This window comes from Balaenoptera acutorostrata, chromosome 13, assembly GCF_949987535.1.
Source record: "Balaenoptera acutorostrata chromosome 13, mBalAcu1.1, whole genome shotgun sequence".
In the NCBI taxonomy this organism is placed as follows: Eukaryota; Metazoa; Chordata; class Mammalia; order Artiodactyla; family Balaenopteridae; genus Balaenoptera; species Balaenoptera acutorostrata.
Genome location: NC_080076.1, coordinates 62,709,903 through 62,769,947, shown reverse-complemented (window position 1 = coordinate 62,769,947; position 60,045 = coordinate 62,709,903). Strand labels below are relative to the sequence as shown.

At 41.6% G+C, this 60,045-nt stretch overlaps 1 protein-coding gene across 3 annotated transcripts; it reads right to left on the bottom strand.

Annotated features, from left to right (window-relative positions):
- Nucleotides 1-9,099: 9,099 nt before the first annotated feature.
- Nucleotides 9,100-52,049, bottom strand: RALBP1 (ralA binding protein 1). Of its 3 annotated transcripts, none has more exons than XM_057526458.1 (10): nucleotides 51,892-52,049; nucleotides 30,190-30,484; nucleotides 27,771-28,229; nucleotides 23,827-24,176; nucleotides 22,245-22,406; nucleotides 21,118-21,249; nucleotides 16,261-16,368; nucleotides 10,656-10,777; nucleotides 10,292-10,415; nucleotides 9,100-9,529 (listed from the first exon to the last, which is right to left on the bottom strand). In XM_057526458.1, exons 2-10 carry the CDS (start codon nucleotides 30,431-30,433, stop codon nucleotides 9,323-9,325), a joined length of 1,908 nt encoding a protein of 635 aa, XP_057382441.1. In that variant the 5' UTR covers nucleotides 30,434-30,484; nucleotides 51,892-52,049; the 3' UTR covers nucleotides 9,100-9,322. The 3 variants fall into 3 exon arrangements, with proteins under 3 accessions (XP_057382441.1, XP_057382442.1, XP_057382444.1); XM_057526459.1 differs by lacking the exon at nucleotides 51,892-52,049 and adding an exon at nucleotides 51,538-51,665; XM_057526461.1 differs by lacking the exon at nucleotides 9,100-9,529 and having other exon boundaries at nucleotides 10,414-10,535.
- Between the last annotated feature and the right edge of the window lie 7,996 nt (nucleotides 52,050-60,045).

Here is a 60,045-nt window from a genome sequence, read left to right as displayed (position 1 = left end):
GTTGCGGGGCACAGGCTCCAGACGCGCAGGCTCAGTAGTTGTGGCTCACGGGCCCAGCTGCTCCGTGGCATGCGGGATCTTCCCAGACCAGGGCTCGAACCCGTGTCCCCTGCATTAGCAGGCAGACTCCCAACCACTGCGCCACCAGGGAAGCCCCTACATGTGTCTTTTTGAATTATGGTTTTCTCTGGGTATATGCCCAGTAGTGAGATTGCTGGATCATATGGTAATTCTATTTTTAGTTTTTTAAGGAACCTCCATACTGTTCTCCATACTGGCTGTATCAATTTACATACCCACCAACAGTGCAAGAGGGTTCCCTTTTTTCCACACCCTCTCCAGCATTTGTTGTTTGTAGATTTTCTGATGATGCCCATTCTAACTGGTGTGAGGTGATACTTCATTGTAGTTTTGATTTGCATTTCTCTAATAATTAGTGATGTGGAGCAGCTTTTCATGTGCTTCTTGGCCATCTGTATGTCTTCTTTGGAGAAATGTCTATATAGGTCTTCTGCCCATTTTTGGATTGGGTTGTCTGTTTCTTTAATATTGAGCTGCATGAGCTGTTTATATATTTTGGAGATTAATCCTTTGTCCATTGATTCATTTGCAAATATTTTCTCCCATTCTGAGGGTTGTCTTTTCGTCTTGTTTATGGTTTCCTTTGCTGTGCAAAAGCTTTGAAGTTTCATTAGGTCCCATTTGTTTATTTTTGTTTTTATTTCCATTACTCTAGGAGGTGGATCAAAAAAGATCTTGCTGTGATTTATGTCAAAGAGTGTTCTTCCAATGTTTTCCTCTAAGAGTTTTATAGTGTCCAGTCTTACATTTAGGTCTCTAATCCATTTTGAGTTTATTTTTGTGTATGGTTTTAGGGAGTGTTCTAATTTCATTCTTTTACCTGTAGCTGTCCAGTTTTCCCAGCACCACTTATTGAAGAGACTGTCTTCTCTCCATTGTATATCTTTGCCTCCTTTGTCATAGATTAGTTGACCATAGGTGCATGGGTTTATCTCTGGGCTTTCTATCTTGTTCCATTGATCAATATTTCTGTTTATGTGCCAGTACCATATTGTCTTGATTACTGTAGCTTTGTAGTATAGTCTGAAGTCAGGGCATCTGATTCCTCCAGCTCCGTTTTTTCCCTTCAAGACTGCTTTGGCTATATAGGGTCTCTTGTGTCTCCATACAAATTCTAAGATTTTTTTGTTCTAGTTCTGTAAAGAATGCCATTGGTAATTTGATAGGAATTGCATTGAATCTGTAGATTGCTTTGGGTAGTATAGTCATTTTCACAATATTGGTTCTTCCAATCCAAGAACATGTTATATCTCTTCATCTGTTGGTATCATCTTTAATTTCCTTCATCAGTGTCTTATAGTTTTCTGCATACAGGTCTTTTGTCTCCCTAGGTAGGTTTATTCCTAGGTATTTTATTCTTTTCGTTGCAGTGGTAAATGGGAGTGTTTCCATAATTTCTCTTTCAGATTTTTCATCATTAGTGTATAGGAATGCAAGAGATTTCTGTGCATTAATTTTGTATCCTGCAACTTGACCAAATTCATTGATTAGCTCTAGTAATTTTCTGGTGGCATTTTTAGGATTTTCTATGTATAGTATTATGTCATCTGCAAACAGTGACAGCTTTACTTCTTCTTTTCCAATTTGTATTCCTTTTATTTCTTTTTCTTCTCTGATTGCCGTGGCTAGGACTTCCAAAACTATGTTGAATAATGGTGGTGAGAATGGACATCCTTGTCTCGTTCTTGATCTTAAGAGAAAATGCTTTGTTTTTCACCATTGAGAATGATGTTTGCTGTGGGTTTGTCATATATGGCCTTTATTATGTTGAGGTATGTTCCCTCTATGCCCACTTTCTGGAGAGTTTTCATCATAAATGGGTGTTGAATTTTGTCAAAAGCTTTTTCTGCATCTATTGAGATGATCATATGGTTTTTATTCTTCAATTTGTTAATACGGTGTATCACATTGATTGATCTGCGTATATTGAAGAATCCTTGCATCCCTGGGATAAATCCCACTTGATCATGGTGTATGATCCTTTTAATGTGTTGTTGGATTCTGTTTGCTAGTATTTTGTTGAGGATTTTTGCATGTCTATTCATCAGTGATATTGGTCTGTAATTTTTTTTGTAGTATCTTTGTCTGGTTTTGGTATCAGGGTGATGGTGGCCTCATAGAATGAGTTTGGGAGTGTTCCTTCCTCTGCAATTTTTTGAAAGAGTTTGAGAAGGATGGGTGTTAGCTCTTCTCTAAATGTTTGAGAGAATTCACCTGTGAAGCTATCTGGTCCTGCGCTTCTGTTTGTTGGAAGATTTTTAATCACAGTTTCAATTTCATTACTTGTGATTGGTTTGTTCATATTTTCTGTTTCTTCCTGGTTCAGTCTTGGAAGGTTATACCTTTCTAAGAATTTGTCCATTTCTTCCAGGTTGTCCATTTTATTGGCATAGAGTTGCTTGTAGTAGTCTCTTAGGATGCTTTGTATTTCTGCAGTGTCTGTTGTAACTTCTCCTTTTTCATTTGTAATTTTATTGATTTGAGTCCTCTCCCTCTTTTTCTTGATGAGTCTGGCTAATGGTTTATCAATTTTGTTTATCTTCTCAAAGAACCAGCTTTTAGTTTTTTTGATCTTTGCTGTTGTTTCCTTCATTTCTTTTTCATTTATTTCTGATCTGATCTTTATGATTTCTTTCCTCTGCTGACTTTGGGGTTTTTTTTTTTTTTCTTTCTTTCTCTAATTGCTTTAGGTTTAAGGTTAGATTATTTGAGATTTTTCTTGTTTCTTGAGGTAGGCTTGTATAGCTATAAACTTCCCTCTTAGAACTGCTATTGCTGCATCCCATAGGTTTTGGATCGTCGTGTTTTCATTGCCATTTGTCTCTAGGTATTTTTTGATTTCCTCTTTGATTTCTTCAGTGATCTCTTGGTTATTTAGTAACATATTGTTTAGCCTCCATGTGTTTGTGTTTTTTACGTTTTTTTCCCTGTAATTCATTTCTATTCTCATAGTGTTGTGGTCAGAAAAGATGCTTGATATGATTTCAGTTTTCTTAAATTTACTGAGGCTTGATTTGTGACCCAAGATGTGATCTATCCTGGAGAATGTTCCATGTGTATTTGAGAAGAAAGTGTAATCTGCTGTTTTTGGATGGAATGTCCTATAAATATCAATTAAATCTATCTGGTCTATTGTGTCATTTAAAGCTTCTGTTTCCTTATTCATTTTCATTTTGTATGATCTGTCCATTGGTGTAAGTGGGGTGTTAAAGTCCCCCACTATTATTGTGTTACTGTTGATTTCCTCTTTTATAGCTGTTAGCAGTTGCCTTATGTATTGAGGTGCTCCTATGTTGGGTGCATATGTATTTATAATTGTTATATCTTCTTCTTGGTTTGATCCCTTGATCATTATGTAGTGTCCTTCCTTGTCTCTTGTAACATTCTTTATTTTAAAGTCTATTTTATCTGATATGAGTATAGCTACTCCAGCTTTCTTTTGATTTCCATTTGCCTGGAATATCTTTTTCATCCCCTCACTTTCAGTCTGTTTGTGTCCCTAGGTCTGAAGTGGGTCTCTTGTAGACAGCATATATATGGGTCTTGTTTTTGTATCCATTCAGCAAGCCTGTGTCTTTTGGTTGGAGCATTTAATCCATTCACGTTTAAGGTAATTATCGATGCGTATGTTCCTGTGACCATTTTCTTAATTGTTTTGGGTTTGTTTTTGTAGGTCCTTTTCTTCTCTGTGTTTCCCACTTAGAGAAGTTCCTTTAGCATTTGTTGTAGAGCTGGTTTGGTGGTGCTGAATTCTCTTAGCTTTTGCTTGTCTGTAAAGCTTTTGATTTCTCCATCGAATCTGAATGAGATCCTTGCCGGGTAGAGTAATCTTGGTTTGGTTGTAGGTTCTTCCCTTTCATCACTTTAAGTATATCATGCCACTCCCTTCTGGCTTGTAGAGTTTCTGCTGAGAAATCAGCTGTTAACCTTATGGGAGTTCCCTTGTATGTTATTTTTCGTTTTTCCCTTGCTGCTTTCAATAATTTTTGTCAATTTGATTACTATGTGTCTCGGCGTGTTTCTCCTTGGGTGTATCCTGTATGGGACTCACTGCGCTTCCTGGACTTGGGTGGCTATTTCCTTTCCCATGTTAGGGAAGTTTTCAACTATAATCTCTTCAAATATTTTCTCTGGTCCTTTCTCTCTCTCTTCTCCTTCTGGGACCCCTATAAGGCGAATGTTGTTGCTTTTAATGTTGTCCCAGAGGTCTCTTAGGCTGTCATTTCTTTTCATTCTTTTTTCTTTCTTCTGTTCCACAGTGGTGAATTCCACCATTCTGTCTTCCAGGTCACTTATCCGTTCTTCTGCCTCAGTTATTCTGCTATTGATTCCTTCTAGTGTAGTTTTCATTTCAGTTATTGTATTGTTCATCTGTGTTTGTTCTTTAATTCTTCTAGGTCTTTGTTAAACATTTCTTGCATCTTCTTGATCTTTTCCTCCATTCTTTTTCCGAGGTCCTGGATCATCTTCACTATCATTATTCTGAATTCTTTTTCTGGAAGGTTGCCTATCTCCACTTCATTTAGTTGTTTTTCTGGGGTTTTATCTTGTTCCTTCATCTGGTACATAGCCCTCTGCCTTTTCATCTTGTCTGTCTTTCTGTGAATGTGGTTTTTTTTCCCACAGGCTGCAGGATTTGGCTATGTTTTTTAAAAAATAAGTTTTATCATCAAAATACACTGGTGCAAAATTAGAATTTGATTTTTCCCTCTGTTAAAAAGACAAAGTTCTCTTCGATTATTGGTCTGCTCTTTAAGGAACTAGTTTTTGTTTGTTTGTTTTAGCTTTTAATTAATCTGCCTGGACAGCAAAAATTTTGTATGTTACCAAAATAACTGACTCTGCTTCATGTTGTCTTTATCAGGTCTTTTCTTACTTAGCAAAACCCAGTCTTCTCAACATAAGGAGCACTAACTTTTGTTTACCTTCTCTATTTGCATTTAATATCTGGTACTGTCACTTTGGTGCATTATTATATCATAATGATTTGTGATCCTATTTAATCAAATGTTTGATCCTTTTGACATTCTCTTAAAATAAAATTACTAAATAAGAGTCTTTTTGACCTCATAGTAAACTTTGAGGTTTCCCAGAGGGCTCCTGGAAAATCTCAAAGGATTTGCCTCTCACCTTGTGAAACATAGATGTTAGATTACATTTTTAAGTCTTTTGTCATTTACAGAGTTACTGTTTTACTCAGATGCTTTTGCAAAAGTGAGACTCACAGAAAGGACCCTACCAAGGACTCTTGACCACTGACACCGCTGCCAAATTACAAGGTGTTGAACCTCAGGGGTATTTCACAGCTGAAAAAGGCTCCACCGGACATCTGGCCCTGTGCAAACGCTGGAGACCTCCAATCAAACCGTCCAGGAAGAGGAGCAGCTGACATCAAGGTAGGATGCTTCCTCCCAAGACGTCAGATCAAGAGGATTGAGAACCTTTCTTTCCACATTTATTTCCATTCCTCCTTCCCTCCCTGACCATCCTTTTCCTAACTCCTACCCCATGAAGGCCTTTCTGATTCTTCTGTTCACCTTTTGCCTTGCTTTGGCCTGGAAAGAGAATGCCATTGTCTCAGGCCATCGCCAAGCTGGGTAATCAGACCTCCAAGTAACTGCTGGACTTGCCAAGAGGCTGATGATCGGGTAGTTCTAGTTCTGTCCATCACAAACTTCGCCCTGATTCCCAAAGTGACAGTTTCTCTGGAACAAACTCAGCCTTCTGTCTATCATATCAGGACCCTGGGTCCACTTCCCCATCTCTGGTTAGCAACCCCAAACCCATGGAATATTGCATCCAGGCTAAAGAAGGGACACGAGACAAGGGTAACCAGAACAAAACCACCTGTGCAGCCTGCAGATCCTGAAATTTTACTGGCCTCCCTGGCTGTCACCTTTCCACTCCTGAGCCAGACTCAAGCCAAAATTACCAGAAGGCATTCATGATTCAAAATTCACTTCCCTCAGCAAATCTCCACTTTCCTGGCTAGGAGAAAGTGCAAGTGAGGCTATGATCAGGGACCTCTCCTTAACTCTGAAGGATACTGCAGAGTCTGCTGCTAAAGCAAGAGCTGCCCAGCAAAAAAATCCCCAGACTCTCTGGCCAAAGTTGTTCTTGATATTAGGATAGCTCGTGGTTACCTTTTAGCTGAGCAATGAGGTATCTGTGCTGTGGCCAACACCACCTGCTGCACCTGGGTTGACAGTTCTGGGGAAGTGGACATTCAGCTCTGTACGATCACTGAACAAGCCACATGGCTTAAGAAAATGATTCCTTCAATAGGCTGTTTCTTTGACTTACTTGACTTTGATTGCTTTGGGTCTTGGTGACCCCAGACATGGGATGATCCTGCTTGGAATAATCGTAGTAGCCACCCTGGTGCACTGGATTCTCTCAAAAGCGTTCAATGCATGTTTGCAGCTGCTAACCCGCGAGCAAATGATCTCCCTAAGACTGGAACGTCAGAAAAGGAACAAAAAGAACAACCAGCTTAAAGAATGTGAACCCACACAGACTCAGCAAAAGCTGTGAGAGCTCCAGAGCAGCAGCTGGGAGTAGGGCCAATGCCTGAGATCTTGATCACAGTTCTCAGGCTGAGAGTCTGATTAAAAGGGGAGAATTGTTAAAAGACAAAACAGTGGGCCCAAAATGGAGTCCCCTAAACCAACAGCCCCCAACCTTTGTGGCACCAGGGACCAGTTTCATGGAAGACAATTTTTCCATGGGGGGTGGTGGGGAGGCGGTTTGGGGATGTTTCAAAAGCATTACATTTCTATTATTACATTGTAAAATATAATGAAATAATTAATTATACAACTCACCATAATGCAGAATCAGTGGGAGCCCTGCCTGAGCTTGTTTTCACTTGCCACTCACTGATAGGGTTTTGATATGAGTCTGCAAGCAATTGATTTATTATGGTCAAATCTTTCTGCTAATGATAATCTATATTTGCAGCCACTCCCCAGACCTAGCAGCACTGCCTCAGCTCCACCTCAGATCATCAGGCATTAGACTCTCATAAGGAGCCGTACCCTAGATCCCTCGCATGTGCAGTTCACAGAAGGGTTCGTGCTCCTGTGAGAATCTAACACTGCTTCTGACCTGACAGGAGGCGGAGCTCAGGCGGTAATGCGAGCGATGGGGAGTGGCTGTAAATACAGATGAAGCTTCGCTTGCCCGCCGCTCATCTCCTGCTGTGTGTCCCAGTTCCTAGGTCTGTGGCCCAGGGTTGGGGACCCCTGCCCTAAACGAAGCCCCCATGTCACCAAACTGAGACTTAATCATAGTTTTTGCTTCCCCAGAACTGGAATCTGAAACTGTCAACCAGGAGTCACGTGATCAGCATGAGGACAGTGATCTGCCTGACCCCTGCCATCCCCTACAGCAAAGTGACCTGGCCATGACCAACCTTTCTGCCAAATCAGGCCAGCTGACCTGTGCGTCGGCTGGAAGGGCAGAGCTCACCTCCCACTGGAACCAGGGCATTGCTCACAGAAGCAGCTGCAGATCCAGGCCAGCTCAGCACGAGCCAGTGTGGAGGAGGAGGAGGATGGCGGCAGAGCCTGCTGACCAGCAAGTGGGCGTTGACTCTGCCAAGGTGAGGGATGCAATGTGAGTTGACACACAAGGTTCTGTGTGCTCCTGGACCTTGAATGAATATCAAACCAACTCCTTGCCAGCTACAGGGCACTCAGTTATTTCAAAGAAAGAACAGGTACGAAAAACGGAAGTTTTTTTTTCCTCAAATGGCTGTTGAATTTATTTGCTTGATCAATAATGGTCCTGGCAAAAATTAGTTAACCAACACTGAGACAACTGTGATGAAATACTAATTTTAAAAATTCATGACACCGTGATAGAAATTAGAGTTTAAACACAAAAGAATCCCTTCAATATTGCCAGCAAATATAAAATGAATGTAACATGACCGACAGGACGGCAAGAAGGCTTTTATACACTTATATTTGACACCTGACCGTATTTTCAGTCACCGTAATATCTTCTCTCCAGATTTAAAAAAATAGTATGCTGATTTCTATAACAAAGCTTTTTTTGTACAAAAATCAAATAATGGCCAACAAGTCACAACAGTGCAATAGGTAGAGAATAAAAAACCGCATTAAACAGGTGCTGAAAATAAATACTAACCAGGAGGAGAGGACAGAGCCCTCGGCGGGGGTGGGGGGGTGTTCCCATCACCTTGAGTGTGTGGGGTTTGTCTTCACAGCCGTGAGAGCTGACAACCTCGTGGAGCCACTTACTCGGACACAGCGGGACTGGACCGAGTGCCTACGAGCCGGCCTCCCAGACACCTCGGGTCACCAGAGACGTGGTGGGGTCAGGACTACGGCTGACTCCAGAGGAAAGCCATTTCCTATCGCTCAGCCTGGTCAACTGGGCACCCAGCAGCGGTTCACCAAGCCCCTGTGGACACTGACATCTGAAATCTTGTGTAAGAGCATAGCTACCCATCCATATGGCTTATTCAGGCAAAGAGATGCTTACATTCTAGCCCAAGCAAGCAACCCACGACGTTCTGTTCTAATGGCAGGTTGGAGAAACAAATCCTCTGTGTGGATGCCCTGGGTCCGGGCAGCCGCTCCCACGACCCAGCGACAAGCATCTGCTGACCCCAGGCAGCAGAAGCCGGAGGAGCCGGGCGGTTGTGGTGACCCTGGCTGGCAGGCAGGCTCCGGGGCAGCTTTGTCTGCGGCTGCACAGGCCGCTGTGGTGACTTGGGCCCGGGGTGTGGGGCAGGGAAGGTCACCCCCGTGAGAGAGAGCCACTCAGGCCAATCGGGAAACGTGAGGCGGCTCCCAGGACAGAATCTGCACCGCGGAGGCGTGAAGGCACAGGCGAGAACGGCGGGCAGCAGAGACCCTGGAAGGGGACACGGCGCGGGCAGGAGTGGGGCTGCCTTGTTTGGTTCCCCCTTGAACGAGAGAAAAATCCTGATTCTGCCGTAATAAAAAAGCAAACAAAGACGATTTTTGGTTTAAAAAGAAGCCACTCAAGGGTTAAAATAGTTATTTTAAGTTAACAAAGGAAATTAATCTTCAAAGAAGCTGACACTAGCTGGAAACTCATCTGTGCCCGACAAGCCCGCACCGCGTGCCGCTCTGTCCTCGTGTCACCTGCGCTGAGCACCACCTGCGTGGAGGAGGCGTCTTTACAGTGGGGACAGCAGAGGCGGCGCTGACGGGGCTCCAGGCCGCTGCTCGCGGGCGGGTGGCACTCAGATGGGCGTTTCCTTCCTGTCCCTGCTGGGCGACGGCCGGGGCTGCTCCTTGCCGCCCGGGGGCGGCTCCCTGGCGACAGGCTCGGGCTCGGCCTGGGGCTCAGGCCGGGCGCGCTGCAGCTGGAGCAGGCGGAGCTGCACCCGCAGCTCGATGATGGCCTCACGCTCCTCGTGAATCGCCTGGTTCAGGTGGTTGTTCTTGATCTTGAGGGACAGAGACAACAGTGCTCACGTCAGCAAGAAGGCTGCAGGGCGACAACTCCCGCTGACCACAGAAACCTGGTGCCACACCGGAGCTACCCGCCCTCGGTCAGCGAAGTCCAGGTGACGCCCCGCCCCGCAGACCCCCCTCCTCCGGCAGGGGCGGCTGCTCAGCCCCGCTCGCTCGGCGCCCTTCCCGGGGCCCGTCTCTTCCCTTCCTGCCCACTCCGAGCGGCCCTGTGCCGACCTGCGGGGCGGCCAGATGGGGCGGGGGCCCTTGTTCAGACCAGGGGGCTGTTCCCTTCGTTGCAGCAGCCTGACCTACAGCCCAAGCGCTGAAGTTCTGGAGGACCGTTTCCCTACTCAGCATGTTCGTATGCTCTGTAAAATGCTGAGCAGGCGAGGTGCTGCCAGCTGGCCCGTCTCCCACGGCCCCCTGGCCTCGGCCTGCAGCTCTGGGGAGAGGACTCCCGAGCTGGGATCCAGTGTGGAATTGCCTGGTCTGTCCCGGCACCTGCCTGAGGGAGGGGAAGCCGCCCACGGCCCTCGGGCTCCTCTGTGAGGAGGGGAGGGCGAGAAGGGAGACTCTGGTCAGCATGCTGCCGGCTCCCCACGCCGCATACGCCCTGCACGCCCCCGGGGGGACACCCCCCAAAATCCCCCTCCTTGGCCTGCCCGTCGGTCACCGAGGGCAAGCAGAACACGTCTGCCGTGAGCCCTGCGCTTGCCATGACCTCAGTGCAGCCTCGGGTCCCCCGCGCCCACCTCCAGCTCCTCATTCTGCCGCTGCAGGTCCTGCAGGATGAGCTGCAGCTCGTCCTCGTCCTCGCTCTCGCTCTCGCTCTCCGATGAGTACTCCTCGGTCTCGCTGCGGCCGTGCTGCTGGCGGCTGCGCGGGGGCGGGGACAGGGCAGGAAGCGCGTTACCGGCCAGCAGAGACAGGCCCGTCGTCTGCCTCTAGACTGACCAGCTTTCCGTGGCTGCACTCGATACCGCACCATCCTTAAGACTTAATAAAGAAGAAACTGAAGGGTCACTCTGACGCCTCCACAGGGAAGGCTGAGCGCTGGCCACCTGTGCTCGCGCAGCAGTCGGCATCCCTGGAAACCAGCCCGCGGCTCTCCCTCACCTCTGGATCTCGGCGATCTCCGCTCGGAGGCGTTCCATCTCTTCTTTCTCCGAGGCGATCTGTCGGCGCAGGAACTGCTCCATGGCCAGGAGCTCCTCCTGTTCAGTCAGGATCTCATTCTCCTAAATAATGACCACTGGTGAACACCTTGAAGAGTCTGAGTCTAGGAAATGTCACTCTTTTGGGGTCTCCTGTCACCCTGAATTGTTTTGCCCCATACACTAACACACAAGTTATGGGAAAGCTTGTTGTACTGCACACCCCAAAAATACCCCATTTCCCTAATGTCAAGAAAAGGCTTCTTTGAGAAAAGGTAGACTAAGTTGTTTGGGAGGAATGACTAGATTTTTCTCAAGACATAAAATGCCACTTAGGAATCCTTCTTTTGCAAAGGCTCTGCATGCCGCCAGCACACTGGGCACAAAGCAAAGTTCAAGTGACTCCATGTGTTTTTGCTTCCCGGTCCTTTCTGAATGCCTTCCCACCGAGAGAATCTATTTTAGGGCCACAGTGGGCTTTGACAGTGTCACTAGGAAAGAAGGACCCAGGAGATGAGCAGCTGGTATCAACATCACCTGAAAGTAGATCTAGTGATGGAAAGACGTTCACAGAAGAAATCTTTTCTCCTCACCACAAGCCACCATCCTCCACAACCCATGTCTCCAGGGATAATATTTAAACAGTAAATATTCTCCTTTAACAGAATACGCATTTCTAAAACTGATTAGCTCACCTAAGGGGATAAATCCCTATCTGCCCAAGATCTAGCTAGCCCTTTCAACCTAGTGAAAAGAACCAAAGCAGACAAAACTTAGCAGGTAACAGAGATGGAAAGCTACAGAAATGAGCTGGAGGCAGCAAAGGTCTACAGCACTTTTTTCCAAACTAACATGTAGCAAGAGGATAAGAACCTGTGATCAAACATGAAAGATGCTGCGAGTTAAGTTCTAAAGTTAACTACCCAAAGCCTCCCATGTGCATAAAGAATCTCTCTCAGAGATGTGATATACATAATCCCCAGGTGTTTCCAAATGCAGAGATTCTCATCTTTTACCTCAGTGCACTTAGGAAAGCTACTGTTCCAAGAAATACCAGATTGAAAACTCTGAAATAAAGACATATTTGGGACTTGATTCTCTCTTCAGGGGAGAAGAGTTATACGTCCCTGGTAGGCAAAACAGTGTATTTTCAGAAGTGACAAAAAAGGATTGAAACTTGTAGGGCTTTGGGTATCCCACATACATGAGTTTCTGGGAGCACAGACTATGCTGTCAGAGCCTAAAACTTCATTCCTTTGTGGTTAAACTCTGGGAATTTCCAGAACAGAGTAAGGTTGAGTGAGAAATGTGGAAAGAAAAGAGCTCATCTTTAGCTCTCTGCCTGGAATACAGTAGATACTCAAGAGCTGTTTGCCAACTCGATTAATGAATAATCAAACAATTCATCTCCAACAACTGACTTTCACCTGCAAAGAATAAAATAAAATATCTAACAGGTGTTATTAGCAACGACTATCAGCTAAAATCTGTTACATTTCAAGGATCTCAAACTTTGTGACATCAGGAAGAACAAATTTTAAAATACTGAAGTCCAATCTCATTAATATGGAACAACTACACTAATTTGTAAATTAGGGGAAATACCTATAACTCAAGACCTGTGTGTGAGTGAAATGAGATGAAATAAAACATCTAGAACAGTTTCCAGTAAGAAGCAATCACTCAGTACAAAAGGTAGTTTCTTCCTCCAGCTGAACATTTACCCAAACACCACATAAAGGTAGGGCCAAATATGACAAGTAAGCCCCTCTAAAACCTCTAAGTCTTCTTATTAAGTTTGGTTAAAAGATTCACACCTCTGTAGTTGAGCTTCTCAAATTACAATATAAAATGACCATCAGCAGTCTGGCAACACACTCCTGAACAACCAATGGGTCAAAGAAGAAATCAAATATTGAGACAAATGCAAATGGAAGCACAACACACCAAAACTTAAGGGACGCAGAAAGAGCAGTTTGAAGAGGGAAGTTTATAGTGCCAAATGCCTACACTAAGAAAAAAGATTTCAAACAGTGTATCTTTATACCTCAAGGAACTAGAGAAAGAACCAACTAAACCTAAAATTAGCAAAAAGAAGAAAATACTAAAATCAGAGCAAAAATAAATGAAATGGAGACGAGAAAAGCAATATCAAAGGTCAATGAAATGAAGAATTGGTTTTTTAAAAGATAAACAAAATTGACAAACTTTTACCTAAATTAAGAGAGGGGACTTAAATAAAATTATAAATGAAAGAGGAAACATTACAACTGATACCACAGAAATACAAAGAATTATAAGATACTACTATGATGCCAACAAACTAGATAACCTAGAAAAAATGGGTAAGTTTTTTGTTGTTGTTTTGATTCCCTCTATTTGCCATTTCTTCCTGGGTAAGTTCTTAGAGGCATTAAAACCCACTAAGACTGAATCATGAAGAAATAGAAAATCTGAACAGACCAATAACGAGTAAAAAGATTGACCCAGTAGTCAAAAACCTCCCAACCAAGAAAAGAGCAGAACCAGACAGCTTCATAGGTGAATTCTACCAAACACTTAAAGAAGAATTAACACCAATCCTTCTCAAGCTCTTCTGGAAAACTGAAGAGGCAGGAACACTCCCAAACACATTTTACGAGGTCAGCATCACCCTCGTGCCAGAGCCAGATACAGACACCACAAGAAAAGAAAGAGGCCACTATCCCTGATGCAGATACATGCAAAAGTCCTCAAAACACATGCTAACAAACCAAATTCAACAATACATTAAAAAGATCATACACCACAATCAGGTGGGATTTATCTCTGGGATACAAGGATGGTTCAACATAACACAAACCAATAATGTGACACACCACATTAACAAAATGAGGGATAAAAATCATATTATCGCAAAGATTCAAAAAAGCATTTGACAAAATTCAACATCTTTTCATAATAAAAACTCTCAACAAAGTGAGTATAGAAGGAACATACACAGTGACATGATATGCTCATATGACAGGCCCACAGATAACATCATACCCCAGTGAAAGGCTGAAAGCATTTCTTCTAAGATCAGAAAAAAGACAAGATGCCCATTCTGTTCAATATAGTACTGAAGTCCTAGCCGGATTAATTAAACAAGAAATAAAAGGTATCCAAACTGTAAAGAATTAAAATTTACTGTTTGCAGATGACATGCTCTTATACACAGAAAACCATAAAGATTCCACCAAATAAGTGTCAGAACTAATAAACAAATTTAATAAAGTTGCAGAATATAAAATCAACATACAAAGATCAGTTGCATTTCTATATGCTAACAACCATATAAAAAAAAACAATTCCATTTACAATAGCATAAAAAAAGGCAATAAATTTAACCAAAGAGGTGAAATATCTGTACACTGAAAACTATAAAACATAGGTGAAAGAAATTTAAAAAGACACAAAAGATAAATGGAAAGATATCCCATGTTCATGGACTGGAGGAAATAATGTTAAAATTTCCATACTACCAAAGTAATTTACAGATTCATTGGAATCTCTATCAAAATTCCAATGGAGTTTCTCACAGAAATAGAAAAAACAATCCTATAATTCATACAGAACCACAAAAGACTATAAAAAATAGCCAAAGCAATCTCTCTCTCTCTGCCTTTTTTTTTAGCCAAAGCAATATTAAACGAGATGAACAAAGTTGGAGGCATCATCCTACAATCAAAACAGTGTGGTACTGGCATAAAAAAACAGACATATACACCAATGGAGCAGAACCGAGTCCAGAAATAAATCCACACATTTGTGGTCAATTGATCTTTGACAAGGATGCTACTACACAATGGAGAAAGGACAGGCTCTTTAATAAGTGGTGTTGAGAAACTGGTTTTCCGCATGCAAAAGAGTGAAAATGAACTCCTACCTTATCTCACTCCATACACAGTAATCAGCTCAAAATGGAGTAAAGACTTAAATATAAGACCTGAAACCATAAAACTATTAGAAGAAAACATAGGGAGAAAGTTTCTTGGCATTGAGTCTGAGCAATAATTTTTTAGATATGACCCCAAAAGCACAAATATACAGTAGACAAATGGGACTGCATCAAACTAAAAAGCTTCCACATAGCAAAGGAAACAAAGGAGTGAAGAGACAACCTATGGAATGAGAGAAAATATTTGCAAACCTTACATCTGTAACGTACGTATAAAGAACTCAAACTACTCAACAGTAAGAAAACAAACAACCCAATTAAAAAATGGGCAAAGGACCTAAATAAACATTTCTCAAAAGAAGACATACAAATGGCCAGATATATGAAAAGATGCCCAATGTCACTGATCATCAGGGAAAAGCAAATCAAAACCACAATGAGATAACACCTTCCACCTGTCAGAATGGCTTTTATCAAAAAACAAAAGATAACAAGTGCTGGCGAGGATGTGGAGTAAGGAAACCCTTGTGCTCTTTTAGTGGGAAGGTAAATTGATGCAGCCACTATGAAAAGCAGTATGGAGGTTCCTCCAAAAATACAAAATAGAACTATCACATGATCTAGCAATCCCACTTCTGGATATATATCCAAAGTAAATGAAAACAGGATATTGAAGAAATATCTGCACCCCCATGTTCACTGCAGCATTATTCACAATAGTCAAAATATGAAAACAACCCAATGGTCAATGGATCAATGAATAAAGATGTGATAGATAGATATATATTTATAATACATACACATATACACACACACACACATATATATATATAAAAACATATATAAAAAACATACAGGGGCTTCCCTGGTGGTCCAGTGGTTAAGAATCCGTCTCGCAATGCTGGGGACACTGGTTCGACCCCTGGTTGGGGAACTAAGATCCCACATGCCGCAGGGCAACTAAGTCCACATGCCATACCTAGAGAGAAGCCCGCGCACGCACTGCAACGAAGCGAAGAGCCCACGTGCCGCAATGAAAAATCCCACGTGCCACAACTAAGACCCGACACAGCCAAAAAAACAAAAACATTTAAAAAATAAAACATGTAAACACATACATATAAATACACAATGAATATTATTCTGACATAAGGTGGCAATCCTGCCATTTAATACAGCATAGATGAACCTGGAGGACATTAGGCTAAGTGAAATAAGCCAGACAGAAAAAGAAAAATACTGTACGATCTCACTCATTTGTGGAATCTAAGAAAAAGTCGAGTTCATAAAAGCAGAGAGTCGAACAATGGTTACCAGGGGCTGGAGGGTGGGGAAAATAGGGAGGTATTGGTCAAAAAATACAAAGTTGCGCTTAATGTTGAATGACTAAGTCTAGAGATCTAATAATGATGATGATAGTTAATGATACTGTACTGAATACTGGAAATATACTACGAGAGTAGACTTCAGGTGCTCTCATCACAAAAGAAAGGTAACTGTGTGAGAGGATAATGTTAATTAGCTTGATTGCAGTAATCATTTCACTATGTAGAGGTGTATCAAATCATCATGTTGTACACCTTAAATATATACAATTTTTATTTTAAAAAAAGAATCTTGCAAAATAGAGAAAAAGAGTTTAGCTTACCTGGGCAAGAAGAATATTTATGACTTCTTCATTTTCATTCATTTCTTCTTTGGAAACATCCTCTTTTGAAAGACTGGCTATCTCTTGTGCAATCTTGGTTTCACACTCCTGTCAAGTGAGAGAAATGAAAAGCACTGGTCAGCCTACTGTTAACACATTCAACAAATTCACACCATCACCAGTCCAGAAGTTTCCTTCTCACCTCCTAGAACTGAAAAAATAAGAGTGACACAGTCAGCTGAACCATCTGGACATATGGGTATCTGCTAACTGGGCTTTGAAAATAATGTGTGGGTCTCAGTCTGTGGCTGCACTGCAAGAAAAATGTTCAATTTTAATGTGCTCACCATTTCTGGAACCCTCCCACATAAATTACCTTCTGTAATACTTTTTTTTTTGGAGGGGGTTGATTTTAAGCATACAGTTCAACTGGTTTTGACGACTGTATACAGTCAAGTAACCACCGTCACAATCACGACACTGAACATCTCCATCACCACGAAGTGCCCTTGGGCTCTTCCACCATCTGCTGCCCCTGGCAACCACTAACCTGCTTTCCACTGCTCTGGTTTTGCCTTTTCTTATGTTTCATATAAACTGAATTAATCAGTAGTAGTCTTTTTTATCTGGCACATTGCTAATTTTGATTCACCTATTTTGTCGTTTGTATCAGTAGTTTACTGAGTAATATGCCATGATGTGAATGTACCCCAATTTGTTCATCCATTCACCAGCTGATGGACATTTCGGTCCTTTCTAGTTTTGAGCAATTTTAACTAGACCTGTTATGAACACTATGTATTTGCTTTGTGTGGGTATATGCCTTCTTCTGTTAGATAAATACCTAGGAGTGGGATTGCTGGGTCAGATGGTAACCTCATGCTTAACTTTAAAAGAAAATGCCAACTGTTTTCCAAAATGATTGAACCAAGAGCAATACAGGAGAGTTCCAGCTGCTCCACATTCTTGTCAACACTATTTTTAATTTTAGTCATTCTGGTTGGTGTGTAGTAGTATCTCGTGATTTTAAGTTGTATTTCCTTAATGACTAATGATGTTGAGTATCTTCACATGTGCTTATTTACCATCCATATATAATCTTCAGTAAAGTGCCTGTTCAAATCTTTGCCTTTTTAAAATTGAATTGTTATTGTAACAAATGTACCACTCTGGCAGGAGATGCTGATAATGAGGGAGGCTAAGCATGAGGGGGGAAGGGGTATATGGGAATTCTCTGTACCTTTCCCTCAATTCGGCTATGAACCTAAAACTGTTCTAAAAATATAAAGTTTAAAAAAAATTGGTTTGTCTTAAGAGTTTTTTATACATACTAGTTCAAGTCCTTTATCAAGTGTGTGTTTTTTGCAACTATTCTGTCAAAGTCTCTGGCTTGCATATTCATCTTCTTAATATCTTTTGAAGAGCATGTTTTGATGAAATGTAATTTACCAAATTTTTCTTTCATAGTTCAAGGATTTTGTGTCCTATTTAAGAAATCACTCAAACAGCTCATACAACTCAGTAACAAAAAAACAAAAAACCCAATCAAAAATGGGCAGAAGACCTAAACAGACATTTCTCCAAGGAGGAAATACAGATGACCAACAGGCACATGAAAAGATGAAATCATCATCGCTAATTATTAGAGAAATGCAAATTAAAACTACAATAAGGTACCACCTCACACTGGTCAGAATGGCCATCATTAAAAAGTCTACAAATAATAAATGTTGGAGAAAGTGTGGAGAGAAGGGAACCCTCCTACACTGAAGGTGTGGAGAGAAGGGAACCCTCCTACGCCAATGTAAATTGGTGCAGGTTCCTCAAAACACTGAAAAATAGAGTTGCCGTATGATCCAGCAATCCCACTCCTGGGCATATATCCAGACAAAACTATAATTTGAAAAGATACATACACCCCTATGTTCACAGCAGCACTATTCACAATAGCCAAGACATGGAAACTACCTAAATGTCCATTGACAGATGGATAAAGAAGATGTGGTATATATATAAAGGAATATTACTCAGCCATAAAAAAGCCATTTGCAGCTACATGGATAGACCTAGAGATTATCATACTAAGTGAAGTAAGTCAGAAAGAGAAAGACAAATACCATATATATCAGTTATATGTGGAATCTAAAACGTGACTCAAATAAACATCTATGAAACTGAAACAGACTCACAGACATACAGAACAGACTTGTGGTTGCCAAGGGGGAGGGGGGTAGGAGAGGGATGATGGATTAGGAGTTTGGGATTAGCTGATGCAAACTAGTATATATATAGGATGGATAAACAGCAGGGTCCTACTGTATAGCACAGGGAACTATATTCAATATCCTGTGAAAAACCATATGGAAAAGAATATGAAAAAGAATATATATACGTATAACTGAGGCACTTTGCTGTACAGCAGAAATTAACACAACACTGTAAATCAACTATACTGCAATAAAATTTTAAAAATCACTGCCTAAGCCAAAGTCAATAAGATCTTCTCTGTTTACTTCTGGAAGATTTTTTAGGTCTTAGTGTATGATTCATTTGGAGCTAATTTTTGTATATGTTGTGTGGAAAGAGGGAAAAAGTCAGGTTCTTTTTTTTTTTTTTTTTTTTGCATATAGATATCCAATTGTTCCAGCACCATTTGTTGAAAAGAAAATCCTTCCCTAGTCAACTGTCTTAGCATCTTTGTTGAAAATTAACTGCCCACACATGTGTTGGTCTATTTCTGGACTTTCTTTTCTGTATGTCTATCCTTACCCAATATTGACTGTCTTGATTACTATAGCTTTACAGTAAGTCTTAGTATCAGGTAGTGTGAGCCCTTCAATGTTGACCTTTTTCAAAACTGTTTAGGCTATTCTAGGTCATTTGTATTTCCACACAGATTTTAGAAGAGCTTGTTAATTTCTACCAAAATCACCTGTTTAGATTTTGATTGGAATTGAATCCACAGATCAATTTGGAAAAACCTAACATCTTAACAATACTGAGATATAAATATATTTTTAATTTATTTATGTCTTTTTTTTTATGGTTCACTATCCAATAGTTCATTGCAAATATACAGAAATACAACAGACTTGTACATCTGATCCTGTATGCTACAATGTTGCTCAAGTCACTTATTCAATGTTGTACAGATTCCTTAGGATTTTATATAGAGACAATCACATCATCCATGTATAAAGACTGATTTCTCTCCAATCCGTATGCCTTTTTTTCTTGTTTTAGTGCATGGCTAGAACGACCTCCAGTACAATGTTGAATAGAAGTGGTAAAAGCAGAAATCCTTGCTTGTATACCCAACCTTAGAGGAAAGCATTCAGACTTTCACCATTAAGCACAATGTAAATCAGAGATTTTTTTCTGTAAATGCCCTTTATCAGGCTGAAAGGCAGTGACTGCAAGTTTCTGTCAGGAGTTAAGTGTCAAATTCTGCCACATGCTTTCTCTGCATCTACTGACACAATTTTGTGGTTTCTTATTTTCAGTCTGTTAATATAATGAGTTATATTACTTCTATCTTTAAAGGTCATTTATTCCTCAACGTTGAAATCAACTTGATAGAACTTTTGGAGCACTTTGTGAATTAATAAGCAGACATGAAAAGATAGCATCAAGAAACTGGCAAAGTAGAGGTAATCCATCCCTTTCTATATTGGCTCTGGTTTGCTATGTCACAATTCCTTTATCCAAGAGAGATGCAGGAACACGAGAAAGGAAGCCGAGCCCACGTGAGCCTGTCCTGGGTCAGAGACCCTTCATTAAAGGCTGCTGGGCAACGCCACAGGGTGGACAGCGACCACAGGAGGACTGGCTGGTCTGTCACTAAAACCTGATTCCAGGCCGAATCGTGAAGGGAATAATTAATTAATTAAAAACAGGCACTGGAAGCAAAAGATAGATAATCTGGCAAGTGGGGAAAAAAGGAGGAAGAAAAATACACAGAGGGCGTCTGCTAGTCCTAGAGTGCAGGTGTAGAAACTCCATCACAGCTTCCTTCCTGACAAAGCTATCTCCACATAAGTGCGAACTGCTGCCCTCGAAGCAACATGCATTGTCTTGTCTTTTAGCAAAACCACAACTGCGACCCACCATGGACCATGCTGTCCCACTCTGACAAACGCTAACTCATGTTCCTTGGAAGTGCTCTTTGGACCCTGGCATTGAATCTGCACGTGGGTTGTAAGAGGGTCCAGAGACCTGGGACCTCGGCCTTGGCGTGGCCAGGAAACTCAGAGTCCCAGCGCCAAGCAACACACACTAAACTAGAGGGAGACCAACAGTCTGGCTCACGAACCCCAAGCTCATCAGGAGGCACACGCCACCCTGCCTGTTACCAGGTAAAGAAAGCCCCTCCTGATCTTCGGTACCTCCGTGTGTTTTTAAAGAGCTGACTCAAAGCCCTCAAACTCCCCTGCAGTCTTTGAAACATATCACCATCTGACTGCTTCTCACGCCTGGAAACCTGTTTACAGGTACAACCAAGCAGGAAATGACAAAACATCTTTTAGCCAAATAGTCTAATTAAAAAACTCAACTTTCTAAATTAAATGAAGCATTTTCCTGATACCAAGCTGAAGGATCAATAATCCAGAACTGGGAACATGTGAACAAATCTCCCTTCAGGGAACTTTCCCTCAAAAGGTATTTACACTGGGTTGGCCAAAAAGGTCATTGGGCTTTTTTATTTTAAACAAAAACCCGAAGGAACTTTTCAGCCAACCCAATATAAATTGGGTTGTACTTTAAAAAAATCACTTAAAATGGTATATAAAAGATTCCAGCGCACTCTTTTTACATTTCATTATAAACATGATGTGCCAAAATAATAAATTTACTCACTTGTCTTTTAGCTTCTCTCAGTTTTCTTTTGAGGGCTGTCAAAATCCTTTGTACTTCCCATAATCTTTCCTCTTTAGATAAATCCTTTATCCCACCCTGCAGATCTCGATGTAAACAGTTCAAAAGAAACTCCTAGAAAGTAACACACCACACACTGTATATGATTCCATGTCTTGTCATCTTAAAATAAAACCACATGCAATTTCTAAAAATGCAGAATCAACTACTTTTCAATTATCATTAAAAAAATAACATAATGCACGAATTGTTTTTTCAAGGCTATGACTGAAAAATCATCTTTATTTTTTCTGCCTGAGCATTGGGTTCTAATCCATCAATTTACATTGGTTCCCAGTAGTCAATTCACATCCCTTCCCCCAACACATCAACTACTAAGAAATGGGAGCTCAGAGCAGACAAAAGGGAAGAAAGGCAAGCAGGGATTTGATAACTTGTATGCAAACAAAAGATGTAATAATTATCAAATGTAAGTAAACGTCTTAGCCTTGAATTTCTTATTGAGCTTGCCAAACACACACAACCAAATGGCACTGTTTCAGTAGCACAGTGGGAAAACACAGGATTTGGGGTCAAATCCTGGCTCTTCAGCTTAGTAACCAGGTGACACAGCGTAACTTATTTAACTTCCCCAAATTTCATTATTCTTATCTGTAAAATAAGGCCAATAAAGCAGCCTTGTCCAGATAAGCTAACATTTTTGGACTGCTTACAACATACCTGGCACCATGGTGAACATCTTTAACGCATTATTTCATTTAAGGTAATCTTCACATCAAACCTAGGAGAGGACTCATTTTTAAATGCAATCCCCAAGGCTTAAGGAGGTTAAGCAACGTGCCTAATTAGGAGCAGAGCAAGAATTTAAAGCCAGGTCTTTTGATTTCCAAACCTGTGCTCTGTCCACTATGATGTTCTGCCTTAACTGGCATGAAATAGTGCCAGATGGGAAGTTCTGGCTTCAGTGCGCCATGACGAGTATGCCTGACACAGCTCCAGACACACGGGAAGTGTTCAAGGAACAGGAGGCCATCGTCCTCAGCACTGCAGTCTCCCACCGGGTCAGAACGAGGGCTGGCTCTGGGGGCCGGGGGGTGGGCTGCACGCACCTGTCTTCTGATCTCCTCCTTGATGCTCTCTTGGGTCTCGGGCAGTGTGGGCATCGTGGCCATGTTAGACCATCGCAGAGGTTTCGTCACTTGCTTCAGTGTCACATTTCCGAAGAGCTCTTGCACATGTGTGAAAAACACATATAGGACACGATTGCTAATCTAAAAAAAAAAAAAGAAAAAAGAAAATATTTGCAAGAAAAATATTAAAATTATCATTTCATTTCATTTGTGTCTGTTGCCTAAGTGCATCCTCAGTAGTGACTAGACATGTTTTGCTAATTAGTGGACAATTTAAAGAAGAGAATGAGAAAGTATGAGTTAAGTCATGGACTCAGCACTATGAGAAATTGCGGGGAAAAAGCCAAGAAATGGATGCAGAGGCCGATAATCATCAATCTGTTCTGTTTTAGCACCATAACATTAACTGATTTTTTAAATCTTATGTTCTTTATTTTCAAGTTACTGTGATACATTTTAACACATGCAACTGGATCTACTAAGGAACAAAGGAGCCTGCAGCTGCAGAGCTGGGCTGAGTGTGGTACCCCCGCTCCAGAGACGAATGCTTCTGGGCAGACTCCAGAGCCCGTGTTTAAATAGATGCTCCAATGCTAAGAGACCAGGACGTTAGGCTGGCTAAAAAGCTAATAAAAGAAATTATTTCCTACCTAAAACTTATTCTGACAACACACCTGAATCTTCTGTGACACCAACATCCCTACTACAGTTATATTAAGTAACAATGTAATATTTACCAAATTCTGAAAACTTGACTAATATGAAATTTGAGAAACATTTTGCTTCCAAAATATAATCAACAAGCAATGAAGGAATCTTCAGTGAAAGAAAATACACTCTTATATGTAACAGTGTGTTATAACAGTGACCAATAATAACCTGGTATATTGGCCAAAAACAAGGCTTAAAATAAAAACTATAACCCCATCTCATGTTTTGCCCTTTGTTTTTGGCCTGAGTGAAATATCAGTAACTCCAATTAAAGGATAACACATGCTCTATGCCAGCACCAAGTGAGCAGCAGAAAACGAAGGCCAGGAATTTATGCTGTAAAGAGACACCAACTAACACACCACCCACCTCTCTGAAATGCCTCCTCAGATTAAGATTCTGTAAAATACTCTATACACACCTCTTCATGAATGAAGTCCTCAGGTCAAATCCCTGACCAAATGAACAACGTTAGGCCCCCTTGAGCCTGAGTCTGTATGTGTGTGTGATATGATTAAGCAGTAATGCTATTTGATGAAGGAACTGAAATCCTTAAAACACTGCAGATGAACTGTAACTGCAGGTACCTCGGGCTCCTCTTCCACTAAGGACAGATCACTGTCATCAGGAACTGCTTACAAACCACACCAAAGACTGGACAATATTCCAATTTCACAGCCGCAGCCAAAAGGCCAACATGCTCATTACCTTACATGCCAACACTGTCCACACTGTGAAAGAAAAAGGCCAACATTCAGCCTAACCCCTTACCCACCGTCCCTGGTTCACCGCTTGGTATGTGACTCAGCAACAGGAAACCCTCCCTGCATCCCCAGGGCCGGCCGTGTACCTGGACAGTCGGGCTGAGCACTATAGAAATGTTCTGGATGTTCATTTTTGTTTCCAGCTCCTTGGCGATAACGTGATCCATGTGCACGATCAGCCAGGAGATCAGCAGACGGTTACACTCGGGCAGCTCCTCCAGCAGGCGCTGGAACTCCTGCACCTTCTCGCCCTCCGAGCTCCGCCCACAAGCCTCTTCAAAGCGGGGCAGCAGCTCCTTGGTCAGCAGGTTCTCGGGCAGGTCCCGCAGGTATTGCTTCAGCAAACTGGCTACAGTGTTAGGCTCATACTCTTCCAAGTTTGGAGACTCCTCTCTGTCATAGGCTGCTTTCAGCTCATCCACCTTGGATTTAATTCCTTAGAATATTCGAATTCAGAAGAGAAAGAAAGTATCAAGAAAAAAAGAAATCAAACACACAGCTTTCTTCCCCAGTGTGCCCACCCCTGGGGGAGATCAGAGAAGAGCCATCCTGACCATATGAAGTGTTAATCTGCACATGGTTCATACGATTCCTCCATTAAAGCAGATAAAAGACTACACTTAGAGGATGAATTTAACCAAAAGCTAAATGATAATGGACAAACTCAGTACTCAGAACAAAAGTCATAATAACCACAGAAACGTCAAGCAAATATGCCAATCGATTCAGGGGAAAAAACTGTTTTTTATTTAAAGATAGGTAGGTAAAAATTCAGGCAAAAATTAAACTACAATCCAAGCATATGCCTTGCTCTACACGAGTGGCCAACTGCTTTTCCTAACTAGCCACAGGACTGACAACATAAAATACAACTCAGTACATACAAGCACGTTTCAAAAAGTTGTGGGTGACTACTCTTTTATAAGTAAAAATTGTATCATAAATGCAAAAGGTGAGTTCCCTATCTAAACAAACTCTTTGAAAATTATTCATTACATAATACCCATCTAATTTCTAAGTTTAAGTTCTTTACATGTTTTCTTAACCTGAAACAGGGTTAGAACAAAAGAAAAGTGAAATTTGGGTTACTAAAATCAAATTGTTTTGCTTTTCTTACTGGACAGAAACACACACAAATGTTTTTCAGACACAAAGTATTTTAGATTTTTAGTCCAATGTGCATTTAAGTGACATAATTCAGTGACGCTGATTGCTCATAAGAACACAAAGTAGCTTTCTGTTGTTTTCAATACTTAAAACTTTAGGCCAAGATGTGGTACTATACACAACACAATACTATTCAGCTATAAAAAAGAATGAAATCCTGACATTTGCCAACAGCATGGATGGACCTAGAGGGTGTTACACTATGTGAAATAAGTCAGAGAAAGACAAAATACTTCATATGTGGAATCTAAACAAATAAAACAAACTAGTGAATATAACAAAAAAGAAACGGACTCACAGATATAGAGAACAAACTAGTGGTTACCAGAGGGGAAAGGGAAGGGGTGAGGGGCAAGTGAGGGGTAGGGGATTAAGAGATACAAACTACCATGTATAAAATAAATAAGCTACAAGGATATATTGTACAGCACAGGGAATATAGCCAATATTTTACAACTATAAATGGAGTATAACCTTTAAAAATATTGAATCACTATGCTGTATCCCTGAAACTTATATAATTTTGTACATCAACTATACTTCAATTTAAAAAAAACTTCAGGTCAATTATTGGAAACAAGCCACAAACTAAGGCTGACAGATTGTAATGGTAAACACAAACACTCAAGTGTCACCTAGTCTGAGCAGCATTTTACAATCAATAGTGCTTACACCTGGGCTCTGACATTCCTTATGTGAAAACCTTTTAATGCCATCACAGTAAATCAGTAACTTAATCTAGCACTGACAAAATGAAATCAACAACCTCAAATAGGAAAATAATAATATGAATCTTATTTTTGTATAATCTTTATTTTGAGGTGGAAAAGTTAGAAAATAATTTCTATTTTCTTACTTTTATGAGTAAAACATGGTGTGTGATAACTTTAATTGAAATTCTTGACAAAGACCTCCTCTCTCTCTCATATACATTTTATAGATTTGTAATTTTCCCCCAACAGTGCCTGCCCAGAAAATTGCACAAGTGAAAAGTGCACAAATTTCCAGGTACAGAAAGAGCATACGCAAAATCATAGATTAGCTTTAAAACTGGAACGTATATATGGAGAAGTGAGAATCAGAGTTCTCCACCAGAAAACAATACTGTTAGCATTCAAAAAGAAAAGTCACAGCCATAAACTCTGTAGTCCAGAGTGCTGAATGCAGCATTCTGCCAGAGCTTCAAAAATAAATACAAAATTGATCAAAGCAGAAGCTCGGCCTCCAAGGAGCCAACAACAGGGGAGCAGCTCAGTTTGAACACTCTGACACATGAATTCAGAGGAGTCCCACACCTCCGACTCCAAAAGAATGCAAACATCAAAAATAGGTCAAAGACAAAAGAATCCTTTGAACAAAGCTGTAGGAATTCTTCAGAGAAACTTTCACCTAAAACAAAGTTTCTTCACACCTATCGAAATCACGTGAGAGAAGCAGCTATGTTAGTATTGTGTAGATCTTTAAAAATCCATCATAAATTTTTCTTAAAAGGCAAGTTTCAAATTCATTTAAATGTGTTTATTTTTATGTAACTAAAGACTTATAAATTCAAATTCAGTGCCTAATTAATTTATCTTATTTTCTATAAAATAGTAGCATTTTAGCCAAAACACTCTTAAATGATAACATGTTATCTGTGGGATTATGTAAAGGTCTCCCCAATTATCAAACATGCCTGCCCTTTCTTAACAAAGCTTAAATATCAAATCCACCTTCTAGAAATGTGCATGAACCAATTAAATGGAAAAACTAAATCTAGTCTCTTTATTCTAAATGTGTATGATTTAACTCATCATGAAATACACATGAGCAACAGCGAATGTTACAGCCTCAAGGTCCAGGACCAAGACACTGAACCACGGGAACGTGATGACAACAGCACGGATGCCACACAGGTCAGGACTTGCATCCTACACCGACACAAAGCCACGCTGCTCTGTAAGAAATAGAGTCTTCTACTTTAGACAGCATGCATTTTGCTTGATTTTAGACACCCAATATGAATTACTTTCCTGCCAGTATGAAATGTAAGTTTTCATACACACGGAACATAGAGAAATGGAACCTCAACTTCACTAATGCACGTAAGAGCCGCGCCTGAACACAGAGGTATCCACATCTGGGACCTAAACATTTAGCAAGAACATTGTGCATCCCTCAGCTGAACTCAGGAAATACTTAAACGACTGTCAGTAACTGTGTCTTGTGGCCAAGAAGCGTCCTGAACCCAGATGTCCTTTCTCCCCGCTGACCACCCCACAACGCCCAGCCTCACGGAGGCACCCAGGTGAGGGGCACCACCCACACACCACAGACACACACACACACACACACACACACACACACAGAGCGTAGGGGTCTTTGTTCAACTAGAAGGATCAAGGAAATGAATGAGGTTTAGGACCCGTGTCACAATTTTCCTCACAAGTGAGTATTTGTTCCCTTCCTTTGAAAAACGGAAGTGAATCTAATCTTTAAAAACCAGTACATGTGGGGCTTCCCTGGTGGCGCAGTGGTTGAGAATCTGCCTGCTAATGCAGGGGACACGGGTTCAAGCCCTGGTCTGGGAGGATCCCACATGCCGCGGAGCGGCTGGGCCCGTGAGCCACAATTGCTGAGCCTGCGCGTCTGGAGCCTGTGCCCCGCGACGGGAGGGGCCGCGATGGAGAAAGGCCCGCGCACCGCGATGAAGAGCGGTCCCCGCACCGCGATGAAGAGTGGCCCCCGCTTGCCGCAACTGGAGAAAGCCCTCGCACGAACCGAGGACCCAACACAGCCAAAAATAAAATAAATAAATAAATAAAATCAAGTAAAACTTTAAAAAAAAAAAAAAAAACCAGTACATGTGGTGCGAGCCCCATACCTGACACTCTGTAGATGCCTTCACACTTCATGCCATGCTTCTCCACATAATCCACACACTCCCGGAAGACGGCCGGCAGCCGAACGCCGTCGTACATCATGGTCCTCTCCACTGCATCAGCCAGAGGAATCCCAAAGATGGGTTTGAGATTCGGGACATCTATCTGAGGCACCTCTGGCTCCTGAATTGGCTTCTTCTTTTTCTTCTTTTCCTTCCACTGTTTAACCACGTCAGCTGCTGTCAAGTCTTTTGACTTTTTCTCTTTATGTTTTTCCTCTTTGTGTTTTTCTTCTTTATGTTTTTCCTCTTTGGGTTTCTCTTTTATTTTAAAATCCTTCTCTTTCTTTTTAGAAAAGCTGGGCTTCTTGAAAACATGGATCCCCTTGGACCTCTTCATTTTGGAAGGACTTTCGGCTTCATCTCCAGAGCTATCTTCCTGAAAGGCGGCATAGCCTTCAGCTGCCAAAGAAATGCAGGGTGCATGAGTCAGATGTCTGCTGAATGTCAAACTGTCCATTTTCAATGTCTGAAAACAGGACAAAGAAGTGTCACCTGGCCCTGGCTACCTAGCTTTTCACCCCATGGCCAAGCCCTCCTGGTACTCTCAGCAATTCATTCAATGGCTTCCCAGCTAAAATGAGGCGTTGCCATGACGTCTCCTGACCACAAGAGGGCAATGAGCAGAGAGCCAGTTACCCTTGCAACTGGTTTTATTTTATACACGTGTGCAATTGGAATTTTTGCAAACCAAATTATTATAAATAATCATTTATTATCTTAATTTATGTATTATCTACACAGAGGGCTAATGGAGAGAATCCCTATATAATGCACAGCATTCTTTCATCAGCTGAATAAGGCCCTCTAACTTACACTCTACTTAGCTTAGGTTTCTTCATATTTAGTTCCTATAATGTGAAGCAATCTCCAACCATGACACGAAATGCACTACTGTTCAGACACTCCCGTCATCGCCATCACACTTTGCTCTCCTGTCTCCAGCTGTTAAGTTCTTTCTGCAGATGGCAGATGGGACTGAATCCTCATCTGGGGAGAACAGAACCAGGAAACTCCCTAATCTCGGGATGGTAGCCACTTCCCCGCGTCAGGAGCCCTGGTTTCACACTGATAACTGCTTAGTATCAATATTAGAGTTATCCTAGTTTGGTTTCACTGTTCTTTTTTTTTTTAACATCTGAAACTCTCCTTTTCTTTAGCCAACTACCTCACAAGCTATTTTATAAGAAAAATTAAAGGTATTGCAAACATTTCCCTCTAATTAAAGCACCGATACCACAAACCCCACACCAACCAGAATGGCCAAAGTCTTAAGGGCATAATACCATGACAGAAAGCAACTGGAGTTCTCAGACACCACTGGTGGGACTGTCAACTGGTACAAGCACTCTGGAAATTGTTTTGCAGGATCTACAGATACTGAAATGAGCATGGCCTGTGAGCAATTCCACTCCCAGGCCCACACACACAACAGAAATGCATAAACTTGGACAATGACGTTCACAGAAGCACGATTCATAACACACACTGAAGACAACCCAAATGACCAATAACAGTAGAATGGAAAAATAAATTCTAGTATATTAGTGCAAAATCCAGCAATAAAAATGAACAAATCACTGCCATATGCAATAACACGGATGAATCTAACAAACATAACACTGGGCAAAAGACACTACCCACAAAAGGAAATCTACTTCCATGTACAGAAGTCCAAAATCAGGCAGTGTCCAGATGTGCTGGGCATTCCCTCTGAAGGGGCAACAACAGGCAATTTCTAGGATGCTGATAATGCTCTATTTCCAGAGCCTTGTACGATCAGTAATTAGCACAGGTGTATCCGTTTGTGATAATTCATCAAGTTGTACACAATTTGTGCATTCTATCCAAAAGTTATGCTTCAAATACAAATTAACTTAAAAATACCGTGAAACTAAAAGCACACTTACTTAAAATAACTCACCTGATTTGCTTTTAACATGCTAAAAAGCTATGTCTAAACGATTCATCCTCCTTACAGAACAGGAATCATAAATGGAATGCATCATGGCATTTGCTTAAGAAAACGAATACATACTTTTTTCACCATGTACCCCAACTGGCCTACACAACCTCGCCAAGAGTGTAAGACTGTATAAGGACAAAATTTCAGTATTTACTTTTCATACTTTTATTTAAAATTTAAGAAATCTCCACCAGAAAACTTTACCATTTCTGGAAATTCAGTATTTTTATTTGTGAGAATAACACCCTAAAATACAAAAACTGAGATGCAGAAAAATAAAGAAAATATAAAACAAGAGTCTTTGACTGGATATATTTCTACAAGATAGCAGGTACACATAATTAGAGTAGAAACTTATCTAAACTTTAGCTACAGCACAGAGAAAATGGCACTTACTCCTTTTTTCCTTTTTCTTAAATTTTCCTTTTTTCTTCCCATGGTCCTTCTCATCATCAGACACTATATCGGGAGGCTCGTGGAGGCTGTCATGGGGAGGCGAGGGCTCGCCCGTGCGGTATAATCCAGGAAACTTAGTGGGGCTGATCTCTTCAGAGCTGGGGGTGCGGGTGAGCCCACTGCCATGCTCCACCCTGCGGTGCTCACCGGGGCTGCTGGTGGGGGGCAGGAAGCACTCGGTCATGCTGCCTCCCTGACGACAGTGAGGAGGCCGTCTGTTACCTGCCCATCACCCCTGCAGAGGGAGAAAGCACATCACAGTCATCCAACGACCACCAGGACACAAGGGCGCCAGACACACACACAACACGGCAACTAATCTTGCATTTACAAATCAAAAATATTTTTCTTCACAACCCCCCTTTAAACATAGTTGTTCATTTTGTCAGCTCAAGTTACATTCGTGCACCACACATTTCGGTTCTCAAAGAGCTGGTTGAAAGCACTGGATCTTCAAGTGTGAGAAAAATGAACCAAATGAAAGTGGGTTCTCAAAGTAGGACACAGTGTTTCCTCTAAAAAGGAACCCACCATTGTAATGGGCTTCATTTTGGATTGCTATCCGACATAAAATCCTAATTTTTTTTAAGTTATGGCCAAACAACCATGAATAATTAATTAAGAAGAGTGTTAATATAACTACACATGAATAGTTCAGTATCAAAATTTACAAAACAATTAAAGTGATATATACAGATCATTAGCCGTAGTTCTATACTGCATTGGACAATTCATATGTTGATAACAGCTATTTTATCTTGGGCTGGAATTATGTTGAAAGATACAATGGAACCCTCATTTGCTCAGTCCTAAAATACACACACAATAGTTTCGCTAGAATGGACACTACAAAGGACAAATGTGGATAAACAACAAGGTCCTACTGTACAGCACAGGGAACTGTATTCAATATCCTGTGAGAAACCATAATGGAAAAGCACATGAAAAAAAATGTATATATATGTATAACTGAGTCACTTTGCTCTACAGCAGAAATTAACACCACATTGTAAATCAACTATACTTCAATAAAAAATAAATTTAAAAAAAGAATAAAAAAACCCAAAGGACAAATGTAAGAAAAGTTCAAGATTTGTTTGCATTTTTTTCTTCATTAGACAGATGGTACACAGTACTGTGTTTAAAAGTTACTTGGATTAGTTCTTATTCCTCTTTAATGTCTTCATGACATTAATTTGAAAAACTACTAGAATCACTTGTTTCTCTTTGCACTCACTTTTAAGGTGATTTTGCAATTTTAAAAATCCACAAACACAAGTGATAAGACTGCTATTTCTGACCATAAACAAAGTCAAAAGACAAACAAATGTGAAAAAAAAATGTGTAAATTATGAGCTAATTTCTCTAAAAAGCAAAGAGTTCTCACAAATCAATGAAAATCTCAACAAATCAAGACACCTACACAAAGAATGAGAAGCAGTTCATAGAAAAATGACTAATATCCACATGAAAATAATGTTCAAGTACAATTACAATTTTAAAAACAAAACAATAAGTTACCATTTTTCTAACATCAGACTGGCAAAGAACAAAAAAGGTGATTAATACCAAGTGTTGGTAAGGATGTGATCAAACATTCGGGAGAATATCCACTGATGGCTGAGATGTAAACTAGCACAATCTTTTTTGAAAAGCAATTTGGCAACATCTATCAAAATTTTATTTTTTAATATATTTATTTCTTTATTTTTGGCTGTGTTGGGTCTTCGTTGCTGCGCACAGGCTTTCTCTAGTTGCGGCGAGTGGGGGCTACTCTTCGTTGTGGTGCGTGGGCTTCTCATTGCGGTGGCTTCTCTTGTTGCAGAGCACGGGCTCTAGGTGCATGGGCTCAGTCGTTGTGGCTCGTGGGCTCTAGAGCGTTGTGGCGCACGGGCTTAGTTGCTCCGCAGCATGCAGGATCTTCCTGGACCAGGGCTCAAACCCGTGTCCCCTGAATTGGCAGGCAGATTCTTAACCACTACGCCACCAGGGAAGTCCCTATCAAAATTTTAAATGCGCTCTCTTTGATCCAAGAATTCCTCCTTTTAGGAACTTATCCTTCAGATATAGTTTTACAAGAATTCAAAGATGTGTACATGAAAATATGCATTTTAGCACTGTGACAGCAAAAACAACATAATCTAAACAGCTATCAATGGAAGATCAGTTAAATTATGACTGATCCAAATAATGGAATATAAACTCACACACATGCAATTTCTGAAATAGTTAACAACTGTTAACTCTTGGAAGTTGTAAAAGGGGAGGGAAAGAAAGATTTCTTTATTTTTTACTTTATCCTTTCTACATATTTTGAGCCTTACCATGCCCATCTATTACTTGTTCGTTTTTTTTAAACAAACAGGCCACCTTTTTTTAGTCTCATAAAAGTTGTGTTTTTGACAATATTTAATAGTGTGGGGAAGGCAATTTTATTTACAGCACAATATCAATTTTTAAATAAACATATGCAAAAAACTGTAAGAACAAGGGAACTTTAAAAATAATTATCTGTGAATTGTAAGATTATAAGTGATCTTTTTACTTTTCTGCATTTCATAAGTTTTCTACCCAGTATACATTACTGCGTGTCTAATCAGGAAAAACATTAAACAGGAGAAATTCCATCTAAGGAGCTGTAAGCATCACTGTAATTTTTTAGGTTTTCTTCATGGGCCCTGACTTTGGCTATTATTCTTTAAAAGTACATTGTATTCTTCCCTTAATTGAAGGGATGGTTTTGACCACCCCAGGTTTGAGAGTTTAAAGAGAGCCAAGATCCCACCAGCCTATCAGTTACACATCACAGGTGAGGAAACTGAGGTCCAAAGACCCGGGAAGCCAAAGCACAGGGGCGGGGAAGGAGCACAGCTCGACACAGACGGACCGCTGACGGGCATCCTGTCCCCACGGACCCGTGTTGTACGCCTCCCTGCATGCTGTCTTCCTCACACCCTGGAACCCAGCCCTCCTTCCAGGATCTTTGCAGGGCCAATTCATACTTGTCTTTTAACATTAAGCCTGCAGATGGGCACAAGGAATCTTTTTGGAGTGATGAAAACGGTCTAGATTTGACTGTGGTGATGGTTACAAACCGTAAACTGACATTTTAAGTGGGTGAATCTTATGGTATGTAAATTATACCTAAAAAAAAAACTGTTTAAAAAAAAGGATCAAGTACCAGCCACACTTTCTCCAGGAATCCCCCCTCATGCCCACCCCGCCCAGTCTCAGCCGTGCCCCTTTCCTGTGCCCGCAGAATCTGCGGAGCACACCTCCAGCGCTGTACAGGCCTTGCTGGGCTTTAATGACCTGTGCGCACAGGGCTGGCTTGCCCAATAATTCGTGAGTCCTAGCATGTAACACAGCACAGGCTGCACAGGAAGTAGTCAGATGTTTGTTTACTTAACAATCTAATTAGTCTCTTCTATGTTCTCAACAGGCTGTGTCCCGCTAATGACACAAAGATGAGAAGAAATGAACAAGCCCTTAGCCTCAACTTTTAATTATGGAAACAAAGAAAGGAAACCCACATTTTATTTGAGTTCCTGTGGCTTCAGGAACTTTCATATACATTAACTAACCTTATATGTCCTGTGAGAAAAGTGTTTTTCCATGTTTACAAACTGTGGAACTAAGGCTCAGAGAAGTGAAGTAACTTACCCTATGCCACACAGCAAGAGATAAAACTGGGATCTGCTTGACTCGAAACACACATTCTTTCCAGTAACCTGCCCTCTGTGTACACACACACACACAAGAGGGCACACTTATGCCAGGAGGAGCAGGGCGTTACAGACACAAGCAGAAATGTGGGGCTTGTTATGAGAACGGCAAGAAGACGGGTCTGACGGGAGCAATTTCACGAAGAAGCAACAGAAAAGACACTGAAAGACAAGGTGGCTCTGAACTGAGAGCCAACTGGAGCCAAGCTGAGGGGCTCAGGCACCACACGTGGGTCATCACCAAGTCCAAAGCCAGGAAGTGACAACACTGGGGCTAAGAGGAATGAGGGCAGGACCACGAACAACAGAATGCCAGGTGGGTTTGGACCATCCCCCGCTCTGTGCTGCTGCAGCAGCTGGTGACTTACAGTTCAGTCTCCACACTGGACTGACAAAGAATATAGTTTTGTTCATGACGCACTGAACAGATTATCTTGCAAAAACTACTCCAGAGAAATAGCTGTTGACCTGACTCAGCCACAGTTGGGAGGAACGGAAGGGGAGCGGCTATCGGCACACAGGAAGGAGTGAGGCCCGAATAGAGGGCGATTTCAGAGGAAAGAACACGCTGGCGCTGGGACAGTTCTGAGCACTGGAGGGCCACAGCAAGCCTGAACCTCGCTGAATAAGAGGGCAGAAGAGGGAGGCCTCGAACGGTCCACAGTAAATTTCAGCATAAATAGCCAAAAGAAAGAAAATAAAACAAATTAAAAAATTAGAAATTCCTACTCCTGAGGCAAAAGGAGAAATGATGTAAACTTGTAAACATTTAAGAAAGAATACGTATCCCTATTCCTCCTGGTGAACACAGCTAACAGAAAACAGACTGACAGGTAGAGCAAGAAGGCAGACAGGCTAGGGACCTCGGGATCTGAGGACCAACACTGTTCCCTGAGTTTTCTTTTTGCCTCTACATCGCAGACTTACAGCAAAAGAAGCCAGACAGACGGGCGGGCTCAGATAAAAACAACAGAAGCCTGCCCTCTCCAGCCGAACGACCAGAAAGGGACAGCTCTGCCAGACAGAAAACTTTCAGATAATAGTGGTCTACTCCAGCCAAACACCACAGAAAAGTAATCAGGACAGCACAGTACTGGAGCAAGGACAGACAGACAGGTTAGAAGAACAAAACAGAAAATTCACAGGGACTCACATGTACACAGTCAACTGGTTGTCAAAAAAGTTCCAAAGGAATTCGGGGGGAAAGGAAAGTCTTCAGCAAGTGGCATAGATAACCATGGGGGGAAGAGAGGTGGTCAGCTCCTCCATCACATCACCCACAAAGTGTAATTCATGATAAATCACAGACACGAGACTTAACTGCTAAAAACTGTAAAACTTCTAAAATAAAACGTATTTTTGAGACCTTGGGAGAAGAATATCCCAGACAGGACCAGAATGCATTAACTATAAAATTAAAAATTGACAAAGTAGACTTTTTATCAGAAGCAAACACTTCTGCTCATCAAAAGACACTATGAAGAAAATGACTAGTCAAGGCAAAGACATGGAGAACAATTTACTGTGTGCATGTGTGTGTCTGTCTGTGTGTATGCGCCTCACAAAAGACACCCAGAATATATAAAGAACTCCTACAATTCAACAATAAACAGACAATCCAAAACAAAAATGGGCAAAAGAGTTGAGCAAACAATTTACAAAGGAAAATATATGACTGGTCAATAAGCCCACAAAAAAGCTCCACATCACTAAACATCAAAGAAATGGAAATTAAAACCACAATGAGCTATCAACAGACACCATCTAGAAGGGCTAAGATTCAAACAGAACTACAATTCCTAACATTGGTGAGGATGTGGGGCACTGTAAAGTTAAATATATTGCTGGTGGGAATGTACCATTTAACCACTTTGGAAAAGCATCAATATTTGGCAGCATCTTTTACAGGTGAACCCTTACCATATGACCCAGCAATTCCACTCCTAAGTATTTACCCAAGACAAATGGAAACATATGTTCACACACAGACATGATCCGAGTAACTTTATTCATACCAGATAAAAACTAGAAACACCTGCATTTCCAGTAACACTGGATAAACAAACTGTAATATGTTCATAATGGGATATTAGCGTTTTTTAAAACAAACAAACTACTCATACATACAACAGAATATATGAACTTCAAAAGACAGCACACCAGACACGCTAGATTACATAATGTGTGACTATTTATAGGAAGTTCTGGAACGGACAAACTCACCTCTGTCAAAAGAATCGAGGCGTGTGGTTGTGGGAATGTGGGGGAGAGGCAGGGACTGAGTACGAAGGAGCACGAGAGAACTTTCTGGGTTGATGGCTACGTTCTGTCTCTTGACAGGCATGTGGGCTACATGCACGTATACATCTGTTAAAACTTTTTCTATTGAAATACCACTGTTACGTTAGCTTCAGGTGTACCAGTGCTTAGACATTTACATCCGTTTGGAAATGAGGACGCTGGTAAGTCTCGTAACCACCTGTCCCCAAAGTCATTTCAATACTATTGACCATATTCCTTATGCTGCATGTTACATCCCTGGAGCTTTTTTTTTTTTTTTTATAACAGGGGGTTTGTACCTCTTAATCCCTTTCACCTATTTCAACCCTCCACCCCCCTCCCTTCTGGCAACCATTTGTTCTCTGTATCTATGAGTCTATTTTCATTTTGTTTTGTTTGTCTTGTTTTTTCGATTCCACATACAAGTGAGATCATACAGTATCTGTCTTTCTCTGTCTGACTTATTTCACTTAGCATAATGTCCTCTAGATCCACCCAAGCCGTCATAAAAACACATTAAACTGTGCATATCACTGAAAATAAATTAATAAAATCAATAAAATCCCTTGGGGGGGGAAAAAAAAGCCATGAAAGCTATATAGAGATGATCATGAGCCATTAAAAAATATGAACTCTCCTTCTCAAACGCTGCTACTCCCACCTTTACCTTCAGCATCCCACCTCCCCCCACACCCAAAATCACTACAACAGGAATGTCTACTTCCAGTCTTTCCCAACTGAAAGCCTGTGGCTGGTACCTGTGCGAAATCTCTCTCCAGAGAAAACTGAAGATATAAAAAGTTACTTCTGCAATATCTAATAAAAACTATTAAAAGTATACAGCAAAAACCATACATCTAGAATTTTACTTTAGAACCCCCAAAAATTATAACGTTGAAATGAAATTTTTCACATAAAAAGAACAGTTATGACAGTTATAACTGAGGTAAAGCCAAAAAAAAAAAGTTTCATAAAACTAGACTCAAACTTAATAATTGCTTAAAAACATCCACTCCTCCAAAGAACTAGGATATGCACTGTTCTTAAAATAGTCTTTTCTGTTTTTGTACCACTATTAATCAGCACACATAATAATAATCATTCACCCATGCAAAGGGACAAAACAATATAAGTAGGAAAGACAGGTTGCTAAATTAAAGTCTCCTGAAATGAGCTTTTGAGAATAACTCCAATGATTTATTAAACTTGATAATATCAACACAGAAAAAGGCCTCGTCCAGAAAACCCATAGCTTGCTTAACTAGTTCACAAGTTAAGCAAATCCAGTATTTATAAACTTTCTTTATTGAATACCAGGCTGTAAGTCACTGGAAGCAGCTTTTCCTCATTTTTACGGTTTTTAAAAATAATCTGTAAATTAAGTCTCTAACCCAAATCTCTACAAGGGAATCCAAACACTGGTTCATTAGTACCTCACATACTGAACACTAACCAGCATTAACCTACCTATTAAGTTGGGAACGTCCAACTTTGTAAGCAGTATTTGCACATGCAGTACATTCTTACTCTTCAAATTTTCTCAGAATTAAAGGACAAGAGTGTCCAGATCACAAGGGACCACCCCACACCATACATGAAGAGATGCACGCCAAAGCACATCATGAGGTTTCGGGGTACAGAGGACAGAAGGATGATCCTGAAAGACTCCTGCCGGGCAGGGAAGAGGGCAAGCAACTTACATACAAAGGATCACGATCAACTTGTCAACAGGAACACTGGAAACTTAAAGACAATAAAGGAATATCTTCAAACCTCTGACAAGACAGCTAGTTCCAAGCACCATTCAAGTGCACAGGTAGAATAAAGACATTCCAGACACACAGTGGCAAGGACTGTACTCCCCCTGTACACTTGTTCAAGAATCCTGATGCCCTGAAATGCGACCCTGATGGGCAGCAAGGAACCCCACGAAAAGCAGGCCTGTGACCAGCTAGTGACACAGTCCCTGTGACCCAGGGGAAGAAGGGCTCCAAGAACAAAGGGAGTCACAGACATCTGACTGCGGAAAAGAAGAGTAAGACCCGGTAAAGAACCGCTGGAGCTTTTGGAATATATCTGTCATGAGAACAGAGTAAAAGCAAATAAAAATAAGAGATAACCATTAACTCTAAGAAAAAGGGAAAGGTAGATGAGAAAACGAAATTGTAGTCTACTGCCTGGCTCAGGGTTACACAGTATTTGTGTGATCATCACCATGAAAACGATGGGTGCTGACAGAATCAAACACCATGCAGGGCAGGATGATGCTGGAGAGCTGGGGGCACGGGGCCCGGCGAAGGTCTGAGACACCCAAATCCTCATCTACCCTAACACCTAGGTTAACACAAGACGTCCAAAACTGCTATCTTCAAAAACAGCAACTTAAGGATATTATTTAGATAAAGGAAATAAACACCAAAAAAAAAATAGCTGAAAGGAAAAAACTAAGACCGAGAGAGGTGCAGGAGCGGGGCAGGGAACAGTGCAAGTCTTTAAACTGGGCTGGGGTCCCCAAGACCACCCGCAGGGTTGGCGATTCGCTAGATGGACTCACATAAGTCAGCACACAGTCATGCTCACGGCTGCGATTTACTACAGAGAAAAGATACACAGCAAAAAAAACAAAGGAAAAGGCACAAGGAACCAGCCACACGCTCCCAGGGGTCCCCGGGCAGTGGAGTCACAGGGACACGTGAGAAGCACCATGTGCTGGGCAGCTCCTCACTCACAGCCTGAGGTCCCCGTGCAGCCTGGTCACATCGGTGTTCTCCGCCAGGCGGGTACCGAAATCCCACACTGCCAGAAAGACGGCAGGTGTTCCGCGTAAACCACACTGTTTTACAAACCGCTGAGGCTCAGTAAGCTGCTCTTCTCATTTAGAGAAAGTTTTATATGCTGTAGGGAACAGGTATATAAAGAGAAATCCCCATCAAGGGATTTTTCTTAAAACGTGAATATTACTATCCAAGAAAAAAAATGTTAAGTTTATAAACTGAGATGAGACAAATAATCCTTCAGATGAGGCAGATAAGGTTTAGAGGGGTTTCCTATCCTCCACAGTGAAATCCTCGCCATGCAAATATGTGTGAGGTTTATGGCGTGTGCCCCATGATGCAGCCCAGTATACACAGTTACAGGACTGACAGTAATTTCTCATGCACATTCCCACAGACCAACTGTCAGCCCATCAGGTTGTTACATAATTAGTCCTTTGAAATCTTCCAGCATTTGCTTAGGTCTATACTTCAATAGAGATTTTACTCTTGGGTTACTGTTTCTTTTCTGTACTCTCCTTATCGATCATCAAACTTAATCTTTATTTTAGTTTCTCCCCTACCCCCAGGGGCTTATCCAAACAAATAAACTTTCAATTAGCATCTCACATGCCACTCACAAAAATTCACTGAATGACATAGTGATTTAATGTTTTCCACTCAACATTCTCAGTGTCACTGATTAAAACAATATGCCTGAGATAAGATATGTGTGTAAAATCAGTTTAAAAGATGTGAAATTCCGAAGTTCATAATAATGAATAAGAACGTATGAATGTCTTTTTAAGGCTGACAATAACTTTTGCATGACTGATAAGAAAAGAGAAAAATTCACAAGTTATTTTAGGACACTGATATAATGCAAAATGTAAAACCCAATGTCCAGATGAAACAGAAATCTAAAGGGCACAGATTATGTCCATTATTTAAGTGAATGTTCAAACTCAGGATCAGAATGCCAGGTGCTGGAAAATGAGCAGCCAAAACATACAGGATCTAGCAGCCAGAAATAATCCCACCTTCTGCCTGGGATGAAAGGCTGGAGAGGACACAATTCAGTTCTACATACAGCTGTCCAAATCAAAGAGTACGTATGTGTATTAAGTATGGGGAGAAAAGTCCACATTGCCTTTACACAAAATCAAAGGTGCTATCATCAGCAGTCACCCTAATTCAGAGGACAAAAAAAAAAGTTTTCTTATTAAAAAACCAGAATAAATATCATTTGGTATTTATCAGTAAAACAGCACATTTTTAAAGTAATGATATATCCTTTGGCTGGGTGGGGGAAGGGTGGTGTCTTTCCTGCCACATTTCATAATCACAAAATCTATTCTCAAGAAAACAGTAAATTAGAACTTAACTTGGGGGCGGGGGAGACCAACAAACGTTATTTAATAATTTTTAAAATGCACACCATTGGTTACAACAGAAACTGGGTAGAAGTATCTAGACCATGGTTCCCAGACAGTGCGCGGAGGCACCCGGAGCACTGTAAGCAAACTCATCCCGGCCACGGGGAGCTTACATTTGAGGGAAACAGAGCGGTATTCAACATCTGCCGGACGCTGTGCAAACTACCAGCTAAAAGTTGTTCAGTTTCAACGTTCGACTGTGCACATTCCTTTCAACAGCATACCTCTGTGAAGCTGGGTTTTCTGGGGTAGCTATGATTTAAAGAAAAAAAAAAATGAGGGACTTCCCTGGTGGCGCAGTGGTTAAGAATCCACGGGTTTGAGCCCTGGTCCGGGAAGATCCCACATGCCGCGAAGCAACTAAGCCTGTGCACCACAACTACTGGGCCTGCGCTCCAGAGCCCGCGAGCCACAACTACTGAGCCCGTGTGCCACAATTACTGAAGCCCACGTGCCTAGAGCCTGTGCTCTGCAACAAGAAGCCACCGCAATGAGAAGCCCAATCAGTACCACAGTGAAGAGCAGCCCCTGCTCGCCACAACTAGAGAAAGCCCACGTGCAGCAACGAAGACCCAATGCGGCCATAAATAAATAAATAAATAAGTAAATAAGTAAATAAGTAAATTTTTAAAAATCAACATGGAACAAGAAATAAGGGTGGTGCTGTCCAATCGGATTTCAAAGTATTATAAGCTGTGCGGTGTCCAATAGGAACACAAAGACCACTAACTTTAGTTATTTGAGAGTGAAATAATTTATTTTCTCTTTCAGCTTACGTGTACTATTCTTTCAAATGGTTACTAAATTGCCGAGTCATAAATATGAATTTAGTTGTGTGGGTCTAACAACATAATTCAGCACACTATTAAGCACTTCCATTAGGCTGACACCAGGTCTAAGAGCAAGATATGTATAAGATGAGGCTGAAATATCGTGTCACAAAAGAAAGACGTTATGAAAGATGCTTGGAATCAAGACAAAAGGACTCAGAAGTCAACTAGAAGAAGCTCCCACTGGCCAAAGATGGAAAGATGGGACTATATGAGCGCCAATAAAATTAATAACTGCCATGAACTAAAGTATCAAGTATATTTAAATCCATGAGTTCATAATGATACTCAAAAATAAAATTCACTGGTCACTTTGGAGGATGCTAGAGAACCATGTAATTATTTGGAATAACTGGTAAATGGGGTGGGGGGAAAGCAGTTATCCTGAATCTGCTATACAAAGTGTTGTTCAGCAAAGTTTCTTTTTATCAAAATCTTCCATCTAATAAATAAAGAAATAAAAGACTGTCACCACTTAATAAGCAATTTAAAAATAGATACTGGCAACGATCAATGACTGCTAATTAACACAGACAAAAAAGAGAGAAAATCACACCAGCCTCGCAAAAATAAACTAATGAAAACTTAATCTGATTACGCCTCAAAATCTGGGGATATGCAATTTAGTTTCTTTAGTTAATACCAAAGAAAAAGAGAGGGGAAGGAGGAAGAGTTGGGGGATGAACTTAAAAATTAAGAGACTTAAGACCAAAAATGAGAAGACAAGCCACAGACTGGGAGAAAATATTTGTAAAAGATATACCTGATATAGGACTATTATCCAAAATGCACAAAGAACTCTTAAAACTCAACAATAAGAAAACAAGCCAACTGAAGACACCTCACCAAAAAAAGATATACAAATGACAAATAAGCATATGAAAAGATGCTCCGTATATCATTGGGGAATTACAAATTAAAACAACAAGGAACATGACTAAAATAAATCTAGATTTTTAAAAAATTATTTTAAAAAAATTTGTTTGTAACTATGTGTGCTGACAGATGTTAACTAGACTTACTGTGGTGATCATTTCACAATATATACAAATATCAAATAATTATGTTGCGCACCTGAAACTAATATAATGTTACATGTCAATTATACCTCAAATTTTTAAAAAAATGACCTTCAGAAAGAAACAAGATACCACTATACATCTATTAGAATGGCCAAAATTCAAAACACTGACAACACCAAGCACTGGCGAGGATGTGGCGCAACAGGAACTCTTATCAGTGCTGGTGGGAATGCAGAACGGTGCGGTCACTTTGGAAGACAGTTTGGCAGTTTCTTACAAAACTAAATATACTCCTTCCATACAATTCAGCAATCATGTCCTTGGTGATTTTGGTATTTGCCCAAGGAGTTGAGAACTTATGTCCTTACAAAAACCTGCACATGGATGTTGACAGCAGCTAACTTACAGAAGTACGTTTATTCATGATTGCCAAAACTTGGAAGCAACCGAGATGTCCTTTGGTAGGTAAATGGATAAATAAATAAAACTGTGCTAGAATCCAAACAATGGAATATTATTCCACACTAAAAAGAAATGAGCTCTCGAGCCATGAAAAGACATGGAGGAAACTTAAATGCTTATCACTAAGCGAAAGAAGCCAGTCTGAAAAGGCTCCATAATGGATGATTCCAATTGCATGACATTCTGGAAAAAGCAAAACTATGGAGAGAACAAAAACATCAATGGTTGCCAAGGGTTGGGGGAGGAGTGGGAGAGAAGGATGAACAGGCAGAGCACAGAAGATTTTTAGGGCAATGAAAATACTGTATGATACCACAGTGATGGATACATGTTGTTATAAATTTATCCAAACCCATAGAGTGTACACCACCAAGAGTGAACTGTAATGTAAACTATGGCCTTTGGGTGGCAATGCGTGTCAATGTCAGGTCCTCTCTTGTAACAAACGTCCCATCTGGTGGGGGATGCTGATAATGGGAGAGGCTGTACATGCGTGGGGCTGGGGGCGTATGGGAAATCTCTGTACCTTCCTCTCAATTTTGCTGTGAACCCAAAACTGCTCTAAAAAAATAAAGTCTGAATTAAAAGAAAAAAAAAAAGTAACCTGAGGAAGCAAATTCTGATGTCATAATATGCTCATTTTCTTAAAATGCTAAACTTAGTTGAAAAATGTAGCATGGTATCTGCTGCTTTTTGATTGCTTGTTACCATTCTAGGGGGATAACAAAATGGACTTCAGTGAGCTTTTTCTTCATTTTTATATTCACACTTTCTTCTCCCATAATTTTCCACAGAAAGTCAAAGTTCTTTTTTTTTTTTTTTTTAGCCGTGCCACGCGGCTTGCGAGATCTCAGTTCCCCCACCAGGGACTAAACCCGGCCATGGCAGTGAGAGCCTGGAATCCTAACCACTAGGCCACCAGGGAACTCCCTAGAAAGTCAAAGTTCTTGATTCGCTATTTCTACTTTGGAAGGAACAACTGAAAATTGCTAACATCTTAAAATTACAGCTTCAATTTATGAGTTTTCCTTAAAAAGCTTTCTTCCCAGTGGGGGGGAGGGGAGCTTTCTTCCCTCATCTCCCCCTCCCTCCTTTTTCTCAATAGTAGTTACTTATCCAAACATATTTCTCTAAAGGCACCTATCACTGGCAGGTTGGCGAAAGAGCCTATTCATAAAAAGATTAAGGAGAAAGTCCCAATCACACAAAAACACTGTTTTTATAACTGACAAACACACCTCATTTTTAAACAATGGCAACAGCATGCAGTTTTATTCTCAACCTGTCACAATATCTGGCTTTCAATTTGTAGTGCCTTTGAATTAATTTAACCTTCAATTGAGAATGAAGGGTCATGCTTCATTACATCAAGGTATCAGCTCTGAAGCAATTCCAAATGAGTTCTACTAGCATTTTTGTTTTTAGTTACCTTTTAGGCAAAAGCTTCATATTTAAATACCTGTACAATGTTTCAAGGTGATCAGTTTGAAGGGCTTCACTCGAACTGATCAAATGTAAAGAAACAGGCCTAGTGCCTGGTACACAGTAAGCACTCGACAAATAAATGCCTTATTCCACAATTTACATCACTGTTTAGAACAGAATGTATACATGTTTACACATTCTTTGCCTGTATGTGTATAAAACATCTCTGGAAGAATATACAAGAAAATATTAAGGTGTGGTCTCTTCAGAAAACACAATCATATTATTTCCATCTCACCCAGGCCCCCATTCCTCAGTAAAGAAACTGGGAGATAACCCTGATGGAGAGAGAATACGGTAAACAGGAAGTAATACAGCACAGTCGTTGGCTTGACTAAGTACCATCACCCTTCATAGGCTGGGCTTCCTTATCTGTAAATACTGACATCTACCTGGCACGGCACTGCCAAGACTAAACAAAATGGTATTTCTGGTACTCAGTAAGTAGCAATAATAATTATTAATCAATATTCAACTTTGCTATTAACTATACAAAAGCAACAGTATAAAAATATTTGGACAAAACTTGCGATTTTATAAACTACATCCTCCCCCCCATAAAAGTGTGAAAAAGGAAGAGTTTTACTGCTTTTTCCTTCCTTGACTCCCATTTTAAAAGACCTTCACAAAATCATAAGCACATTTTTAAAAACACCATAAACAAATGTAAGAAGCCAAGAAGAAACTTGGGGAAAAAATACTGGCACTAGACATGACAAATACTTTTCAAAATTAATTTTTAAAAAAGAAAAACGGCTGAGGATTTGAACATGAAGCTAACAAAAACTTTTAAAATGAAAAAACAGGGAATTTAAAAGATGCTCTTTTTCACCCACCAATTTTCTAAAGATGAACAAGTCTGATACCCAACCATGGGAGGGTGTGAAGAAAGAGACACGTTCACACGCTACTGGTAAAAGTGTAAACTGTTACATTTAGAAGGACAATTTAACAACACCTACCAAAAATTAATATTCTGACCTAGCAATTCACTGTTAAAACCTTAGCCCCCAAACACACAAAAGTAAGCAAAGCACTGTTTATGATAGCCAAAAAACCTTTATTACGTTACATCTCTACAAGCACCTCAAATTCCTTAGGAAAAAAGCAAAGAACAGAGAAAGAGAAAATACTAACCCAACTATATGCTGTCTACAAAAAATTCACTTGAACTATAGTGACAGAGGCAGCCTAAAAATAAACGGAGTACTAAATAAACAGATGGAGTGATGTAAAATGACAGCTTAAGGAACTCCAAAAGTTCACCCCTCCATAAAAGCACTTAAACTCGGTCAGAATCAACTTTTTCACAACACTGGAAACTAAGCAAAATCTTGCAGCAATCCAGGGAGTACTTATTCAAGAAAAACAGCTGAATCTTGCTTAAGAACATAGAACTTTGTGGTGTTTAACTTTCTCTAGTCCTATCCTGGGCTTCCCAGATCAGTGGCACCCTTGAAAATAACAGCCCACATTCCCAGCACTGGTTCAGCAGAACAAACCTCATTTGCAAACAAACTGAAATTATTATTCCAGGCTCCCTGGAAGACCTACCTGCTGAAAAGGCTTGCTTTATCTCACCTAAATGCTGCTAACTCAGAACCCCCCAGGGGTAAGGCCACTAGGGGGCTGGCAGAGGTTTTAGCTGCTACCACCTGAAGCAACAGGTAACAGCTGGGGCAAACACTACGACCAAAACCTTGAGAGGTGTTTTGGGGAACAAGGACCTTGAAGAGCTGCAACAAATTCCTGGAAATCTAGGAGAAACGTGTGCACGCAGGGCTATGTACATGCTCAGGAGTTTTGCCAGACGAAGAATTCTGGTTGGCAGTTTTTTTCTTTCAATACTTTGACTATGTCATCCCACTGCCTTCTGGCTTCTACCGTTTCTCATGAGAGGTCAGCTGATAATGATATTGAGAATCCCCTGTATGTGATGAGCCACTTCTCTCTTGCTACTTTGAAGATTCTCTCCTTGTCTTTGTCCTTAAACTAGCTGATTAAGATGTGTCTCAGGTGGATCTCATTGAGTTTATCCTACCCGAGAAAGCCCTCCACTCTCACCTCTGGATGACCTTGACCTCTGCACAAACAGGAAATGAAAGCTAAGACAGAGTTGTAAAGTGGTTGAGTACTGAAGGTACACCCCCAAGAGATGCACAGCACCCCTCTGAAAATATTGGGAGATGTTTTTGGTACTAAATATTTAAGGAAATCTCTGTCCAATCATTAGTTGAAGCCTCTGTTCTGTTAGCTTACTGGTCAGCTAATGACTGGACATTAGCAGCCAAAAGAATAAAAGAGGAATAAATGTAACCAAGGAGGTGAGAGACACATACACTGCTAACTACAAAACATTGCTGACAGAAATTAAAGTAGACCTAAATAAACCCCTTTTTAATGGACTGAACGGTTCAGTATCATTAAGACAACAATGTATTGCTGTAATTCAAAGTGATCTATAAATTCAAGGCAAAATTTCAACAGCCTTTTTTGCAGAAATGGAAATCTGATCCTCAGTTTAATATGGAATTGCAACATGCCCTGAATAGCCACAAAAAAATAAAGAAGAACAAAATTGGAAGACTCACACATCCTGATTTCAAAAGGTACTACAAAACTAGCATAACCAAAGCAATGTGGTACTGGCATTAGGATAAACATATAGACCTATACAGTCGATTTGAAGAGTCTAGAAATAAACCCAAACATCTACGGTCAATTGATTTTCAACAAGGGTGTCAAGACTATTCAATGGGGAAAGAATGGTCACTTCAACAGATGGGAACGGGGTAATTAATTTCCACACACAAAAAATGGACCCAATCTCAGACCATATACAAAAATCCACTCAAAATGAATCAACATCTAAATATAAGAACTAAAACCATAAAACTCCTAGAAGAAAGCACAGTGTAAATCTTCAAGCCCTTGGATTTGGCAATGGATTCTTAGATATGATACCAAAATCATGAGTAACAAAAGAAAAAATAAATTGTACTTCATCAAAATTGAAAACCTTTGCCTTGGGCATTATCAAGAAAGTAAAAAGACTACCCAGAGAATGGAAGAAAATATTTGCATATCATATATACTGATAAGGGTCCAGCATCCAGAATATGTAAAGGAACATTTACAACTCAACAACAAGAAGAACAACCCAATGTTAAAATAGGCAAAGGACTTGAATAACTATTTCTCCAAAGAAGATATACAAATGGCCAATAAGCACATGAAAAGATATTCAACATCATCAGCCACCAGGGAAACTCAGATCAAACCCACAATGAGATACCAATTCACACCTACCAGTATAGCTAAAATTTTTTAAAAAAGAAAATAACAAGTGTTGGTGAGGATATGGAGAAATCAGAGTCCTTACACTGGACAGTGAAATGGCGCAGCTGCTTTGGGAAACAGTTTGGCAGTTCCTCATACTGTTCAACATAAAAGTCACGACACGATCCGCCAATTCTACTCCTAGGTATATACCCAGGAACAATGAAAACATATTTCTACACGAAAACTTGCACATTCACACTAGGTCTATTCATAATAGCCACAAAGTAATGACAACTTAAATGTTCATCAATGGATGAATAGATAAACAAAATGTGGTATGACCAGACAGTGGAATATTACTCAGCAATAAAAAGGAATGGAGTACTGACACCTGCTACAATATAGACGGACCTTGAAAACATGATGCCGAGTAAAGACAGTCAGTCACAAATGATTACATATATGATTCCATGTACATGAAATGTCCAGAATAGGCAAAACCACAGAAACAGAAAGTAGATTAGTGGTTGCTAGTGAGTGGAAGCAGGGGGAATGGTGAATGGCTGACAATGAAGAAGAGGGGTAATGAAAGGTTCTAAAACTGATCGTAGAGGTGGTTGCACAACTCTGAATATACGAAAAATGACTTAATTGTTGTGCACTTTATTTTTTTTTTTTAGTTCACTTTAATTTTTTTTTTTAATTTTTAATTTTATTTATTTATTTATGGCTGTTGTTGGGTCTTCGTTTCTGTGCGAGGGCTTTCTCTAATTGCGGCAAGCGGGGGCCACTCTTCATCGCGGTGCGCGGGCCTCTCACCATCGGGGCCTCTCCCGCTGCGGAGCACAGGCTCCAGACGCGCAGGCTCAGCAGTTGTGGCTCACGGGCCCAGCCGCTCCGCGGCACGTGGGATCCTCCCAGACCAGGGCCTGAACCCGTGTCCCCCGCATTAGCAGGCAGATTCTCAACCGCTGCACCACCAGGGAAGCCCCTGTTGTGCACTTTAAAAGGATCAATTTTATGCTATATGAATATCTCAATAAAGCTGTCATAAGAAAAGCAGGCTCAAGTCTTTGCCGAGTTAAAACTCCCTTCTTAACCCTTTATTACCCTCTGCTAACACTTCTTTCTATTCTTCCCTTCACAGCTAAGATTTGTTTATTCTTGAAATAACCTACATTTGCTTTCTCCACTCTCTGACCTCCCATTAACTCAACTCAAACTTAGCTCCCTCTCCAAATGGTAGCATTAAGTAGGATGCTAAGAAACTGCTCTCACTTAGTTATCAAATTCAACAAACTCCTAAAAATCCATGTTTCACTCGAGTTCTGAAAGCATTTGAAATATAGCTTCCTTTATTCTTATTTTTTCTGGAGAGGCAGTTGTGAAGTATAGCTTCCTTTTGAAATGATCCCATTTGGGCTTCTACAACATCGCATCATGATTTCTCAGCGTTTCTCGACACATAGGAATTTCCCTTTCCAGTTCTTCTTCTCTCTGGCTTCAAATGCTATTGCTCTGCATGGCCTATTTCCAGGACCATTCTCCATCAGTAAACTCTTCCTATGCCGTGTTACCTAAATCAAAGGCTTCAGGAACCACCTATAAGATAGCCTGATGACTCTCCTATCAAGACCTTTCTCTCGTGCTCCAAACCCACACACAAGCACTTCCACCTGGGTTTTACAGATAACTCCTACTCAGTGTATCCAAAAGCTAAAATACTGTTCCTCCCCAGATGTGCTCCTCTTCCTGAATTCCCTGTCTCAGCATACTTTACCATTTGTTGTCTAGTCAATCACCTTAGTTAAAATCCAAGTCATCTTATCCTATTATTTCTCTCTCACTCCCTAAATCCAAGTGTCACTGAACCCTATTAATTCTGCCTCCTAAATATTTGTGCTATTAACTTATTCCTCTGCACCTCCACTGATCCTACCTTAGTATAGGCCCTGTCACCTCAATTATTACAAAAACTCCTCACCAGTCTTCTTGCATCCTCCTTGTCCTCCCTCCATCCCTTCTGAAATCTATACTCTACAATACCAGAATGATCTTTCTAAAATGAAAACCTTATCATGACGCTTTCCTGGTTAAAATCCATAAGCTCTATTATTATCTATAGGAAAAGCCCTCAAGAATCCTCAGAATGGCACGAAGTACCTGAGGACTGATCTGTGCACCCTCATCATCTGCTACTTACCCTGTAAGCGCAATGCTACAGCTGCAGAGAACAACTTCCGTTCTTATAATGCTCTCTCTCCTCCTGTCCAACTTTCCCTTGGCCTTCCTTTCCTTTCCCAAGATTTCTGCCTCAGTCATGCCTAAACCTTCTTCGAATTCAAGGACATAAAGTATAAAGCACCTAATACAATGCTTGACACACAGCAAGGAGTTACAATGGGTTGAGAGGCTTAGACCTCTTCTTCATCCTGTCTCAGTGACTCTTGTCTGCTTCGAGGTTAGGCTGACTTTACGTCACCTGTCTACAAGACTACTCCTAATTTGGTCTCTGCCTACGTCCCCAGGTTCAGGTCTTGCCACCACCCTCGGCCCTCGTCAGCCGTACCTGCAGATCCTACAACTCACTCTGTTCAGACTCCCGCGCTTCTCACACTGCTCCTCCTGCCTGAACGCCCATCCTTTCTAAGCCTGTATACGCACTGTTCTCGTCCTCTCCCATACGCTTTTCCTGACCACTGCCGTTTCCTCAATCTCTCCTCCTCTTCCCTCAAGACATGGACCACTGCCTCCTTTGTACACCCACTGCACTCCCCGTCCTTCCTCCGCTCAAAGCAACCTTAAAAACATATTGTACTTGTGGAAGTTCAAGTAAGTGAGAAACTCTTACCACCCTGAAGGCAGGGGCACTGCCTCATCCATCTGTAAGTCTCCACAGTACCTGCTGCACAGAAATTACACTAAATGACCTGCATTTTTCCTTATTCCCTCCACATATACTAACCTAAGTTCCTATCAGAGATTTTCGTTCAAAAAAGAAAGAACATACTTTTGGGTTACATTCTGGGCCCCATCTCTCCTTGCCAAGCAAACACTTGTACAAATTAAAGTTAATATGCACTTTCTGATACCACTTCTATTTTTCTAAAGTAGGGGAGAAATGATCCCTGGAAGATCTAAAAGGAGAAATACTATTTTAAAGAGACAGTAAATTATGTGGCATAGCTTCAAGATACTGTTTAAAGAATTGCTTCCCAATGGTCACCGTTAAACTAGCCCACCTCGCTTACATCTATGGGTCACTTTGAAAAGTGGAAACCCTTCTACTAACTTCCTTCCTACCTCTACTACTTGCCAATACAGTTTACAGCAATTACTCATTCTCAGGAAGATACTCAGAAAGGAATTATCAAGTCACCAATATAATTCGGAAGGCAGAAAGTGAAGTTACCTTTCTCATTCCCAGGCCCACTTATTCATTTAGAAGCGCTGCCTCCGTGGCCAGCAAACCACAAGTGGGCCTGTTCCTTATCATCGCTACTTGAATATTCTGTGAACTACCGCCCAGCATGATGGACTGCCACCCAAAGTGCTGCAGCGCGGGGACAAGCCCGCTCCACTCAACAGAACGTTTAGTGAAAGCTCTCCTAATGAGGCTCATCGGTGTGTTAACTCAGCGTCCAAACGACGGTATTTGCACCTGCACGTTCAAAACCCCTCGAATTAACATTTTAATTATTTTCAAGCATTCGATCAGGCCTTAGAGGAAAGATGCTCTGCTTGCTCAAGACGGAGGCTCTGGAGTCATGAATCCCCAAACCTGAAGCAGCATAAGGACTTCAGGTAAGGCTGAGGTGTGGGATATCTAGCGAAAACTGTTTCACTCTCACAACGATAAACAAACACACACACGCACCCAGCTGACCTCCCTAAGAGCCTTTGGGCGCCAGCCCGCTTGACAAGGAGTTGTGAAAAGAATTCCCAACTCGGCTCTGCCGGTGCCCTCGCAGCACCCAGGAGCCCCGCCGCTTCCACGAGCCCTCCCTTCTCACCGGGCGCGCACCGGAGACCAGTCAGCATCCCGACCGCGATTATGTAAAAGACCGAGTCCCTCTCCCCCGTCCGAGGCCCGGGCCCCGGGGAGGGCCCGGCTCCCCACCCTCCCCGCCCAGACCCAAGAGCCCCGGCCAGCGAGCGGGAGAAACGGGCAGGGCGGGCCGGAACCGCGGACAAGCCGCCAGAACCAGCCGCCCCCGGCAGCCACGCCCCCGCCCCGCCGTCCCGCCGCCCCGCCGCCCCGCGAGAGCCCGGCCCCGCAGCCGCCTGACAGACGCCACGAGAAGGCGCGCGGACGGCTTCGGACAGCGGGGCCCCGCCGCGACCCCCGCCCGCCACCCGCCACTGACCTGCGCCGCCGCCGCGCGACCGCCCGCCGCCGCGGCCGCCTCCTGCGCTGCGCCCCCGGCCGGCCTCGGGCGCCCCATTCCCACCCCACCCCAGCCTCCGCCTGTTTACAATGATTGGGACAGAACCGGGCGAGCCGGCCCAGCGCGCACGCGCACTCCCTCCTCCCGCTGCACCCGGCTTCCCGGGTCCTCCTCTCGGCTTTGACGGCCGGGGCTGTCCAGGGCCGGCGCCCTGTGCCCCCGCGCGGGGACGCTGGGATGGGTAGTCCTCGGAAACACAGCGCCCAGTCCTCAGGCGGCCCTCCGCCGGGAGCCGCACTACAACACCCAGGATGCACGGCGCCTGCCCGGCCGAGGGGCCAACTGGGGAGACCCGGGAGCGCGCGAGAGAACGCGCCGCGCCAGAGCTCCGCCGGCGCCTGCGCAGTTCCTGGTGGTCGGGGGCCGGGAGGACGCGCGCTCACCTCGCGCGAGCTCCGCGAGGACGGTTGGGGGCAGAGCCGGCCGAGGTCCGGAGAAGAGCAGAGGTTGTTCTGCCCACGCTCCGGGCAGCCTGTTCCCCAGCTACTGAGGCGCAGACCTTCTGCACCGCGGGCTTCAGCCCTAGCCAGTTAAACCGGCCCGGAGGCCGGCCCAGCCTCCCCTGGGTGGGGCTCTCCCCGGCCCGGGCTGGGAGGGAAGTCTAGCTTGGGGTGGGGACTTTTGCTGGGGGTTTGGATGCAGGAAGCGCCGTGGGCCTCCGAGGAGAAACTTGTCTAGAACTCCGTATCGGGACTGGCCTCAGCATTCCTAAAATGGGTGTCGACGAGGACCTCCCTCGGTCCTTGCGGCGCAGCGGGGCCCCCACCTTGTACCGAGGAGGTCCTGAATCAGAGCCGCCCTCTGCACGGTTAGCTTGCAGACAGAACTGGATCTAGAGGAAGATGGAAATGACCGCATTTCCTCCGGAAACCCTTCACAAAGGCTTCAAGATTTGTCCTGCTAATGCATGGCTGGAAATCAGGGATCTTTTTACGTGTTCTTGTCTTATAAAGTTTGGCAGTTTTATTAGAGGGATGATAAGATTAGGGATAGATGGGCCTTCCCAATCACTTCCATTCCTGCGTGCGATACTCTCTTTACAACTTCATTACATGTTTAGACTGACCTCTACTCCATCCTGCCCTGTTCCTCCCAAAGCAGCCTGCCTCCAGTCTGACAATAGGTCTCTCCCTTGTACCCTGCATTTCCTACTCAGTCAAGTTCAGCCCCCTCCGCCTGACATTCAAGAAAAGCTCACAATTAGATACCAAGATGGTCTGTGTGTGGTGGCCATTGTTTTCTGACTTTTTGAAAAGCTTTCTTATTGCCCTTCTGGCAACAGAACCGTGTCCTCTGACCACTGGGATGGGCATGTTACCTTGCCAGGTACAATACTCTGCCTCTGGCAACAATGATTGGGCCAAGGGATAGGCACTGACCCATGTCGGGCACTATTGAGCCCTTGCTGGAAATTGCTACATGGACACAGAAAAGGGAGAGAAGATAGCGTTTTACTGTGGTAACTGCTGATGGCCGTGTTATTCACAACGTAAAGAGGGCTTTCTGCAGCAGCAATGAATGAGGCCAAAACGGGAGTGTGGGGTTGGGGAAAGGAGGGGGAGAGAATCCGGGAGTTGGCAGCATTAAGACTGGCTTCAGCCTCAGAGGCCATGGTTTGTATAGCTCTTTTAAAGTGCTTTGAGGATGTGAACCTAGCTGGGTGAGCCAATGCAATTATTTATTATTATTTAGGGCTAATTTGTGTTGCCTAACACAAATTTGTTGGTTGCCTCCTGAGATTCATTCCTCCCATTTAAGCCATGCAGCATAATCGTTCCCTCTAGTGGCTGAGCCTTTCCGGGATGGTCCTGTAACCCAATCAGAACCAATGAGACCCACCGAGACTTGGGTTGGGGCTTCTAGTAAACTGCAGCATCCTTGCTCTTCTGGTATGGCGTAAATTTATGAGGTCTGGAAAGGTGGCACCTGTTTTGCTCCTACAAGAAGAAAGCCTGAAGGGATAGGGTTTCGGAGAAAGGCACCAAAAGAGGCTGAAGACGAAGTCAGTACTGTCAAGTGTGCACTAGGAAGAAGAACCTTGGCGTTTGTTGCATCATTAGAGCTGCAGTCAAACCTCACCTGTCTGACCTGTCCTGTAGACGATCCTATAGACTGTTTAGAATTGTGAGCCATAAATTTCCTGTATTGTTTAAACAAGTTTGTATTGGGGGGTTTTCTGTGACTCAAAAGTCTAAAAGTCATAACTAATTCAGTTGGATTTCTTTTACTAAATGTTGAAAGGTCCTGACTAATACAGGTTCCTACTTAAAGAGAAACTGTGGAAAAGACTTTCAGCTATGGTTATATGACACAGTCAACAATTCCTCTGCACACAAAGCAAGTATAAATAAAATTGGACAAAACTGTCAAACACAACCGATTGTTTCAGGGCATTGGAAATCAAATACAATTTGAGAAACATCTATTCTTGAAAACTGCTAAAAATTCTAGTAGGAACTGTAGATGTCTGTGAACTTCTTGCCTGAGGCTGCTTCTTTCCTGCCCTGTTGCCCCAGAACTATAGTTTTTTTGTTGTTGTTGTTGTTTTAATTTTATTTATTTATTTATTTATGGCTGTGTTGGGTCTTCATTTCTGTGCGAGGGCTTTCTCTAGTTGCAGCAAGCGGGGGCCAATCTTCATCGCGGTGCGCGGGCCTCTTACTATCGCGGCCTCTCTTGTTGCAGAGCACAGGCTCCAGACGCGCAGGCTCAGCAATTGTGGCTCACGGGCCTAGTCGCTCCGCGGCATGTGGGATCTTCCCAGACCAGGGCTCGAACCCGTGTCCCCTGCATTGGCAGGCAGACTCTTAACCACTGCGCCACCAGGGAAGCCCAGAACTATAGTTTTACTAGTGTAGTTTTAACTAGTGTAGGTGGGGCTAGCCAAGAAAACTAGCAGCTTTGCTGCTGGAGGGGGTGGACTCGATTTGTGGTGGGAGGTCAAACACCATGGCTTTGACAGCTGAAGGGAATATTATAATAGTGCATCTGCTATGGAAGACAGCATGGTGGTTGCTCAAAATATTAAACATAGAATTACCATTTGCTCCAGCAATTCCCCTTCTGAGTACATACTCAAAAGAACTGAAATCAGAGACTCAAAGAGATATTTGTACATCCATGTTTACAGCAGCATTATTTGCAATAGCCTAAAGGTGGAAGCAGCCCAAGTATCCATTGATGGATGATTGGGTAAATAAAACGTGCTATATGCATACAATGGAATATTATATAGCCTTTTAAAAGAAAGAATTTCTAACACATGTAAAACAGAAATCATGAGAATAGAAAGGAGAAAATGACAATTCAGTTGCAGTTGGAGATTTAAAATTCCTCTTAGCAATTGATAGAACAAGACAAAGTCAACAAGGGTATAGAAAACCTGAATTACACTAGCAACCAACTTGAAATATTTCACAACTATAGAAGATCAACAACATCAGAATACACATTCTTTTCAAGCACAAATGAAACATTGTCCAGAACAGATCATATGGTAGGCCACAAAACAAGTGTCTAAAAATTTTAAAAGGATTGAGAACATACAAAATATGTCTCCTTCTACAATGGAATTAAATTAGACATCAACAACAGAAAGAAATCTGAGAAATCCCCAAATATTTGGAAATTAACACATTTTAAAATACCGATGGGCCAAAGAAGAAATCACAAGGAAAATTAGAAAATATCTAAAACTGAATGAAAAGAAAAATATCAGATTTAAGGGAGGCAGCTAAAGCCATGCTTAGAAGGAAATTAATATCATTTTAAAAACCTACACTAGAAGGAAGACAATAAGCTTCCAACTTACATTCCCACAAAGCTTGCTCAAGAAGGTAGCAAAAGAGGAGTGAGTGAATCAAACCTAAATTAAGTAGAAGTAAGGAAATAGTGAAGATCTGAATAGAAATCAATGAGTTAAAAAACAAGAAAATAGAGGGACTTTCCTGGTGGCACAGTGGTTAAGAATCCACCTGCCAGTGTAGGGTACACAGGTTCGAGCCCTGCTCCAGGAAGATCCCACATGCTGCAGAGCAACTAAGCCCATGCGCCACAACTACTGAGCCTGTGCTGTAGAACCCGTGAGCCACAACTACTGAGCCCATGTGCCACAACTACTGAAGCCTGCACACCTAGAGCCCATGCTCCACAACAAAGAGAAGCCACCGCAATAAGAAGCCCACACACCGCAACAAAGAGTAGCCCCCGCTCACCGCACCTAGAGAAAGCCCGCGGGCAGCAACGAAGACCCAACACAGCCAAAAATAAATAAATAAATAAATAATTTTTTAAAAGAAAATAGAGAGGACCCAAATGCTGATTCTTTGAAAAGATCAAATTGATAAACCATTAGCTAGACTGACTTAAAAAAAAAGGAGGGCTTCCCTGGTGGCGCAGTGGTTGGGAGTCTGCCTGCCGGTGCGGGGGACACAGGTTCGAGCCCTGGTCTGGGAAGATCCCACATGCCGCGGAGCAACTGAGCCCGTGAGCCACAATTACTGAGCCTGCGCGTCTGGAGCCTGTGCTCTGCAACAAGAGAGGCCGTGACAGTGAGAGGCCCGTGCACCGCGATGAAGAGTGGCCCCCACTTGCCACAACTAGAGAAAGCCCTCGCACAGAAACGAAGACCCAACACAGCCATAAATAAATTAATTAATTAATTAAAAAAAAAAAAAAAAGGAGATAATGCACACGCAAATTATAGAAATGAGAAATGAAAAGGATTCTAAAGAAATACTATAAATATCATAATTCCAATAATTTTTAAAATAGATGAAAATGGAGGCATTCCTAGAAAGAATTTACTAAAACTAACTCAAGAAATAAGTAGACAATCTGAATAGCTATATTGGGGAAAAAACTTTAATCACTAAATACAAATCTTACCACAAAGAAAAGCCCAGGTCCAAATGTCTTCACAGATGAATTCTATCAATATTTTATGGGGAAAACCCCCAAACCTACTAATAGCCTTTTAGAAAACAGGAGTAAGGAATATTTCCTGGTTCATTTCATGAGGACAATATCACCCTGGTACCAAAACCAAGAACATCAAAAGAAAATAGAAGTACAGACTGAAATCCTTCATGAATTATACACTTTAAAAGGGTTCACTTTATGATATGTGAATTGTATCTCAACAATGCTGTTATATATTTTTTTTAATATGTGAGAGTTCGATAAAATGTTCTAAAGATAACCCCACCCTTAAGTGAACAGAGTAGAAGAATCCAGTGCCTGTTGCCTGTATCCTTAGGACTGGCACCAGAGTCTTGATCCCTAAACAGTTCACTGGGTCATAGCACTGTTACATTTCCTATTTTTATATATTTAAAACATATGATATGTAGAACTCATTACAAAAATAAGTGTCAGAACTATGAGTTCACTTTTGCTCTTTGCAGCAATTTGCCCCACAACTCAGTGGCTTTTGAGTTTTCTGCTGCTCCTGTAATTGTAGTCAGCTGGTGGGTTAGGTGGAGGTAGGGTCACCTGGGGCAGCTAGGCTGGCTGAGCCTGTCACGGGCTCTCATCTTCCAACAGGTGAGCCTGCGTTCTCAGTGCACGAGCACTTTTCAAGCGTTGGCATGCCATTTACTAATGTCATGTTGGCCAAAGTAAGTCACATGCCAAGCCCCAGATTCAAGGGGTGGAGAAATAGACTGCTCCTCTAGATGAGAGGCACTGGAAAGAATTTGTGGCCATTTATTTGCAAACTGTGACAAGACTCCTTGGCTCCTGAGGAATGATTTCATATCCTCCAAGGGTCTGTAAGTTACTGACTGACACCTTTTGCTGAACCAGCTGTCTCTCAGGTGGTTGGCTAGCACTGTGGAAGTAAGTACAAGAGCAAAAATCATAAGCATGGTCACCATTCTATTTCTGATGACTGGTAGAGTGCCTGGCACATAATAGATACTTAATAAATGTTTGTGCAATAAGGCTGTTAGAACTCTTTCAGTAGCAAGTGATGGAAATCCAATTCAAATTTGCTTAAACAAAGAAGGAGAATTTATTCACACACATAACCAGGAAGCCTGGCACAGCTGGCTTTAGGGCTTCAAATGCATCTCCAGGTTCTTCTTTGCATTGGGTTCATTTTCTGACAGACTTTCTCCATGTGGTAACAAACACACCACTAAGTTTATGTTCTTGGATGGTGTACCCTGTAACTGTATATGTCTTCTTCCTCTGCTTGAAATAATAACACCTGCTATTTATGGAATGACTATTCTGTGCCAAGCACTGTACATTTAAATTAAATATATATTTATTCTCAGTTAAATAAATATTTACATGACCTAGTAAGTAAGATCTTGGATTCCAGAGCCAGTCTGCCTGGATTTAACCGTATCCTTATACAAATCCCAGATGATACCAAATAATTTATAGTTAGTACTAGAATGCAATTTATACTTAGATTTGAATTACGATGTGTTTGAATGCTTGTTGCAGTCCTTCAAGTTAACAACGAAGCTATACTAAATGATGTGGCTCAAAATTTGGCTGGGTTAGGAAGTGCTGGAAAATGATTTCTTTTGTGCCTCTCTACTTCTGCCAAATTCTTTCCCTTTCTTGTTGAAATTAAAATAGCATTATCTCTAAATTTTCCCCTTTTCTCCTGAGTTTTTTTTTTTTTTTTAATTTTATTTATTTATTTATTTTTTATTTTTGGCTGTGTTGGGTCTTCATTTCTGCGCGAGGGCTTTCTCTAGTTGCGGCGAGCGGGGGCCACTCTTCATCGCGGTGCACGGGCCTCTCACTATCGCGGCCTCTCTTGTTGCGGAGCACAGGCTCCAGACGCGCAGGCTCAGCAATTGTGGCTCACGGGCCCAGCCGCTCCGCGGCACGTGGGATCCTCCCAGACCAGGGCTCGAACCCGTGTCCCCTGCATCGGCAGGCGGACTCCCAACCACTGCACCACCAGGGAAGCCCTCTCCTGAGTTTTTGATATAGTTTTGATACAGCTTGTCAACACCCCTCCTTGAAAGAAAGCATGGTAAGCCTTTTTTGGTAGTTGAGCTGACTCAACTTGTAGACTTTTCTTTTCTAGCACCACTATAAACTAAATATAGAAGAAAAAATAGAATGTATGACCATGTTAACTGATTTGTTGAATATAAATGAATACTGCCCTCCCTCCAGTCGACTCTAATCCTAAAGATTTTCTAGGAGTTAATAAACTACAAAGCTGATTCAGATAAAAAAATCTACCTTACAATCATCCATCCAGTAAGCAAAGTTATTTCCATTTTTGTTATATGCTATGAAGACAGTGCTTTGTTTAATCACTTCTGCTGAAAAAAATGGTAAAACTTTTGTCATAAATTTAAATTATAACAATGAGTTTATTTAGAATATTAATAATTTGGAATTTGAGTTTATGGTGGGGAAACTGTGGAGAACAGCATGGATGTTCCATAAAAAACTAAAAATAGAGCTACCATATGACCCAGCAATTCCACTCCTGGGCAGATATCCAGACAAAACTATGATTCAAAAAGATACATGCACCCCTAAGTTCATAGCAGCACTGTTTACAATAGCCAAGACACGAAAGCAAGCTAAATGTCCACCAACAGATGAATGGATAAAGAAGATGTGGTACATATATACAATGGAATATTACTCAGCCATCAAAAAGAATGAAATAATTCCATTTGCAGCAACATGGATGGACCTAGAGATGATCATACTAAGCGAAGTAAATCAGACAGAGAAAGACAAATGTGGTATGATATCGCTTATATGTGGAATCTTAAAAAATGATACAAATGAACTTATTTATGAAATAGAAACAGAATCAGGGACATAGAGAACAGACTGGTGGTTGCCAAGGGGGAGGAGGTTAGGGGAGAGATGGAGTGGGAGGTTGGGATTAGCAGACCTCTATATATAAAAGCTCGTAAGCTTTTATATATAGAATAAACAACAAGGTCCTACTGTATAGCACAGAGAACTATATTCAATATCCTATGACAAAACATAATGGAAAAGAATATTAAAGAAGAATGTATATATGTATAAATCATTTTGCTGTACAGCAGAAATTAACACAACCTTGTAAATCAA

Bases quoted from the DNA above. Each gene is read 5' to 3' on its own strand.
- RALBP1 (XM_057526458.1), bottom strand. From the start codon at position 30,433: ATGACCGAGTGCTTCCTGCCCCCCACCAGCAGCCCCGGTGAGCACCGC. The intron at 24,177-27,770 runs GTATGGGGCTCG...GAATATTCTAAG, and splicing joins AGGCATCTACAGAGTGTCAG to GAATTAAATCCAAGGTGGAT. The intron at 9,530-10,291 runs GTGGGCGCGGGG...CTGTCCCTCAAG, and splicing joins GGCAGAATGAGGAGCTGGAG to ATCAAGAACAACCACCTGAA.